Source organism: Arachis hypogaea, chromosome 19, assembly GCF_003086295.3.
Source record: "Arachis hypogaea cultivar Tifrunner chromosome 19, arahy.Tifrunner.gnm2.J5K5, whole genome shotgun sequence".
In the NCBI taxonomy this organism is placed as follows: domain Eukaryota; kingdom Viridiplantae; phylum Streptophyta; class Magnoliopsida; order Fabales; family Fabaceae; genus Arachis; species Arachis hypogaea.
The window spans coordinates 96,253,422-96,325,510 of NC_092054.1; the positions used below are offsets into that span (position 1 = coordinate 96,253,422).

General features: G+C 37.2%; 2 protein-coding genes across 2 annotated transcripts in view; both read right to left on the reverse strand.

Moving 5' to 3' along the window:
* Window positions 1-36,197: 36,197 nt before the first annotated feature.
* Window positions 36,198-42,630, reverse strand: LOC112776594 (aspartic proteinase 36). Its single transcript, XM_025820796.3, has 10 exons — window positions 41,984-42,630; window positions 40,230-40,359; window positions 39,848-40,095; window positions 39,305-39,532; window positions 38,685-38,847; window positions 38,490-38,563; window positions 37,601-37,691; window positions 37,229-37,304; window positions 36,886-36,957; window positions 36,198-36,516 (listed from the first exon to the last, which is right to left on the reverse strand). The coding sequence occupies exons 1-10, from the start codon at window positions 42,196-42,198 to the stop codon at window positions 36,365-36,367; spliced, it is 1,449 nt and encodes a 482-aa protein (XP_025676581.1). The 5' UTR covers window positions 42,199-42,630; the 3' UTR covers window positions 36,198-36,364.
* A 27,093-nt stretch (window positions 42,631-69,723) lies between these two features.
* Window positions 69,724-72,089, reverse strand: part of LOC140182298 (uncharacterized) — a 6,930-nt gene continuing 4,564 nt past the window's right edge. Inside the window, exons 6-10 of the mRNA XM_072228457.1 lie at window positions 72,015-72,070; window positions 71,650-71,719; window positions 71,416-71,556; window positions 70,906-70,910; window positions 69,724-70,419 (exon numbers count right to left, since the gene is read on the reverse strand). Of these exons, the coding sequence (XP_072084558.1) occupies window positions 69,724-70,419; window positions 70,906-70,910; window positions 71,416-71,556; window positions 71,650-71,719; window positions 72,015-72,070 (968 nt within the window). The remainder of the gene's footprint in view (window positions 70,420-70,905; window positions 70,911-71,415; window positions 71,557-71,649; window positions 71,720-72,014; window positions 72,071-72,089) is intronic.

The window sequence follows — 72,089 nt, forward strand, 5'->3', positions numbered from 1 at the left end:
TCTGCATCGATGCACTCGCTGGCGTCCTTGCAAGAATTAAACAGAGTCTTGATGACATGGATTCCTGAATCAATTCTTTTTCCCCTAGTCGAAGAGCACGGTTCCAAGAATTTGTTCATAATCGTTCTGTGGAATCTGAGGAGGAGACTTCACCCAGATCCCGACATCATGGACCACGGGAAGATGTTGATAGTAACCTCAATGCTATCAAAATGCGCATCTCATAATTTAAAGGCAGAAGTGACTCTGAAGCCTACCCGGAATGGGAACGAGAGGTGGAGCTCCTATTTCAGTGTCATAACTACTCTAATATGAAAAAGGTAAGACAAGCGGTTATGAAATTCTCAGATTATGCCCTTGTTTGGTAGGACGAGCTGAACAAAAAGAGAAGACAGAATGGAAAACTACCAATTCAATCTTGGGAGAAGATGAAGAAGGTCATGCGACAATGGTTTGTCCCTTCTTACTACTACAGGGAGCTACATCAATGGCTCCAACGGTTTATACTAAGGTTCTAAGTCTGTAGATGAGTATCATAAGGTGATGGAGATGCTGCTAATCCAAGCAAATATTGAGGAGGAGTCTGAGGCTACTATGGCACGTTTCTTGAGTGGGCTAAACCAAGACATTGCAAATACTGTTGAACGTCACCCATTTGTGAATATGGAAGATCTTGTGAATCTGGCTATCAAGGTGGAAAAATAGTGAAAGGTGAAAGGGATGCGTACTTCTTTCAACCCTACTTCAAAGTGGGATTCTAGAGGTACTAATTTTGGGGAGAAGACTGGATCCAAATCTACCAAATTGAAAGAGAAGCCTATAGACCAGCACAAGAAGACGCAAATGCCTAATTCTACTTCTAAACCTTCTGCACAGCTTCGTGATATTACCTGCTTTAAGTGTCGCGAATTAGGCCATTATGCTTCCGAGTGTCCAAGAAAAAGGACCATGGTCATTAAAGTGAATAATATTTTCTTGGAATCTGATAACTCAAATGAGTATGAGGAAATGCCACATGTGGATGATGCTACAGATAATGATGATATCGTTGAGTATGCTGTTAGTGGTGAGGCCCTTGTTACTAGGCGGATCTTAAATGTACAAGCTAAGAACGATCGTCTAGAACAACGTGAGAACATCTTTCATACAAAAATTTTATTGGGAGGCAAGGTTGGACTCATGTTCATTGATGCTGGAAGTCATACAAATATTACTAACTGTACATTGATCACAAAATTGGGGTTAAAATGCACCAAACACCCTGACCTTTACAAACTGGAATGACTAAGTGATGTTGGTGAATTGAAGGTTATGAAGCAAGCCTGCGTACAGTTTTCTATTGGGAGATATAGTGATGAGGTACTTTGTGATGTGGTTTCCATGCAGGCTTGTCATCTACTCCTAGGACGTCCATGGTAGTATGATAGGAGGGTGGTCCATGATGGTTCCATAAACCGATACTCCTTTACTTAGCTTGGGAAGAAGATTACTCTTGCACCTTTATCCCTGAAAAAGTGTACTTGGAGCAATTGAGCATGCGCGAATCCACAAAAGAGTCCTTAGGATGTGAGAAAATTGAAAAATAAGAGGGTAAAGAGAGGGCTTTGAGAGAAGAAAAGAGTGAGAAAAAGAGTCAAGGTCTGAGTGAAAAAGAGAGTTGTACGAGAGAAAAATCTGTAGAAAGTGATGGTGCTCATAAGATGTGTTTTTATGCAAAAGAGAGGGATTTGAAGCATGCTAATTTAGGAAAAAAAGCATTGGTGTTAGTGAGATTTACAGAGTCTTTACTTTCTACCATTGAAACTAACCATGAACTGCCTAGTGCTTTTATTTCACTTTTGTAAGAATTTGGAGATATCTTTCCGGAGGAGATGCCCCTAGGTTTACCTCTGTTACGAGACATTGAGCATCATATTGACTTTGTCCCCGGATCAAGCATTCCTAACCGGCAAGCTTACCAGACCAATCCTGAGGAGATGAAGGAACTACAACAGCAAATCGAGGACCTTTTGGCTAAGGGTTTTGTGAGAGAAAGCATGACTCCTTGTGCTGTTCCGATACTGGTGGAGCCTAAGAAGGATGGCTCATGGAGCATGTGTGTTGACTGCAGAGCTGTAAACAAGACTACGATAAAGTATCGCCGTCCTATTCCTAGGCTTGATGATATGCTTGATGAATTGCATGGTTCTGTTATTTTTACTAAAATAGATTTAAGGAGTGGTTATTATCAAATAAGAATGAAACTTGGTGATGAATGGAAGACATCTTTCAAAACTAAATATGGTTTGTATGAGTGGTTAGTTATACTATTTGGATTGACTAATGCACCTAGTACATTTATGAGATTAATGAATCATGTGTTTGCGAGAATTTTTAGGTAAATTTGTAGTTGTTTATTTTGATGATATCCTTATCTACAGTTGTTCACACCCTGGGTCGAGCTATCCGACCCGGGATGTTTAGTAACAAAGCGACCGACCTCTTCAGGTCTGGATAACCGACCTCTTCTCAAAGAGCTCGGCCAAATCGACAGGAAAGCCCAGTAAAAGGGCCCAAATAGAGGAACACGACCCAAATCCTAAGGCAGTCCAAGCCTATAGAGATAAAGGCAGTTCCCTTGAAGATAAGCTGACCTCACCCAAAGATAAGATAAGATAAGATAACTAACTTATCTTACCTAAAGAAGGTCAGCCCACAACCATTATAAATACACTAGAGCACCCAGGTATAACTCATACTCTGATTCTACTAAAAACCTGCTTAATACCCTTGCTAACTTAAGCATCGGAGTCCCTTGCAGGTACCCCCCACCCTCCAGTGACGAAGGATCAGCAGTACAGCCAATCCAACAAGTCGGACACGACAGCTCCGGCCGCCACTCACCAGCTGGACACGTCAGCACCGACTAGCACAGACGATCTCATCCGAGATCGACCTACAGTTTCAGGTAACCCTCGGAACATTGGCGCCGTTGCTGGGGACCTGGAAGTCATCCCATCACCATGGCGGACGACCATGACAACGACCATGATTCAGATCTAGAGGACAGAACAACGCACAAAAATGCGGACACTATACTGAAAGATACTCCGAAATCTAATGGGGACAAAAACTCATCAAATATGGGAGTGATAGAAGCACTTCAAGATCGTTTAAAGTAACTTGAAAAAGAAAGCCAGCATCAACGAGAAGTTGGGAAAGATCTACAAAGAGAGGTAAGGTGATGAGCGGATAATTTATACGCTTTTTGGCATTGTTTTTAGTATGTTTTTAATATATTTTAGTTAGTTTTTATTATGTTTTTATTAGTTTTTAAATAAAAATCACTTTTTTGGACTTTACTATGAGTTTGTGTGTTTTTCTGTGATTTCAGATATTTTCTGGCTGAAATTGAGGGACCTGAGCAAAAATCTGATTCAGAGGCTGAAAAAGGACTGCAGATGCTGTTGGATTCTGACCTCCCTACACTCGAAGTGGATTTTCTGGAGCTACAGAAGCCCAATTGGCACGCTCTTAATGCGTTGGAAAGTAGACATCCTGGGCTTTCCAGCAATATATAATAGTCTATACTTTGCTCGAGATTTGATGGCCCAAACAGGCGTTCCAAGTCAGCTCAAGAATTCTGGCGTTTAACTCCAAAACTGGCACAAAAGATGGAGTTAAACGCCCAAACTGGCACAAAAGCTGGCGTTTAACTCCAAGAAAAGTCTCTACACATGAAAGCTTCAATGCTCAGCCCAAGCACACACCAAGTGGGCCCGGAAGAAGATTTCTGCATTAATTGCCTATTTCTGTAACCCTAGGCTACTAGTTTTCTATAAATAGAACCTTTTGCTATTGTATTTTCATCTTTTACTCATACTTGGATAGACCTTTTCACGTTTGGGGGCTGGCCTCATGGCTATGCCTAGACCTTGTTCTTATGTATTTTCAACGGTAGAGTTTTTACACACCATAGATTAAGGTGTGGAGCTCTGCTGTTCTTCAAGAATTAATACAAAGTACTATTGTTTTTCTATTCAACTCAAGTCTATTTCTTCTCCAAAATATTCATTCGTTCTTCAACTTGATGGATGTGATGATCCGTGACACTCATCATCATTCTCACCTATGAACATGTGCCTGACAACCACCTCTGTTCTACTAGCAATGGCTTGAATGCGTATCTCTTGGGTTTCTAATCTAAGATTGGAACCTTCGTGGTATAGGCTAGAATTATTGGCGGTCATTCTTGAGATCCGAAAAGTCTAAACCTTGTCTGTGGTATTCCGAGTAGGATCTGGGAAGGGATGACTGTGACGAGCTTTAAACTCGCGATTGTGGGGCGTGTGACAGATGCAAAAGGATCAATGGATCCTATTCCGACATGATCGAGAACCGACAGATGATTAGCCGTTCGGTGACAGCGCATTTGGAACGTTTTCACTGAGAGGATGGGAAGTAGCCATTGACAACGGTGATGCCCAACATAAAGCTTGCCATGGAAAGGAGTATGAATGATTGGAAGAAGGCAATAGGAAAGCAGAGGTTCAGGAGGAACAAAGCATCTTCATATGCTTATCTGAAGTTCCAACCAAAGAATTACATAAGTATCTCTATCTTTATTTTATGTTTTATTTATCTTTTAATTATCAATTCTCCATCACCATCTGAATCCGCCTGACTGAGATTTACAAGATGACCATAGCTTGCTTCAAGCTGACAGTCTCCGTGGGATCGACCCTTACTCACGTAAGGTTTATTACTTGGATGACCCAGTGCACTTGCTGGTTAGTTGTGCGGAATTGTGACAAAGTGTGATTCACGTTTAAGTGCTCCAAGTCCTTTGGCGCCATTGTTGATGATCACAATTTTGTGCACCAAGTTTTTGGCGCCGTTGCCGGGGATTGTTCGAGTTTGGATAACTGACGGTTCATCTTGTTGCTTAGATTAGGTACTTTTCTTTTTATTTTTCATAATTTTTAAGAATGAATTCTAGAGTTTCAAAGTGATGTTCTTATTATCACAAAAGCTGATTGATTCTCATCAATTTAGCTGCTGAATGTAATGTCCTGGTAAAGCTTTAGACTAACATTGCATGATTCCTAGAATTCTTATTAAAAGTTTTGAATTTCTTTATTCTCTTTTCCATATGATTTCCGAAAAATCACAAAAAAATTTATAAAATCATAAAAATAAAAAATATTTTATGTATCTTAGTGTCAATTTTTAAGTTTGGTGTCTTTCATGCATTGTTTAATTGATCTTAGTTGCATTTTTTATTGTTTCTCATCATTAAAAATTCAAAAATATGTTCAAAATTGTGTCTTTTCAAGTCAATAATACAGAGAATTGAAGATTCAGAACATTCAGCAGAGGAATCAAACAGAAAAAGCTGGGCGTTCAAAACGCCCAATGAAGAAGAAAAACTGGCGTTTAAACGCCAGCCAGGGTACCTGGCTGGGCATTTAACGCCCAAAAAGGTAGCATTTTGGGCGTTAAACGCCAGAATGGATACCATTCTGGGCGTTTAATGCCAGGAGGACACTAGAGGGAAGATTTTGTTTTTAATTCAAATTTTTTTCAAATCTTCATAATTTTTCAAAATCAAATCTTTTTCAAATCATATCTTTTCAATCATATCTCTTCAAAATCAATTTCTTTCCATTTTTTATTTATTATTATTTTTGAAAATCCTTGCTACAATTAATGATTTACTTCAAAATTTTCAAGTTGTTACTTGCCTATTAAGAAAGGATCAAATTTTAAATTTTAAGAATCATATCTTTTAATTTCTTGTTAGTCAAGTAATCAACTTTAATTTTAAAAATTTCTTTTTTTTAAATTGATTTTCAATCATATCTTCTCAATCATATCTTTTCAATCACATCTTTTTCAAAATTAACTCTCAATCATATCTTTTTAATTTCTAATTTCAAAATCTTTTTCAAAAATCACTTAATTTCTTTCCCAATCTTAATTTTCGAAAATCTCAATCAAATTTTCAAATTTCTTTTTATTATTTCAAAATCTTTTTAATTTATTCTCGAAAATTCTTCCCCTCTTCTCACATCCTTCTATTTAAGGGACTAACACTCCTCCTCAAGGTGCAATTCAAACTCTATCCCTCTTGATAAGTTCGAATTCTCTTCTATCTACCTGCTCCTTCTATTCTTCTTTTCCTCTGACACCTCAAGAAATCTCTATACTGTGACATAGAGGATTTCCTACTTTCTTGTTCTCTTCTCTTTCATATGAGCAGGAGCAAAGATAAAGGCATACTTGTTCAAGCTGATCCTGAACCTGAAAGGACCTTGAAGAGAAAGCTAAGAGAAGCTAAAGCACAATTCTCTCTAGAGGACCTAATAGAGCTTTTCAAACAAGAAGAAGCCATGGCAGCCGAAAACAACAACAATGCCAACAATGCAAGGAAGGTGCTTGGTGACTTTACTGCACCTACTCCCGACTTCTATGGGAGAAGCATCTCAATCCCTGCCATTGGAGCAAACAACTTTGAGCTTAAGCCTCAATTAGTTTCTCTAATGCAACAGAATTGCAAGTTTCATAGACTTCCATTGGAAGATCCTCATCAGTTCTTAGCTGAATTCTTGCAAATCTGTGACACTGTCAAGACCAATGGGGTTGATCCTGAAGTCTACAGACTTATGCTTTTTCCTTTAGCTGTAAGAGACAGAGCTAGGACATGGTTGGATTCACAACCTAAAGAAAGCCTGAACTCTTGGGAAAAGCTAGTCAATGCCTTCTTGGCAAAGTTCTTTCCACCTCAAAAATTGAGCAAGCTTAGAGTGGAAGTCCAAACCTTCAGACAAAAGGAAGGAGAATCCCTCTATGAAGCTTGGAAAAGATACAAGCAATTGATCAGAAGATGTCCTTCTGACATGCTTTCTGAATGGAGCATCATAGGTATTTTCTATGATGGTCTGTCTGAACTATCCAAGATGTCATTGGATAGCTCTGCTGGAGGATCTCTTCATCTGAAGAAGACACCTGCAGAAGCTCAAGAACTCATTGAAATGGTTGTAAATAACCAATTCATGTACACTTCTGAAAGGAATCCTGTGAATAATGGGACAACTTAGAAGAAAGGAGTTCTTGAGATTGATACTCTGAATGCCATATTGGCTCAGAATAAAATATTGACCAAACAAGTTAATATGATTTCTCAGAGTCTGTCTGGAATGCAAGCAGCAACAGGCAGTACTAAGGAAGCTTCCTCTGAAGAAGAAGCTTATGATCCTGAGAACCCAGCAATGGAAGAGGTGAATTACATGGGAGAACCCTATGGAAACACCTATAATCCTTCATGGAGAAATCATCCAAATCTCTCATGGAAGGATCAACATAGACCTCAACAAGGTTTCAACAACAATAATGGTTGAAGAAATAGGTTTAGCAATAGCAAGCCTTTTCCATCATCTTCTCAGCAACAGACAGAGAACTCTAAGCAAAGCCACTTTGACTTAGCAAACATTGTCTCTGATCTAATTAAAACCACTCAAAGTTTTATGACTGAAACAAGGTCCTCCATTAAAAATTTGGAGGCACAAGTGGATCAGCTGAGTAAGAAAATTACTGAACTCCCTCCTAGTACTCTCCCAAGCAATACAGAAAAGAATCCAAAGAGAGAGTGCAAGGTCATAAACACGTCTCACATGGCCGAACCTAGAGAGGAGGAAGAGGCAGTAATATCCACTGAGGAAGACCTCAATGGACGTCCACTGACCTCCAAGGAGTTCCCTAATGAGGAACCATGGGAATCTGAGGCTCAGACTGAGACCATAGAGATTCCATTGAATCTACTTCTGCCATTCATGAGTTCTGATGAGTATTCTTCCTCCGAAGAGGATGAAGATGTTACTGAAGAGCAAGTTGCTAAGTACCTTGGAGCAATTATGAAGTTAAATGCCAAGTTGTTTGGTAATGAGACTTGGGAGGATGAACCTCAATTGCTCATCAAAGAACTGGATGACTTGACTAGGCAGAAATTACCTCTGAAGAGACAAGACCCTGGAAAATTCTCAATACCTTGTACCATAGGCACCATGACCTTTGAGAAGGCTCTGTGTGACCTAGGGTTAAGCATAAACCTCATGCCTCTCTCTGTAATGGAGAAGCTAGGGATCATTGAGGTACAAGCTGCAAGAATCTCACTGGAGATGGCAGACAATTCAAAGAAATAGGCTTATGGACTTGTAGAGGATGTCTTGGTAAAGGTTGAAGACCATTACATCCCTGCTGATTTCATAATCCTAGAGACTGGGAAGTGTATGGATGAATCCATCATCCTTGGCAGACCCTTCCTAGCAACAGCAAAAGCTGTGATTGATGTTGACAAAGGAGAATTGATCATTCAAGTGAATGAAGACTCCCTTGTGTTTAAAGCTCAAGGATATCCCTCTGTCACCATGGAGAGGAAGCATGAAGAGCTTCTCTCAATACAGAGTCAAACAAAGCCCCCACAGTCAAACTCTAAGTTTGGTGTTGGGAGGCCACAACCAAACTTTAAGTTTGGTGTTGAACCCCCATATTCAAACTCTAAGTTTGGTGTTGGGAGGTTCCAACATTGCTCTGAACATCTGTGAGGCTCCATGAGAGCCCACTATCAAGCTATTGACATTAAAGAAGCGCTTGTTGGGAGGCAACCCAATCTTTAATTATCTATGTTAAATTTCTATTTTCTTTTGTTATTCTATGTTTTCTATAAGTTGATGATCATGTGAAGTCACAAAAATAATTGAAAAATCAAAAACAGAAGAAAAAACAGAATGAAAAATAGAACACCCTGGAGGAGAAACTTACTGGCGTTTAAACGCCAGTAAGGGTAGCAGAATGGGCGTTAAACGCCCAGTCTGGCACTATTCTGGGTGTTTAACGCCAGAAATGGGCACCAGACTGGCGTTTAACGCCAGGAATGGGCAAGAAGCTGGCGTTAAACGTCAGAAATGGGCAGCAGCCTGGTGTTTAACGCTAGGATTGACAGCAAGGGGCGTTTTGCATGCCACATGGTGCAGGGACGAGAAATTCTTGACACCTCAGGATCCGTGGACCCCACAGGATCCCCACCTACCCCACCTCTCTCTCTCTTCTGTACCCATTCACCAATCACCTCAATACCTCTTCCCCAAAAACCCCTCACCTATCAAATCCTACCCTCTTCTCCATAAACCCTTCACCAATCCACATCCATCCATCATAAAACCCTACCTACCTCACCATTCAAATTCAAACCACTTTTCCACCCAAACCCACCCTTAATGGCCGAACCATACCCCCCTCTCCACTCCTATATAAACCCATCTTCACTCCTTCATTTTCACACAACCTAAACACTACTTCTCCCCCTTGGCCAAAACACTAATCCCCTCCATCTCCTCTATTTATTCTTCTTCTACTCTCTTCTTTCTTCTTTTGCTCGAGGACGAGTAATCTTCTAAGTTTGGTATGGTAAAAGCTAAAGCTTTTTTGTTTTTCCATAACCATTAATGGCACCAAAGGCCGGAGAAACCTCTAGAAAGAGGAAAGGGAAGGCAAAAGCTTCCACCTCCGAGTCATGAGAGATGGAGAGATTCCTCTCAAAGGTGCATCAAGACCACTTCTATGAAGTTGTGGCCAAGAAGAAGGTGATCCCCGAGGTCCCTTTTAATCTCAAAAGGGCAAATATCCGGAGATCCGACACGAGATCCGAAGAAGAGGTTGGGAAGTTCTCACCAATCCCATTCAACAAGTCGGAATCTTAATGGTTCAAGAGTTCTATGCCAATGCATGGATCACCAAGAACCATGATCAAAGTGTGAACCCGGACCCCAAGAATTGGCTTACAATGGTCCAAGGAAAATACTTGGACTTTAGTCCGGAAAATGTAAGGTTGGCATTCAATTTGCCTATGATGCAAGGAGATGCACACCCATACACTAGAAGGGTCAACTTTGATCAAAGGTTGGACCAAGTCCTCATGGACATCTGTGAAGAGGGCGCTCAATGGAAGAGAGATTCAAGAGGGAAGCCGGTTCAACTAAGAGGACATGACCTCAAGCCCGTGGCTAGGGGATGGTTGGAATTCATCCAACGCTCAATCATTCCTACTAGCAACCGGTCTGAAGTTACTATAGACCGGGCTATCATGATTCATAGCATCATGATTAGAGAGGAAGTAGAAGTTCATGAGGTTATATCCCAAGAACTCTACAAGGTAGCGAACAAGTCCTCTACTGTGGCAAGGTTAGCCTTCCCTCATCTCATTTGTCACCTCTGCAATTCAGCTGGAATTGACATAGAGGAAGACATCCTCATTGATGAGGACAAGCCCATCACTAAGAAAAGGATGGAGCAAGTGAGAGAACATCACCAAGAGCATTCCATCCTCCTCCATGAAATTAGAAAAGACCAAAGAACCATGAGAGAGGAGCAACAAAGGCAAGGAAGAGACATTGAGGAGCTCAAGCACTCCATAAGATTTTCAAGAGGAAGAACAAGCCGCCATCACTAAGGTGGACCCGTTCTTTGATTTTCTTGTTCTTTATTTTCCTATTTTTTGAATTTTTATGCTTATGTTTATTTATGTTTGTGTCTTTATTACATGATCATTAGTGTCTAAGTGTCTATGGCTCAAAGCTATGAAAATGAATCCATCACCTTTCTTAAATGAAAAATGTTTTTAATTGAAAAAGAAAAAGAAGTGCATGAATTTCAAATTTTAAAACAGTTTAATTATCTTGATGTGGTGGCAATACTATTGTTTTTCTGAATGAATACTTGAACAGTGCATAATTTTGAATTTGATTGTTTATGAATGTTAAAATTGTTGGCTCTTGAAAGAATGATGGGAAAAGGAGAAATGTTATCTGATGATCTGAAAAATCATAAAATTGATTCTTGAAGCAAGAAAAAGCAGTGAAAAGCTTGCAGAAAAAAGAAAAAAAAAAGGATACATGCGAAAAAAAAGAGAGAAAAGAAAAAGAAAGAAAAAAGAAAAGCAAGCAGAAAAAGCCAATACCCCTTTAAACCAAAAGGCAAGGGTGATAAAAAGGATCCAAGGCTTTGAGCATCAGTGGATAGGAGGGCCCACAGGAATAAAATCCTGGCCTAAGCGGCTCAACCAAGCTGTCCCTAACCATGTGCTTGTGGCGTGAACGTGTCAAGTGAAAACTTGAGACTGAGCGGTTAAAGTCGAGGTCCAAAGCAAAAAGAAGAGTGTGCTTAAGAACCCTGGACACCTCTAATTGGGGACTCTAGCAAAGCTGAGTCACAATCTAAAAAGGTTCACCCAGTTATGTGTCTGTGGCATTTATGTATCCGGTGGTAATACTGGAAAACAAAGTGCTTAGGACCACGGCCAAGACTCATAAAGTAGCTGTGTTCAAGAATCAACATACTTAACTAGGAGAATCAATAACATTATCTGGATTCTGAGTTCCTATAGATGCCAATCATTCTGAACTTCAAGGAATAAAGTGAGATGCCAAAACTGTTCAGAAGCAAAAAGCTAAAAGCCTCGCTTATCTAATTAATACTGATCTTCATAAATGTTTTTGGAATTCATTGTATATTCTTTTCTTTTTTTATCCTATTTGATTTTCAGTTGCTTGGGGACAAGCAACAATTTAAGTTTGGTGTTGTGATGAGCGGATAATTTATACGCTTTTTGGCATTGTTTTTAGTATATTTTTAATATATTTTAGTTAGTTTTTATTATGTTTTTATTAGTTTTTAAATAAAAATCACTTTTTTGGACTTTACTATGAGTTTTTGTGTTTTTCTATGATTTCAGGTATTTTCTGGCTGAAATTGAGGGACCTGAGCAAAAATCTGATTCAGAGGCTGAAAAAGGACTGTAGATGCTATTGGATTCTGACCTCTCTGCACTCGAAGTGGATTTTCTGGAGCTACAGAAGACCAATTGGCGCGCTCTCAATTGCGTTGGAAAGTAGACATCCTGGGATTTCCAGCAGTATATAATAGTCTATACTTTGCTCGAGATTTGATGGCCCAAACAGGCGTTCCAAGTCAGCTCAAGAATTCTGGCATTTAACTCCAAAACTGGCACAAAAGCTGGAGTTAAACGCCCAAACTGGCACAAAAGCTGGCGTTTAACTCCAAAAAAAGTCTCTAAACATGAAAGCTTCAATGCTTAGCCCAAGCACACACCAAGTGGGCCCAGAAGAAGATTTCTGCATTAAATTACCTATTTCTGTAACCCTAGGCTACTAGTTTTCTATAAATAGGACCTTTTGCTATTGTATTTTCATCTTTTACTCATACTTGGATAGACCTTTTCACGTTTGGGGGCTGGCCTCACGGCCATGCCTAGACCTTGTTCTTATGTATTTTCAACGGTAGAGTTTCTACACACCATAGATTAAGGTGTGGAGCTCTGCTGTTCTTCAAGAATTAATACAAAGTACTATTGTTTTCCTATTCAACTCAAGTCTATTTCTTCTCCAAGATATTCATTCGTTCTTCAACTTGATGGATGTGATGATTCGTGACACTCATCATCATTCTCACCTATGAACATGTGCCTGACAACCACCTCTGTTCTACTAGCAATGGCTTGAATGCGTATCTCTTGGGTTTCTAATCTAAGATTGGAACCTTCGTGGTATAGGCTAGAATTATTGGCGGTCATTCTTGAGATCCGAAAAGTCTAAACCTTGTCTGTGGTATTCCGAGTAGGATCTGGGAAGGGATGACTGTGACGAGCTTTAAACTCGCGATTGTGGGGCATGTGACAGACGCAAAAGGATTAATGGATCCTATTCCGACATGATCGAGAACCGACAGATGATTAGCCATGCGGTGACAGCGCATTTGGAACGTTTTCACTGAGAGGACGGGAAGTAGCCATTGACAACGGTGATGCGCAACATAAAGCTTGCCATGGAAAGGAGTATGAATGATTGGAAGAAGGCAATAGGAAAGCAGAGGTTTAGGAGGAACAAAGCATCTTCATACGCTTATCTGAAGTTCCAACCAAAGAATTACATAAGTATCTCTATCTTTATTTTATGTTTTATTTATCTTTTAATTATCAATTCTCCATCACCATCTGAATCCGCCTGACTGAGATTTACAAGATGACCATAGCTTGCTTCAAGCTGACAGTCTCCGTGGGATCGACCCTTACTCACGTAAGGTTTATTACTTGGATGACCCAGTGCACTTGCTGGTTAGTTGTACGGAATTGTGACAAAGTGTGATTCACGTTTAAGAGCTCCAAGTCCTTTGGCGCCATTGTTGATGATCACAATTTCGCATACCATAAGGCGACACCGAGAATTAGAAGATAAACTTCTAAAACTCGAAGCCAATCTCAAAGCCACTCGGTCCACCCCTGAGGACAACTCTCGTAAGGATCAAGATCCATTCACTAGGGATATCATGAAGACCAAAATACCTAAGGACTTCAAACTTTCGGATATGGCTTTGTACGATGGCACTACAGATCCCAACCATCACCTCAGCAATTTCAGAAGTAGAATGTACCTCACCGACGCCTCAGATGCAGTTTGCTGCAAAGCTTTCCCAACAACTCTCACAAAGACAGCAATTAGATGGTTCGACAACCTACCTCCGAAGTCTATCTCAAGCTTTGACGACTTAACCAAAAAGTTCCTGGCCAGATTCTCCATCCAAAAAGATAAGGCTAAGCATGCCCCCATTCTATTAGGAATCAAGCAAGGAGATCGGGAAAGTCTTCGCAACTACATGGAAAAATTCAATAAAACATTCCTAGACATACAAAGCATACCGACAGAGGCCACTATCATGGGCCTCATCAATGGCCTACGAGAGGGACCTTTTAGGCAATCTATATCAAAGAAGTATCCCACATCTCTGGATGAAGTGCAAGAACGAGCGGAGAAATACATCAACATGGAAGAAAAATCTCGACTAGGAGAAACCTCAAAATCCGGATTCACCTACCGAGACAAAGATAAAGAGTCCAAAAAGAAAGAAGATCGACAAGGGGAAAAAATTAAAAAATATCATAATTACACCCCTCTTCGGGTGTCCCTTGTGGATGTTTACAAAGAAGTCTGCCACACAGAAAAAATACCCCAGCTCGACCACTCAAAGGCAAAAGGGGAGGAGGAAACCGGAATGAATACTGTGAATACCATCGAGTCCGTGGGTACTCCACCAACGAATGCTTTGACTTAAAAAATGTCATAGAAAAATTAGTGAGAGAAGGAAAACTAGATTGGTATCTGGCCACCCGGGATGATGAGCAAAGAAAAAGGAGAAGAGACGAGGAGGTTGGATGAACCGAGCAATCACCTCGTACACCAGAAAGACATGTTCACATGATACACGGAGGGTTTGTAGGAGGAGAAATCTCCAAATCATCTCGCAAAAGATATCTCAAAGAAGTATATCATATCGAAGGAAAGGAGGAAGCACCCGACATCCCTGCAATTACGTTTACCAAAGAAGATGCATCCGGTATCATCTCAGGACACCACGATCCCATGGTCATCACCATTATACTGGCAAATACAAATCTCCACCGCACACTGATAGACCAAGGGAGCTCTACCGACATCTTATTCAAAACTGCCTTCAACAAGCTCGGCTTGGAAGATAAAGAACTTAGAGCATATCCAAACAGCCTGTTCGGACTGGGAGACACTCCAGTGCAACCACTGGGATACGTCCCACTACACACAACCTTCAGAAAAGGAAACCAATCCAGAACACTCAAGATAGACTACATCGTGGTTGACGTGAGTTCAGCCTACAATGCCCTAATAGGTCAGACAACACTAAATCAACTCGGTGCAATAGTCTCAACTCCACATCTATGCATGAAATTCGCAACTGCAGAAGGGATAGCTACGATAAAAGCATATCAGAAGATGGCACACCGCTGTTATAATGAAAGTCTAAACCTCAGAGGCAGAGGAGAAGAATTTCACACAATCGAACTTGGTGGAGTTCAGAGGCGAGAAGAACTCCGTCCACAACCTGAAGGTGAAGTAGAGAAAGTCCAGATCGGAGACATCTCGGACAAAACAACCAATATTGGCACGATTCTAAAAGGAGACATAAAAGAATCACTCGTACAGTTCTTACAAGAAAACACCGACCTCTTTGCGTGGAAGGCTGCAGACATGCCAGGCATAGACTCCGAGTTAATGTGTCATAAGCTAGCAGTCTACCCTGGATCTCGGCCAGTACAACAGAGGCGTAGAAAGCTCAGACCCGAACGATCCCAAGCTGTGGAAGAGCAGGTACAAGCTCTATTGGAGGCAGGACTTATAAGAGAAGTCAAGTACCCACTATGGTTAGCTAACATCGTCTTGGTGAAAAATCAAATGGGAAGTGGCGAATGTGTACCGACTATACTGATCGCAACAAAGCCTGCCAAAAAGACCTTTATCCACTCCCAAGTATCGACGCCCTGGTAGATGCCTCCTCCGGATATAAATACCTCTCATTTATGGATGCATATTCCAGATACAATCAAATCCCAATGTATCCACCCGATCAAGAAAAAATCTCGTTCTTAACACCAAAAGCAAACTACTGTTACATTGTGATGCCTTTTGGTCTCAAAAATGCGAGAGCTACTTATCAAAGGCTAATGAATAAAGTCTTTTCGGATCATATCGGAAAAGTCATGGAAGTCTATGTGGACGACATGTTGATAAAGACACAAAGTGAAGAGACATTATTGTCCGACCTGGTCCAAGTGTTCGACACTATAAGGAAGCATGGCATGTGACTCAATCCTGCAAAATGCACCTTTGCAGTTGAAGCTGGCAAGTTCTTAGGTTTTATGCTCACACAAAGAGAAATTGAGGCAAATCCGGATAAATGCCAGGCCATACTCAACATGAAGAGCCCAACTTGTGTCAAAGACGTACAACAACTCAACGGGAGATTGGTAGCCTTGTCCAGATTCCTAGCGGGATCAACGACAAGATCTCTTCCCTTCTATGCTACTCTAAGGAAAGGAAAGAGGTTTGAATGGACAACGGAGTGCGAACAAGCCTTCCAAGATTTCAAAAGATTCCTAGGATAGCCACCTATCCTATCTCGGCCACAAGAAGGAGAACCACTCATATTATACCTCGCGGTAGGAAGTCGGGCAGTAGCCTCAGCACTAGTTCGAGAAGACGAGAGAGGGTAGCAACCCGTGTACTTCATCAGTAAAGCATTACAAGGATCCGAGCTGAACTACCAAAAAATAGAAAAATTTTCCTATGCTCTCATACTAACATCTCAACGACTTCGCCCATACTTCCAAGCTCACACCATTAAGGTTCGGACCAACCAGCCCATAAAAGGGATACTGTAGAAAACAGACCTAGCAGGCAGAATCTTGCAATGGGCAGTCGAGTTGTCCGAATTCGACCTTCAATATGAAGCTCGGATGGCCATCAAATCACAATACTTGGCCGACTTCATAGAAGAATTTACAGACGCCCCGGAAACCCCCACAGAATGGAATCTCTATGTAGACGGTTCCTCGAATAAGACTGGAAGCAGCGTAGGTGTGATAATTGAAAGCAACCAAGGAACCCAAATCGAACTTTCTCTCAAATTCGGGTTCCCTGCCTCTAACAACCAGGCGGAATATGAGGCACTACTAGCTGGTTTAAAGCTGGCTAAAGAAGTCGGAGCTCAAAGACTCATTATCTTTAGTGACTCACAGGTGATCACTTCACAAATAATAGGGAGCTACCAAGCTAAGGACCCCACTATGAAAAAATACCTGGGTAAAACCAGGGAACAGCTCGGACAACTCCGGAAATATGAGATCCACCACATACCCCACGAATAGAATGTCTGAGTTGATGCACTCTCAAAACTAGCCAGCACCAAACTAGGAGGCAACAATAGAAGCCTCATCCAGGAAATACTACAGAACCCGTCAATCTCGGAAGAAGAAAAAGTCCTAGCCATAACATCTCTAGATCAAGGATGGATGACTCACATAATTAACTACCTCAAAACAGAAACACTTCCTACAGATGAGAAGGAGGCAAAAAGGTTAAAACGGGAGGCACAATGCTACACTATCATAAACAATACTCTATACAAAAGAGGAATTTCAATACCATTGTTAAAATGTGTACCGACTTCCAACACGAAGGAAGTTCTAGAAGAAATACACAGTGGCATCTGTGGCAATCATCTCGGAGCATAAGCACTCACTAAAAAGTACTTCGGGCAGGATTTTATTGGCCAACTCTACAAAAGGAGGCCACAGAATTCATAAAGACATGTTCACCATGTCAAAAATATGCCAACTTTTACATCGCCCCGCCAGAGGAGCTCATCAGCGTAACCTCACCTTGGCCATTTGCAAAATGGAGACTCGATCTTCTCGGACCCTTTCCTCAGGGATCAGGACAAGTTAAATTCCTCATAGTAGGAGTAGACTATTTCACAAAGTAGATCGAGCAGAACCCCTAGCTAACACTACTGCTCAAAGAAGTCGAAAATTCCTATATAGGAACATTGTCACAAGGTTCGGGGTTCTGTACTCCATCACCACAGACAATGGCACCCAATTCACAGATGCAGGATTCAGAAAATTAGTAGCCGACTTGAACATAAAGCACCAGTTCACCTCCGTCGAACATCCCCAAGCCAATGGACAGGCCGAAGCTGCCAACAAAGTCATATTGGCTGGGCTAAAACGGAGATTACAAGACGCAAAGGGAGCTTGGGCCGAAGAACTTCCACAAGTCCTATGGCATATCGAACAACGCCACATTCCACCACAAAGGAATCACCGTTCTGATTAGCATACGGAACGGAGGTAATGATCCCAGTAGAGATCGAGGAAGGGTCGCCTAGAGTGGTCTATTACAATGAAGAAGCCAACTCCCAACTTCAAAAGGAAGAGCTCGACCTACTTCCTGAAATCCAAGAAAGAGCTCAGATCAGGGAAGAAGCACTAAAACGTCGAATGGTTTCCAGATATAATCAAAAGGTAGTGCTAAGAGGTTTCGCTGAGAATGATCTCATCCTAATCCGAAATGATATCGGAACAACTTGACCCGGAGAGGGAAAGCTAGCAGCAAATTGGAAAGGACCCTACCAAGTCATAGAAGTACTTGGGAAGGGCTACTACAGACTATCCGAACTCGACGGACGAGAGCTTCCTAGGTCGTGGCACGCCTGCAACCTAAGAAGGTACTATAGCTAGAGATGGTAAAAGATCTCAGCATAAGATGCACTCTTTTTCCTGAAAAGGTTTTTAATGAGGTACCAAGTTGAGATCCAGAAATTATGCGACTCAAAAGGATAAAAACTCTGTATGTACATATTTTCATTTTCTTGTAAATAAAATATAATTAGACGTTCTACAAGTTTTCAAGACGCATTAATCTAAAACATTCATCGTTCGATTATAAAGCAACAGATTGGCAGAAAGTGAAAAACAAATTCACTGCACAATCACAATAAAGACCAACAGAGATGAAAACCAAATTCATCTAAAGGTCGACTAAATGAGGATTCAACCCACCTTCTACAAATCAGCAAAGATGAAAACAGAATAATGCAAGAAGTTATCGAAAGTGATCCGGAGAAAGGACCTGACGAGGTCCTAATGGATTGCTAAATAATAACTTAAAGACTGGCCGACGTTAAGAAGTCGGACCAAGTCAACCAAAGTTATAAGTAAACCCTGGAAAGAGGTCTGGCCAACCCTATAAAAGAGGATTACTTTAACTTAGAAGGGCCCGACATGATGAAGTCGGCCCAAAACACAAAAGTTATAAAAGTAATCCCTGAAAGAGACCTGAAAAAGGTCCAAGAAAGAGGATTACAAAAATAACTTAGAAGGGCCCGACATGATGAAGTCGGCCCAAAACACAAAAGTTATAAAAGTAATCCCTGAAAGCGACCTGAAAAAGGTCCAAGAAAGAGGATTACAAAAATAACTTAGAAGGGCCCGACATGATGAAGTCGGCCCAAAACACAAAAGTTATAAAAGTAATCCCTGAAAGAGACCTGAAAAAGGTCCAAGAAAGAGGATTACAAAAATAACTTAGAAGGGTCCGACATGATGAAGTCGGCCCAAAACACAAAAGTTATAAAAGTAATCCCTGAAAGAGACCTGAAAAAGGTCCAAGAAAGAGGATTACAAAAATAACTTAGAAGGACCCGACATGATGAAGTCGGCCCAAAACACAAAAGTTATAAAAGTAATCCCTGAAAGAGACCTGAACAAGGTCCAAGAAAGAGGATTACAAAAATAACTTAGAAGAATTCGACATGAAGAGGTCGGCCCAAAACAAGGGATCACAAAAGTAATCTCTGAAAGAGACCTAAACAAAGTCCAAAAAGGATCACTAACAACAACTTGGACGAAACCGACACAACGAGATCGAAAAGACCTTAGGTTTTATACAAGGTAATTCCTAATAAAAACCTAAGCAAGATCCAAACAAAGCGAATTACTGGAAAAAGAGCAGGCAAAGGAATTAAGCCAATCCAGAGAGGTCAGACAATGAAAAGTTTCAGCATTTGCAAAACCTAGAAAAGTGCCAAGTCAAGTGCAGACAGACAAACACAAAGTTATAATAATAACAAGCTTCAGAGGCCACCAAAATCAGCCCCAAAAGCTTGGAAACTACTTTGTTTTTCAAAAGAAAGTTACTAAACAAGCAACTACAAGAGTGTCAATAGTCAGCAACCACCATTTACAAAATAAAGAAGTTCAAAAGCCCACAAGCCGAGCTATCCACACAAACATTTATAAAAACTATTTATCCGAAGGCCTCTCGACAACTTCAACACGGGGTGAAGGAAGGCGAGTCTGAAGGGGCACAGCATCCACCGTCCCGTCGTCTCGATTTAATATCTGACAATCAGGCTCTGGCTCGGGTTGACTAACCCCAACAGGAGGAGCTGAAGAAGTCGGCACAACAGTGGCTTTGGCAACCAGCACAGGCAGAGGTTCAGCATCGTCGTCATCAAGGTCATCAGGAATAATCTTGTCATCCTTTACGACATTGTCTAGGCTGAAGAGAGTAAGGTCGACCTCGGGAGCAAGAACTCGAACTTGCTCCTTCAAGTTCTCATAAGCAGCATTGACGCTGCCTACAAGGTGACCTTGGAGTTCGGCATAGTCAACTCGGGCAGACTCCACCTCTTTCCTAAGACGCATTACCTCACGGTAGGATGTGACATAGCTGTCCTTGTGTCTCAATGCCGTGTCTTCAGCTAACCTCACAGAAGCCGCTAAAGCAACAGAACTCGCCTTCTCACCCTCCAACTCCTTCTCCATCTTGGCCACCTTTACTTGAAGCTCCTCCTTCAAACCCTTCATTCTGTCAAACTCCCGCTTAGCCTCCTCCATAAAGGCCTTCGTAGCATGAAGAGAAAGATCTTGAGCAGTACGGTACATAGCAGCTCCCATATGCGCCATCCTTAATACTGCTCCGAGTAATGAAGTCTAAATGGCGAAGGAAAGAGACATCGTCAGTGGGGATGGTGCCATAAGGACCGATCTGCTGATCAACAAACTTAATTGCATCAAAATCAGGAGCGTCAAGGTTAAAAGGCTCAGTTGTCTTCTATTTTTCGTGAGGAGGAGCACCAGAAGTAGCCACAGAAGCTTGCGGAAGATCGACCAAACGAACCCGGGGAGTAGGGATTACCTTCCGCGCCCCCGGCGAGCTCGGTACGGCCGGTTTCGACTGAACCTAGGACGACCCCTCTCCGGCCGCCTTGGCCGAGATGTTTTGGGCTATAGTAGCCTTCCTGGCCCTCTTGAAGGCCTTCATAGATTCATTATTTTTAATCATATCTGCAAGCAACACATAACAGTGGGAAATTAAGTGGCAAATCAGAAAAGAGCTTGCAGAAAATAAAATCAATAAACAAAGAAAGGAAATCGATCACTACCCAGCTCAGCTCGGAGAAGTGAGGGGTCCCCTAAGAATTTCTTGGTATCAAGATAGGGAGGCTCCCCCCAATTCTCCTCCAACACAGTCACAAAGGCCTGCTTGACCTCGTCTAACATCTCCCATGAATACCTCGACACAACAACGTTCTTTTGCCACTCTAAAGGAAAGGTGGGCTCATATTCTCATCCAGAAAAAAGGGCCAAGCTCCTTCAACAGCTTGGACCTTGAAGAAATAGTTCTTAAAATCACGAAACGACTCGTCATACATAGAAAAAACTTTCTTCCCTTGCGAAGCTCAGAAAGAAACCCAGGCATCCTTTTTCCTCACTAGCCCAGGTTTTGTCAAGACAAACAAATAAAAGAAAAGGGATTGCGAAGCAGGAACGTCAAGTTCACGACACAATAATTGAAAGATCTTTATAAAGCCCCAAGAATTGGGGTGAAGTTGGGATGGAGCTACATTGTAAGACCACAACAGATTGGTCTCAAAAGGAGTAAAAAGAATGGTGATGCTCATCTGGCCAAAAAAAAAATCGTATGCATAGAAAAAAGGACGGTCTCCAGCAACTCGAGTAGAGAAACAAACTCTCTCTTCAGAAGTAGGGGGTACAAGCTCATAATTATTTTCCTCACTATCACTACCACAAACCCTATGAAATTGCCTAAGATGCTGACAAAATTTGGAATCAACCAAAGAAACGCATAAAAGAACCATCGAATCCACCCAATCAGCCATGCCCTCAAGGACTTAGGAAGATGTCTCAACAATGTTCTTGCAAGAAGACATGAGGTCAACTAGTCCTACAGCAAGAAAAGAAGAAAATAGATTACTAACCCAAACATCTCGGACAAAGCCAAAAACAACCCATAGCAGAGCATGACTCAAGCATGCAAAACAGATAGAAAGGAAAACCCCAAGACAAGGTCCAGGGGCATCCTTTGGAGGCAGTAACAAAGTAAAGACTCAGGATAAATCTACAAGGCCAACATCTCGACAAAATCAGGAAAAATCTACAAGGCCAACATCTCGACAAAAAAATACACTGAAAAACTCTCGACGAAGAAAAAACCCCTTCCAGACAAAACAGCAACACGAAGAGAAAGACAAAGCAAATATAAGAAAAAACATTATCTGCTACAAAGTCTACCAGTAAAGAAAGTTACAGTCTTTTTTACTAAAAGATTATCAAACATTTCATCAACCCAAAATTCCCAAACAAGAAGGTAACAGTCGCAAACAGCAAGTTGAGCATAACAAAAAAGGTTCAGACTTTCCAACATGCATTTCAAATGAAAATCAGAGTTTTATCAAAAAACCAAAGGCAAAAAGTAAAGAAGCAGAGAACAGAAACCAAACCTGGAGAAATAGGAGAAAACTCTGAAGAAAGGTTGAGAGCAGAAGCGACAGGAGGAAGAGCCACCCCTCGAACAGAAAGCCTCACAAAAGTAGGAAAAGGCGAAATCCAGAGTCACCCCTCTTTCGCAGCCAGAAGGAAACAATAACAAAGCAACGTCGCAAGGAAAGAGGCGAAAGCAACAAATCCCAGGCAAAAAAACAAGAGAAACCGTTTTCTGAAAATGTGAAATTCAAAATAAAGAGGCTAAGAGAAACGGGGCAATTAAAACCAATTAATGAAGGTATTAAACCCTCGCACGTTCCTAAGAACAGAGCGCTAATATAAAAGTGCGCGCTTTCAGAAGAAAACGTTCCACATTCAAAAAAAAGAAGATTCAACAAAGAAAGAAGTCGACAAATGCTCGAGTTCGGCTACACCAGAGAAGGATCGAAGTCTTAAAGAACTAGGACTCGACCTCAAGAAGAAAGACCGAGCTCGAGCAGGGGCACTGTTCACACCCTGGGTCGAGCTATCCAACCCGGGCTGTTCAGTAACAAAGCGACCGACCTCTTCAGGTCCAGATATCCGACCTCTTCTCAAAGAGCTCGGCCAAATCGATAGGAAAGCCCAGTAAAAGGGCCCAAATAGAGGAACACGACCCAAATTCTAAGGCAGTCCAAGCCTATAGAGATAAAGGCGGTTCCCTTGAAGATAAGCTGACCTCACCCAAAGATAAAATAAGATAAGATAACTAACTTATCTTACCTAAAGAAGGTCAGCCCACAACCATTATAAATACACTGGAGCACCCAGGTATAACTCATACTCTGATTCTACTAAAAACCTGCTTAATACCCTTGCTAACTTAAGCATCGGAGTCCCTTGTAGGTACCCCCCACCCTCCGTTGACGAAGGATCAGCAGTACAGCCAGTCCAACAAGTCGGACACGACAGCTCCGGCCGTCACTCACCAGCCGGACACGTCAGCACCTACCAGCACAGACGATATCGTCCGAGATCGACCTACAGTTTCAGGTAACCCTCGGAACAATAGTAAATGTCTTGATGATCATATTTTACATGTTCTATCTGTTTTAGAGGTACTTAGAAAGAAAAAATTGTATGTTAATCTCCAAAAGTGCTCGTTCTGTCTGAGTAAATTCGTCTTCTTAGGTTTTGTGATAAGTTTTGAAGGGATTGAGGTAGATGGCAAGAAGGTGAAGACTATTAGAGAATGGCCCACACCTCAGAGTGTCTCTGATGTTAGAAATTTTCTTGTCTTGTGGGTTTTTATAGGAGGTTTGTTAAAAAAAATTTCACTATTGCTGCACTTTTAAATGAAATCATCAAGAAACATGTCAGCTTTAAATGGGATCAAGAACAAAAACTTGCCTTTAACACCTTGAAAAAATTATTGTGTTCTTCCCCCATTCTTATTTTACCGAATTTTTCTAAAACTTTGAAATAGAATGTGATGCTTCCAGGATTGGTATAGGTGTTGTTTTAATGTAGGGAAAGCTAGCAATCGCCTATTTCAGTGAGAAGTTGAATGGAGCCTGTCTCAACTACTCAACTTATGATAAGGATCTTTATGCCTTGGTGAGAGTTTTGGAAGTGTGGCAGCATTACTTGCTACCTAAGGAATTCATGGTGCATACTTACCATGAATTCCTCAAACACTTGAAGGGCCAAGGGAAGCTGAACAAGAGACATGCAAAATAGATAGAATTTTTTGAATCCTTTCTATAGGTAATCGCCTATAAGCAAGGTAAAGAGAATATGGTTGTTGATGCATTGTCTAGAAGGTATACCTTAATCACAACTCTTACTTCTAAGCTGTTAGGTTTTGAGTGTATGAAGGAATTGTATGCAACCGATTCTGATTTTGCCTCTATCTATGCTGCATATGAACATGGTGCACATAACAAATTCTATAAGCATGATGATTTTCTTTTTTGGGGTAATAGGATTTGTGTACCTACTTGTTCTATTAGAGAGTACTTGTTCTAGAATCACATAGTGGGGGTTTGATGGGTCATTTTGGTGTGCATAAGACTTTGGATGTTTTATCTGAGCATTTTTACTAGCCCCACATGCGTAAAGATGTTGAAAATTTTTGTGCTAAATGCATTGCATGTAAACAAGCTAAATCTAAGTCATTATCACATGGCTTGTATACTCCTTTATCTGTTCCTGTGCATCTATGGGTTGATATTTCTATGGACTTTGTTCTTGATTTGCCTAGAACTAGGAGAGGTCGAGATAGCATTTTTGTTGTGGTAGATAGATTTATTAAAATGGCTCATTTCATTGCTTGCCATAAAACTAATGATGCCACAAATATTGCTAACCTATTCTTTAGAGAAATTGTGCGCTTACATGGTGTTTCCCAAACTATTGTTTCTGATCGTGATGTCAAATTCTTAAGTCACTTTTGAAAAGTTTTGTGGAGTAAGTTGGAAACAAAATTATTATACTCAACTACTTGTCACCCTCAAACTAATGCTCAAACTGAAGTGGTAAATAGGACATTGGGAACCTTATTGCGTACTGTTGTTAGTAAGAATTTGAAAACTTGGGAAGATACCTTTTATTGAGTTTGCTTATAACAGGACACTCCATTCTTCCACTGGTTTTTCGCTCTTTGAACTTGTCTATGGTTTTAATCCTCTAACTGTCTTGGATTGAATGCCTTTACCTTTGAGTGATCTTGTTAGCTTAGATGGAGTAAGCAAGGCTGAGAAGGTTAAAGTAATACATGCAAAGCCTCGTGACCTAATTGAGACGAAGAACAAAGCCACGGCTGAAAGGATTAACAAGACCCGAAAGCATGTAGTCTTCGAACCCGGAGATTGGGTTTCGGTACATTTGAGGAACGAGAGATTTCCTACTCAAAGGAAGTCTAAACTTGATGCTAGAGGGGACGGTCCATTCCAAGTGGTTGAGAAGATCAATGATAACGCCTACAAGATTGACCTACCAGGTGAGTATAATGTCTCTGCTATCTTCAATGTTTCTGATATCTCTCCTTTTGATATGGACACAGATTCGAGAACAAATCTTTTTTAGGAAGGAGGGAATGATACATGCTCGAAAAGGCAACTGGGACATTCTAAGGCAAAATGGCAGAGTGAGAATTTCACACTTCCAGAGAGTCCCATCACTAGAACACGTGCAAAGAAGCTCAAGGAGAGCTTTGAGAACTTGGCAGCACTTATGCATAAGGAGTTACATCAAGCTCTAAATAAGGAAGAATGGGCACGGCCCATTGGGCTAAGTCAAGATAGTAAGAAGCCCAATAATGCTTTTCAAATTCAGTGGGAGGCATAATTTATCATTAAATTTCAAAATTTTAGGCATTTTTTTAGTGTTTTGCGGTTAGAGTTTGTTAGAAGATTTGTTTAGTTCTAATTTGTTTTATAGTAGTTTTAGGAATTTTAAATTTAAATCAAATCTGATCTAATTCATTAAGATCAAATTTGATTTAAATTTTAAAATCTTATATTATCCTTTTTATCTTGTTAAGGGTCTATTTAAACACCTTTGGTGAGACCATTTACACAATTTTTGATGAATAAATTTTTCGTTGCTTTTAGCACGTTTTTATTGTGTAATTAAGTGAGATGAGTGATTTGATTTGCTTGTTGCATGAAGAAGATTGAATGATCCAACACTAAGGTGATCTGCGTGGTGGTTTCTTTCAGTTTTCATTCCTCTTATCTAATTTGTCAAGGACAGGTTCTTTGAAGGTCTAATATGGAGCCCCTTCCGGTGACTTAGGTTGCTAAAAAATGTTTCTTAGAGGTCTAGTAGAGAAAAACTCCATTTATCTATCTTTTTATTTTTCTGTTGTGTCCTTTTGGGTGTGCCCTTTATTGAATAATTCTTATCTATCGTTTTAAAACCCGTAAGTCCAATTAATTTCTTATCAATATCACTCACAATGTCAAGAAAAAATTGACAGAAAAAAAGTCAGGGACTAACGTAATATAATTTTTCCAATCTCATAACTATTACGGAGCAATTTATATCTCAAAAATTATTTTGGTGCAATTATAGGGTGGAAAAAGATCAGGCGGCCTGCTAGGGGCCTGTAGCCTGGTCTATGTTTGGCCTGGCCTAGTCTGGCCTTTTATAAAATAGGCACAGGCTCATGCTCTTATAAAAGTCTTATTATGTTAATAGGCCAGACTAGGCTCACTAATTAATCTTATTGGCCTATCAGGCCTGACTGGACCTGTTAATACATAATTACATATATAAATAATTTTTTTATTATTAACAAAATTATGAGATATTTTAAATTTATTATATTTAATTATACATATTTTTGTATATTTTAAATACTTTAAAATTTTAAATTTTTATAAATATTAAATATGACATATTACATATAAATATGTTTATTAAGAAACAATTTTTTTAAATAATATTTTTATTTTTGTAAAAAAAATAAAGCTTTTTAATAAGTTTTATGCCAGGTCAATCTAAATAACAGGTCAAATTTAATACTTTAAAAAAAACCTATAACAGACTACAGGACAAATTCAGGCCAATTGACTATATGAAAGGCCTGGTCTAACCAGTTCTCACCCCTAAGTGCAAATGAAAAATTTGAAGGATCATATTAGTATTTAACTCGTTGAACATTGAAGACATCACTTTATGTAAAATGACAATCGATTATATATATATATATATATATATATATATATATATATATATATATATATATATATATATATATATATATATATATATATATATGAGGCTACTACGATAAAGTTGTCATTTTTATCTTTTTGTAAAGACGTTTTTTATTTTGTGGTTGTTATTGATTTAAAAACGTATCACTAAAAGTGTTGCTTAAAGAGAAAGTGTTACCCTTAATCGTTAACTTGGCTCTGATACCAATTTTTCAATTTCGACTTTTCTTTTAATTCTTCTTTCGAAATTTCTACTAACTTTTCATATTTTGCTTCGAATAAGTTCTTAATTTGTATAGATTCAATTGGTGGTGCTCTATTCAAAGGATTTTAATAAAAATAATTTGCAACTTCATAAGCTGAAGTATTAACCATTTCTACAATTTCTCTTGTATTTGTTATATGATTATTTATTACTAGTCCTTGATGTATATTTATAATTCTGATTTCATATTTATAATTTTTTAATTTTGTTCTAATTTCTATCATAATTATAATATTCTTTTTTACATGGATTATTATATATAAAATATTTTATCTGTTTGTCTTTTTCTTTAATATAATTTCTTAAATCCTCAATAACTTCTTTTATTTCTACACTTTCTCTTGTTTGTAAATATCTTTCTAATTTTTCATTTTCATTATCCATCTTTTCTTTTAACAGCTTTAATTCTTTTAAATTGTAATATGGTTTTCCAGGCATTTATAAATTTCCTAAATTTAATTCCAACTTGTTTATAATTATTCTTATTTCTATCTTTTTTATTATAAGATCATCAATTTCATCCTGAAGATTATTTAATTCTTTTTTATACTCCTCTATTTTATTTTTTAATTTTTTCGCTTTTTTCCTTTTTATTTTATTTTCTGGTTTTTCAATCTTTTTATGCTTCATAAATTAGGTAATCTTATTATAATTTCTAAAAATAGTTTTGTTTAACATTATTTATTTTAGAATTTCTGCAAACTCTATCATCGATTCATGACTATTTTCTAGAGATTCTATTAATTTTTCTAGCTCTTCAACTTCTTTTTTCAGCTTGTTATAGATTATTTTTAGAGCTTCAAATGCTCTTTGATTTATTTCAGAAAACTGCAAATAATTCAAACGATTCTCTCTTTCAAAGAGCTCTTGTTTCTTATCTTGATAAGTTACATATATTTCTTCCTTATCTATTGTCATAATTTAATATTTAAGGTTTCATTTAATTTTTCGACCTTTTTTGTTAATTCTTTTATTTCAGAGTTTTCTTCTTTAATTTTTAATTTAGATAAACTTAAAGGACTATTGATTTTAGATTCTCTCATCTGGAAATTTGATGAAAACGATCTTCTTGATGGTTCTTTTAATAATAGAACTGGGTTTTCAATAGCTTTATATTTTGGTATTTCTATTTTTATAATTTTCTGAAATAATTCATCGACATAAATTCTTTCTCTGTTTTTAAATATTATACTATGGTGGCTATTTGTTAAAGCATAATTTATTGCATATGTAATTGAAAATGGTTCATCATCTTGTTCCATTAAACTTTTTCTATGAAATTTATAAGCTAAACTTATAGATCTTCCAAGATTTTCAGTTGATAAAGGTATAACATATCCAAGATGGGCATTAAATTTAACATTTACATTTGTCAAATTTCCATGAATAATTCTAATTATTTGATTTATTGGGTCATCAGTAATTCTTTTGTCACAGATTGCTAAACTTATTGGTGAATTAATTCCTTTCATATATGTAGATTTGATTAAGACTTGTATGGTACTAATATGAATCCATCCAATTTTAGATCTTTTTTGTTGATCCTTAATTTTCTCAATCTGTTTACTCAATTCTTCATCATTTATCAAAGCTATTTCAAGTTCTCCATTAGCAGATTTTGTTTTTACAGGGGCTTCAAGTTGAATTTTTCCATAGTATATTATATTTTTCTATTAAAAACTTCTTTTAAAATACTTTGTTTATTAAAATTTTCATTTGATTTGAGATTTAGTTCTGTTTTTAGAACAGCCTGTTTTTCATTATCTAATAAAGCATTTAATCTATAATAATCAGATTCTTCTGTTAATTCTAGGCTTTCTAAATAATTCATAACTAAGAGACTAGGATAAAGATGTACCTTTCTGGAGAAAAACTTCCTTTATTTAGTATATTTTACATAAGGTGTTTTTATCTCCAGATAGGAGATTGTAGATATTAACTCCAGAGGGGAGTTTAAAACTATTTTTCCTTAAGGGAATTCTTTGTCAGACTACAGAATTGCCTCGGCAGCTTTCTCCTTGCTCTCCTAGCATATGAGTACTCTTAGCCTTCTGCTTTCTATTTTCTGATACTTTCTACAATTGCCTAAGCAATCTATTTATAATGGTTGGGTCTGATGGACAATTCTCATACTTACCCTTCTTATGACGTTATTGCTTACGTCATTGTTTATTATCTTGCACTAGCTACATTATTGGTGCTTTATGACCTAAGAGCTTATGTCATTATGCAATAATGTTGAGGGATGCTTCAGATGCACTATCCTCCTCTTTTATCATGTGGGTGGATCCCATTTTATTATTGCTTTCTTCAGATATTTCCGAGGCGCATAGCTGGCACCTGTGATCTTCTCTGTCTTTTATCAAATAACAGAGATTCATTCTTATCCCTTCAGGAAGCTTTTCTAAAAGTCCAGATAAATTGTAGAATGCTGATTCAAATTCCACCAAGAGTCTCATTTCACTTTCTTCAATTTCATTTCTTTCACTGGACACAAGCAGAGTATTTCTACTTTTATAATTAATTCTTGTGTAAGATTCTTTCGTTTTTTTTTTTTTTTTTTGAGTTCATTCAAAGACCCTTGCTAATGTGCTGGCTAGTCTTCCTTCATGACTGTAAATTGTTAAATCTTGAATTTGATCAATTGGTTGAAAATTTCCTGAAAAAACGGACATGAATATTACTTGGTATGCTGGGACCAAGCATTCTTCTTCTTCATTAAAAATAGGTTGACTATTTGTAAATTTTAGGGATACATCCCTTGAATTTACATTGTTAATCATATTTTTAAATCTCTTTACTGCATCAACAAATCTTGCAGGAAACTCACTAATAATTTTTAGATCATTAAAAATTAAAATTGTATCAATTAATCCATACTGAAAAAACTGATAAGTGTCAGATGGGGAAGCATCTGGAAAAATAACCAGCTTTGTTAGCTGTTCTTTGGCAATAGGATAATATCCCAAAATTTCTCTTTTTTGTTCAGTCCAATTCAGGATTATATTAAGGGTTTCTCTGAGATTTGATCTACAGACCCTTTTCTTTTCCTTGATTTCAGCCCTTGTAGGAATGTTTGTCATTATTCCTGCTCTCTGGGCTTGAATTGGAGCTTTATCTGCTCTTCTTAGGGTTTGTTCTGGGTGAAGAGCTTTATATTCCCTGAAGGACTCCTTTGCCTCTTCCAGTGTTAAAAATCATCCTTTATGAATTATCTTTGATTAATGTGTGAATGGTGCTGCTTTTTCCTAGGCATCATATACTCCTTTCATGGGGCCATTATGAATTACATAATATTTTTTTATCTTGGGTAGATTTTTTAATAATTTCAACAATTATTTTATTTTCTGAAATTTTTTCTCCTCCTAGTTTGTCCACCATGCTTAACTGGCTGAACTCTGATGGTTTTGCTTGTTGTGTTTATTTCATTGCTTCAATGGCCTTCTTGAGGGATTGGATCTGTGTCCTTATTTGCTGACAATGCTTGCATTTTTCGAGTTCTTGCTCATATTTTTGAATTTCTTGATCTAATGCGTTGTAAACGAACTCCATTCTCTTGTTAATGTATCTGCAATAATATTTTTGTCACCCTTAATATATTCAATTTTTATTGGATATTGTACAAAAATAATTGCCATCTTACCAATCGTCCATGATTATAATCAACTTTTAAATTATATCGTATGAAATCTGTTAGGTAACTTGAATCTGTCCTTAATGTAAATTCTTTGGGTAGTAAATCAATTTTCCATTTTTTAAGAGTTTTAATTGCTGTTAGAGTTTCTTTTTCATGAGTAGTATATCTCTGTTCTGTTGGTGTAAATGTCCCTGAAATATACCTGCAAAGTAATTTCTTTGGGGAATATTTAGAATCTAGTGATTTTTTTTCTTGTTCCAAGATTTTTATAGATTTCTTAGCTTTTAGACATCCTGACCAGGTTATGTTTGAAGCATCTGTTTCTACTATTAAGTAGTCATTTTCTTCTGGAATATAAAGTTTTGGAAGCTTTTTATATAATTCTTTGACTTTTTGAATTTGCAGACTATCTTCTTCTTCCCATTTCCATTCTTTTTTAGTACTTATTTTTGGAAATAAGTTTTTAGTGTATTCTATTATATTCTTTAAAAATCCTTAATAGAAATATAATTTATACACCCTAAAAATCTTTGTAATTGTTTTCTATCTTCTATTTTATTAGGAAATAAATTTACCTTTTCTAAAACATTTGGTTGAAGTTTTAACTTTCCTTGAGTGGATAGAATTAATCCAAGAAATTCTATTTCTTGTTTTGCTATTCTTGATTTCTTTTTGCTAAGAACTAATCCTTTTTCTTTACATCTTTCTAATACTATTAATAATTTTTGAAGATGATCTTCTTTATCCTGTTTTGTAAAAATTAATATATCATCAATGTAAAATAAAACAAATTCATTTAACTCTTTTAGATTTTCTTTTATAAATCTTTGATAGATACCTGGGGCTTGTTTTAATCCAAATGGTAAAACATTCCATTCATAGAGCAACACACTTGTTGATTCTTTTGTTGGGCAAGTAAAAGTAATTAATTTCTTTGTTTCTTCGTCTAAACGAAGTTGCCAATATCCTGATTTTGCATCGAGAGATGAAAACCAAGTTGCTCCTTTGATTTTTTCTAAAATAGAATCTTTTCTTGGAAGTTTATGAGCATCACCAACAGTTGCTTCATTCATCTTCTTATAATTAATTATCATTCTTCATTTTTCCCTTTTAATTGCATTATTGTTTTCGACATAAAAGGCTGGAGCCGCATGAGGACTTTTACTTAATCTTATAATTCCTTTTTCTAAAAGATCTTTACATTCTAATTAGAACCCTCTCTATCTCTTACGGAATAAAGAATTTTATTTGGAATATTTATTTTCTTTGTAGGATCTTTTAATTTAATGCTTACTAATTCTTTATTTATATTTTTAATATCTAAAGGATTATCAGCGCAAATTTCACCCAAAAGTTCTTCTATTTTTATTTCAAGATTATTTTTTGGGATATTTATTTGAAAATATAAATTTAAATAACATGTTTCTAATATAGAAAATATTTTAAATTTTAAAATTTTATCTATAGTAGTAGTTGTTAATTTTTATAGGTTTTGATTTTTTATTTATTGAAGAATCGTGTGGAGCTTTTAAAACTATATATGTTAATTCTTGAATGAATGGATGACATAGCTTTAAGAAATTATTTCCTATAATAAAATCTATTCTAGAATCTAACATATATATGGATGGAACAATGAACCTATAATTTTGAATAAATATTTCAACCATTTCTGTTTTTTGGTCAATTTTATGTATTGATTTGTCAGCTATTCTAACTCTTAATGGTTTCTTTAATTTTTTTCAATCAAGTTTTATATTTGTACTAGCAAAGCATTGTGTTGCTCCAGTATCTATGAAAGCATTTATAAATTTTTCTGTTATTTTTATAGTAATAAATGTAGCATTATTGCTCAGTCTCTGAGTCTGTTTCTGAGACATATTCAAAAATATAGTCTAAATTATCATCTGATTCTTCTAATGGTTCCATGAAATAAGACTTAGCAATTTCTAATTGTTTGGTAAGGTCCTTTTTATCCTTCTTTTTTGGACATTCATTTGCATACTGTCCTTCTTCTTGGCAATACCAACACTTACAATTTTCTTTTTTATTTGGGCAATAGTTATTTTTTTGTCTTTTGTTTTTATTGTTGTTTCTTTTTCTAAAATACCTCTTTTTTCTCCAGTTTGGATAGTATTTTCTTTTTCTAAATTGATATTTTTTTTTCTTTGAAAATTTTTATTAAAACCATATTTTTGAGGAATTTCTTCATTATCTTGACAGCAAATTCTAATTATATTTTCAAATTTTTTTTGAGTCGCTTCTTGCATACAACGTTCTTTTATTTCCTCTCTTATTGCAGAGGTTGCTCCGCCAAAATTATTTTCAATTGTTCCTCTATTTATTTCTGTTATAAATCTTCCCATTATAAATTCATTAGCAGGGTATGGAAGTTTTGTTATATACATACTAAGATAATGGTCTTTATCTTCTTCTTTTAATTTATAATAATGTATTCTATATTTACATATATAAGATTCCACATTACATAAATCATATATTTGAATATTAGCTAAATGGTTTTTTGCTTCTTGATATTCTTTATTATAAACTTCTTGTCTATGATCTATAATATTTTTTCCGAAAAATTCTCTATACAGAATCATCATTATATGTAATATCTTATCATAAACTGTTGTTTTTGTTGCTAATTCTTCTATTATTTGGTTTTCTATTGATGTCATATAATCTCTTACAGTTCCTTTAGTATGAAACCCTATATAATTTCAGATATCTCCTCCAGACAATTCACTAAGTTTTGGATTAGTAAAGGCTTCTAATAAGAAGGAATTCAACCAGTTCTTTAAAATTTCTTTTTCATTCTTTTTACAGTCTAAATCGAGCATTCTTTCTCCTTCCAGTTCCTGGATTTTAGGAACGTATTTTGATAGTATTTTTGTATACTTTAAATTTTTATTCATAAATTCTTTTTTAAAAGCATAATTTTCAAAATATGTTTCCCATTTAAATTGAGATTGATTATCCTTAGATGTTCCAGCTTCATTTTTTACTTGTATTGGAATTGTTGGTTCTTCATCACTTGAATAATCTAGGATGTGTTCTTCATTTTCTATATTTTCAGAATTTACTAGTTCTTCTTCTATTTGAAATTCTTGTTCCATAATATTATTTTCTTGAGCCATTTTTAATTGTTTAAAAAGTATTGTAACTTCTTCTAATTTTTCTTCAATATTCATAATTTTAATGGTGGTTTTACTTTTAGTTCTATTATGTTGGCTATATTTTACAATTTTTCTTTTTTGGGATTATCTTTCTGAAAATATTTATTTGATATCTGTTCAATTTCGTTTATATTGGATTCTTCTTTTTCCTTATTTCTTTGAAATTTTATGGATACTAATATTTCTTCAAGCATATCTACTATAGAATTTAATTGTGGGTTAAAAGTATGATAAAGATGTGGGGAGTCATTTCCATGGTAACATTTTTTAGAAACTCCGTGTGAAATATAAATTTTTTCAGGTTTTTGAAGTCCTTCAATAAAACTTATAGTAAAATAAAGATTTTGACAAAAATAATTTTATATTGATTTTAAGAATTCGGTGTCATTACAATTAACATTATTTAAAATCATTAGTTTTTGATCTATTAATTTTGATAATTTAATTATTTATTCTCTTAAATCTTCTAATTTACTTTTTTTCCATTAGGTGACGCTTTTCTTATAAAATATGGTTTTAAGTGTTTTGTAGTGAAAAATGTGGCTTATAATGTATAGTTTTGGTCTTGCCATGTAGGCGCCTTTAACAAAAGTTGTTTTTGGGATCTTTATCTCATATATATATATATATATATATATATATATATATATATATATATATATATGCGAATTCTTTGCTGCCACCTAAAAAAAGTGACTTCATACAACACCTAAATCTAAAGGTTTAGACATGAGGATTTATAGATACTCTTTGTATTTTTGTTACACTACAAAATCTTAAACTTTTTTCTGTAATCCAGATGGTTATCTATTCCCCACAATGTTATTTCCCCTGCAAAATCTACCTTTAATTTACCATTGCAAGATTACTCCTTCAAACTAGTATTTCCAACTCTTCCGAGAATGCCAAACCTCAAAAAAACGATGACAACACAAGTCATTAGGCGTCCCGTCCACCTGGCTCCAAAAACAAGCCCAAACTTCCTCTCGTAATAGCATGGGAGCCCGAGCCTGCCATGAGCCCATACATTCCTGCCATAGCTAGCTTCACACGATGCAAGAACACATGCCTCTGCATCCTTTCTGGTTTTGGAATCATTTCCAACATCATGCTTCGTCAACCGTCCAATGCCACCTCCCCCGGCGCCACTGTTACGTTCTACAGCTGCTTCGAAATACTATTCATCTCCGCACTTCTGTCCCTCACTCGCTGCCGCCTCCGGTTCCGAATTTGTTCTCCATCTCGCTCGCCGGGCCTCAGGACCAGATCGTCAGAGGACTTGTCGCCGGCAAGCTAATCGCACAGGGACGGTGTTCATGGTTGCTGCGTCATTTAGCAAAGTGGCATACCACAAGTTGCAATCGTCGGAGGAAGAGGTCACTGGTGGTGCTAGCTAAAATTTGATGGTGGAGATAACACTAGTTTGAACTTCTATTATAATCGGATGACAAGGCTTTTGGTGGAGTAGCCAAGGACGGAGCACATTAATGTTTGTGGTGATACAAGTTAGAGAAGAGAATTTAAGATTTTATAGTGTACCAAAATTATAAAGAATATATATAGAATCTCATAGCTAAACCCTTAGATTTATGTGTTGTATGGTGCCACTTCTTTTTAGGTGGCATTATTATAAATCCTATTAAAGAAGCGCTTGATATAGTTAATTAACTCTCGACGTCACCATCTGAATTTATTTTTAACCTTCATTTATCATTGAAAAATGGTACCAGTGGCAGTCAGGTAGTTTTAGAGAGAATGAGATGATAGAGAGATTCAAAGTTTTGGTAGATTGAGAGTGAATTTCTTGAGGTGAATGATACAGGAGCCATGCTTATATATTGTGCAGTGGTTTAAGTTATAAGCTAATCATCTAACTCACTCTACTTAACTACAGTTAAAGATTGTGCCTAGCTGCCATAACTAACAATCAACTCTAACTAACTTTGTCCACATCAGCGCCTCTATCACTCGCTATCCTTTAAATCATCAATTCATCATAATGCTGCAGGTTCTTTAGTAGACCACAAATTACAGTGTACATTTTTTATCCTTACAAAACCTAAAAATTTTAATTATTGACAAGAAACAGAGAAATGCAAATACATCGCACCAGAAACACAAGATACATGGCATTTCTGATGGCTTCAACATGCATTGAAAAGAACTTAAAAATGTTTCCTAGAGAAGAAGAAAGTAGTAGTTATACAAAAAAAAGATGCCCTTTTTTCAATGATATCTTTTTTGGGGATACATTAATGATAAATATTTAAACTATACCATATCGTTAACACTGCACATTTATCACAAAACGAATTATGGTACAACAAAAATCGAATGAATGACACATCCCTCGTATAACACAAGAACCTAGTTAGTTAAACAATTTAACACGGGAATTAGCAACAAAAAGAATGTCAATATTCTTCGAATTAAGAAGGTAGAAGCTGAAGATAGATTGTGTGCGCCCACTGTATATACTGTTCCAGTCTTCTCATCCTTCACTTTAATGCTAGAGGAGCCTAAACAAAAGCAAGAATGCTTAAGAAAATCATTCTAGCAAATATAAATGTCAACAAACTTGACCCTAAAACAGTAGTTAATTGGTCTTTCTTAATTGTTACGATACATATAGATATAGGATCAAAAACAATATTCAATCAAGGAGTATATGCATCCTCTGTAGGGTGAATTTATTTAAGTTCTATTGATCTACTAGTTTTTTTTTTTTTTTAAATTAATATCATATTACTGGTTAATAACAAGGAAAGGATCCATGGTGATATGAACTTGACTGAGAGCCACAGCTTTGAATTACATATTCAGCATATATTTATATAAATGGAAATAGATTAACTAAGAGCAAATTAGGAAGGGAACTTGGCACTCACAATTGTAGTCAACCCATCCAATGGCCATATTTTCAAGGTCGTATACGACTAGTTTGTTTGATAGCACCAAATCTGCAATTGGAATAATTGAACATAAATAATTATAAAAAATAAAGAAACAAGACTAGTTTGTTTAATATTAATAAAATATAAAAGAAAAAGACGGCTTCAAAGCTAATCAGACATAACAATTAATCTTCCTAATGATCAGAAACAGACTCAAACAAATACTGGAAGAGCATTATAAAAAGAAAAGAAAAAAATGAAAACTGGATGCACTAATTGTGCCTTCAATAAACTTATAACAAGAGGTCACTGTATTAATTTAAAAGGGAGACTGTACCTCCAAGAAGAGTCATGTCCCTTCCATTTTTACTTTGTGAGACACCTTTCTGCCATCCAATACACCAGATATCACCCTGGGGAGAGACAACCAAGAAACACCAAAATTGAATAACTGTAATATATTTACCAAATAGAGAAGTGTATCATATATTTTTCCAATTTAAATCATCATTGTAGCCAACAGCGAATACAAGACGGACAATCAAACCCTTTTCAGTACGCATATGAAATGTGATTTTGTATGGCATTTAATAAGCGTGTATAATAGAAGACAGAGAACAACAAGAAGGAGAATCAATTTAGATAACAGGCTAAGCCTCTTAAATGAGAGGGTACTGAAACAATCAATAACAAAGCTCCTCCTACTCACCTTAAACAGGAACAGGTAGTCATGAGGATACACCGTCAGGGAAAGAGAATCCTCAAAATGAAACTTGATAACTGGGAATCCATCATCAATACTGCAAGATTACAAAATATCAACAAGTTATGAGCTGCATTTGCCTGATAATTAGAAGAGCATTATTGCCTTCCTGAACTGATTTAAATAAACTCTTCAAAATTAAATCTGCATTTTAGTTACCACATATCAACTCAACCTTTGTACTGAATTAATATTTTGAAAGAACATCTTGCCCAAATGATTATTTTGTAATAAAATTCTTTTTCATTGTATCAACAAAAGTTTTAATGTATAGTCTAGTCAAAGTAATTGTAATCATACGAGTTATTTTATGATAATCATTTAACCTACTCAATAAGGAATAGGACAAAGTATAACAGAATTCAGATAAGACCTGATACTTTCACTTCTTCAAGAAGCTAATCAAAAGTACACAAATCACTCTACAATATCAAAATTCCTTTCCAGTTCAACTGCTTTAACTAATACAATTACAAGGCCTTTGTTATCTGTACTGAGTCAAGCTACAGCTATATCTTCTTTATTGTATCATAATCTGTTTTATTTGAATGTTTTAGATTATTGATTAGCCATAATCTAATATTATCAAAATCCGAGATAGCTCAGATATTTGTGAAGATATATTTAGAGGGCAGCCTCATTTTATGATCTTACCATATGGACTAAAACAACCAAGAAAAATAAATCTGACTGATTATGTGCTATGATAAGTCTATAAAGAAGAAATAGGCAATCAAACAAATACAGAATCACATCTTATATTAGTCAAAAACAATAATTCAGAAATGACAGAGAAATGCAAATATCAATAGAAGAAAGTTATAAAGTATCATACTCTCCAGTATACTCGAAACAAGTAAATTGTTGCTCAACGAGATATAATTTCAGTTCAGGCTGCCCAGCCAAGACCTGTCATACATCATAAGCATGGCATAATTGAGAAATAAGATTATTCAACTTAGACAAGAAGCCTATCAAACTGGAAAGAAGGGGAAATATTGATTCTATTTATTCCTAAGGATAAACGTACCTTTGAAATTAGTTGGTCATAAACCATGCTTGGGAGATAAGCCAAGGTTGTTCCACTGTCTATTACAGTTCCCTTCCCACTTCCAGAATCAAATATATCTGTCGGAAGTTGTAGAATATCACTGCCAACCTCAATATCCTTCAAATTGATATTGTAGTGTGCCCTGTCATGATCAACAGACTACAACTATGACATAATGCCAACGCAAGACCTAAACTACATAAAAATTCATACAAGAATCTGAAAGAAAATTTCAGGAAAAAAATGGGGCTAGATTATACTTCATTTTTCTAAATAATTCAATTGATAAAATAAGCTTATTTAATTAAATGATTGGATCGTGTATACTGGTCCAAATAAAATAAAATATAGATCTAGATTACTAGCGATCTTCAAAAACTATTCTCTCCGCCAATTGCAGAACATCCCACAAGGGACATGTCTCTCCCAACACCGGTTCTTCTATAGCCAGGACTCAAACCCGAGACCAGTGGTTAAGGGGAAGGAGTATTTGCCACTCTAACCAACCATGTGTTGGTATGTGAGTACTGAATTTGTCCTTGGATTTTTATAACCGCTATCATGGCATGACATAAAAAATGCTATGTTATTGGACATACATTCTTGGTACCAATGGAGTTGTTTTGACTTTTGGTTCCACCACTTCCCCTATGGCAAATATTCCACCACCCTTAGCATTGTCAAGGCAGTGTGAAAATATTTTTTTCACCTTTCCAGATGCAGCAAGCTGTGAAAGCACCGAAGAATTTGCTTGTCCAAAACCAATTATTCCATCAAGGGCTTCATCAGAAGATGATCCCAATGTCCCAGACTGTACATTGCCACACCTGTCAGCAAGAAAACACCAAGATATAAAATCAGGGGATCAGCGTTTATTTATTAACCCAGGATGCTAAATAACACTCTCCACTTGAATGGAAATTATTCACATGATGAAAAACAACTATCTCAAACGAGGATAAAAACTATCCTAACAACCAAGATAATGCTCTCATCAGATTATGAGAAGCAAATAAGCCAAGAATATTAACATCTAATCTACTTCAACAACATTGTGAATAGACCTAATCAGACTGAAAATGGTAATCAAAAGTCAACAACACAGAAATATCACAATATAAAGTATCAGAAGTTTCTCTTACCCAAAAAAGACACTGCTATTTTGCGGTGCGGTATTGAGATTACCACTAACATGGTTAAAAGTAAGGTAGTCCTGCACGTAGTATCCAGAAGTTGCACTTCCATCCCCATAAGTTATGCTGTATGGACAGGGAATATCAGCCTTGCAACCAGGAATTGGACCATCGTATGTGGAAGAGCAAAATTCATGGTCACAAGGAACCAATTCTGAAGTTTTGGATTCCTTTGGATCATAGAGAGTCAAGTCTATCTGATGTAACAATATCGAGAAAAGTAAAAAGTAAAAAATTACTTCAGTAACTTCAGATTATAACCAAGGTGTCAAGGTAACTTTGATCACATAAGGTACAGAAGAAACTCTAGACTCAAGATCAAGATACATACACCAATATCACTTTTCTTGGGACATCTTGCGCAGTCAACACAATTTACCCAGAGAATGTCACTTCCTGTATCAACCTGAACATAGTAGTCCTTTGGAGGAGAACCAAGCCCAAGTTTTGTAAAATACAGCCTAAAACAAATAAAATAACATCAGCATGATAGCATTCACATTTAGATGAACTCGAAAAATGTACATACACAAATGTATATGCTTCAACCATATGCTACTGTTTACATGATTTTTCAAGCATTAACTGCAAGAGTTAATATGAATCACGCTAGGTAACCAACTAGGATACCAGCCAACTGCAGTCTACAAGTATGGACTGCAAAAGAAGCCCAACAAGGGAAAAAAAAAAACAACCATAAATCAAGAGTAATTCTAATCCTACTTTCACTCTCATTTACCAGTAAAAAACAACCATAAATCAAGAGTAATTCTAATCCTACTTTCACTCTCATTCACCTCCCATCACCCGCAGCCGCGCGTCCTCTTCTGCCACCAGCAGCTGCGCGTCCTCCACTGTCAACAACACATCACCATCCGCCACCTGCAGCCACGCGTGACGTTACAAACGTGGTAATGCGAACCTCTCTTCTCCTCTCCCTCCGTGTCTTCTCATTCTTTTTCTTATGTTTTAAATGTTTCTTTTTTTTAGATTTTGGATGATTCTTTTTTAACAATTTTAGATATTTCTTTTCCTTAGTGTTCAGGTGTTTCTTTTTCTTATATTTTGAAAAATATCATCCGAAACTTAACAGAAAACCATCTAAATCATAGAAAAATTTTGAAAAATAACATCCAAAACTTAATAGAAAGCCATAAAATAATAGAAAAAGAACATTCAAAATCTAACCAAAAAAACATCCAAACTCGTTGAAAAGAACACCCCAAAATCTAACAAAAAGAAATATCTAAAATCATTGTACAAGAAATTCCAAAGATGATCATGAGAAGAAGAATAAGGTTAAGAAAAAGAAGAAGAAGAAACGTGGAGGGAGAGGCAGCACGGAGGGAGAGATACGGAGGAAAAGAAGAAGAGATGCGTAGGGAGAAGAGAAGAGAGGTGATAGGTGTCGGACCATGTGCGTTTTTTGAACCTAAAACTAGTTTTTCAAATTTTTAAAACGAGGGCCTTTTGAAAAGTTGGTTGTTTGGCTGCATATAGAGTTGGTTGCCTAGACTGCAAAATATGATAAATGACTTTATTATTTTATATTTGCATCTTAGACTACACATTCTATCTTTTTAATTTTTCCCCTTAATCGAATCCAAGTTCACAAATCACAATATAAATATCATAATTATCATCCTCATTTATAAACTAAATTAAATACGTTTAACATCTTGAAAGCACAAATATTTGGTATCTTTCTCTGTTAAAATTTATGGAGCAACATTTTTTTTAAGAAGGATTCAGAAAGACGCTACGTATCATTATTGAAAATAAAATAAAATCATAAATTACATTGAACTAAAAGTGAACACTACAAGTTGCATTTTATACTATGCATGCATAAACTATGGAACCAACCTGTCTCATTTTTATAATAACACATCGAAGAGCACGAGCCACATCAACAGAAACCGAATGATCGTACAAGTAAGTTGTTATTGTACGTTCATTCGCAATTCACACTTACAATTCATTACTATGCAAACAAATAACAGAAGAAAAATAAATATCATAATAATAACAATTAAATTAAATTAAATTAAATTAAGAAAAAAAAGAGGGAAAAGAAAAACGAACCCGGTCTCGGTAGGCTGACTATTGCCGCCAAGGTTGAGATCCACCGCAGAGAGAATCCTACCTCTTCTACGATCATCACGCGCTCTAACATCGCTTAATCCCAAACGCGTTTTTCGACGCTCCACCTGGAACACGAAATTTCCATTCGCAACGACGAAGTATGTTTCAACGATCAGAATAATTGCCAAGAACAAAACGGAACCTCTCAGATCCATCAATTCAATTCAATTCACTTTCTAATGAACAAAAGAAAATCAAATTAGAAAAAAAAGAAAACAGATCTAAGCACGAGCTCGAAACTCGAACTCGATTAAGCTACAGCTTCTGATTTTTGCAGTTTGAGATCAGAACTCATTGCCGACTCGATTCTTTGGCAAATGGAAAATAGAGGAAGCCAAAAAAGAAAAAAGAAGAAAGTGGATTGAAAAAGAAACGAAACGAAAAGAAACAGGTAAACGGTGACGGAGGAGGAAAATTAGTTTCTTTGCTATTTCCTGGGCAAAACGACGGCCGTTTCGGTTAATACTTAGAATTTAAGACGGCTTCATTTAGTATTTGCGTGAGCTTGCGTGAATGCCTCTATTTCTTTCTCTTGTTTTGTGTTAACTAGTCCCTTTCGTGTCACCCGAATTTGTATCCCAAAATGCAGGTATTATTGGGGTGAATTAATACACTTATTAACAGTTATTAGGGTTAACATGTGCCTTACAAGTTAATATTACTGATTAAAATAGTTTCGGTAAAAAAATACAAAATTTAAAACTTTAATATATTTATTATGTATTTATTAAAATAAAATATTATTTTTTAATAAACTACTAAATTGATAATTGACCATCGCTAATAAAAATAATTTTGAGAGATATAAACAATAAATAAATAACTGAATAATTTTTAAATATGATAAAATAATAAAAAAAGTCGTATTTTTTTATTAGTTGCAAGAATTTTATATTTAGCAAATAACTTGTTATTAATTTTAAATTTTTTTAAAATATTTAGATAACTATTTAAAAAGTACATACAAAGCAAAAAGTACATACTATTTACAAAAATGTGCTCATTAACAAAAAAAATTAAAAAATATTTATTTAGTATAAAATCACCAAATTTTGACAATAAAAATTATCTTATTTTTTAATAATATTTACAAAAATTACATCAAAATTTGATGTTCAATTTTTTAAGAATACTTTTTAATATATGATTTTTTGTCACATGTCTAAGTATTTAAAGGGCTTATTGTCGCTTCTATCTTTCAAATTTATTTTGTCGGCAATATTTTGAGTACTATTTAATAGTTTATTATAATTCATTTTTTCTACAGAAAAAATACACAACTAAATAATTTTTTAAATTAAGTCTAACTAAATTACTGTGTACAATATTTTTTCTTTCTCTTCGTACGTGCTTTCTTTTTTTTTTTTTTTTTTTACATATACTTATGCTATTTCTTTTTTTTTTTTTCTTCTTGTCCTTCTTTTTTCTCCTCTTTTTCCTTCGTCATCGTCATCGTCATCGTCGTCGCTGTTACTACCACTACCTCCTCCTCCTCTTTTCTTTTTTATTTGATTTCTTTTCTTTTTCCTCCTCCTCCTTCATTATCATCATTATCACCATCACCACCACTACCACTGCTACGACCACCACCACCACCATCATCATCATCATATTCTTAGTTAAATATCACACAATTAGTTTAACGATAACAAAAGCACATAATTTAGTTGTAAATGACACAAAAAATTTCATGAATGACACAGGAATTTTTAGTGAAGGATACAAGAAATCCTCAAAGGGCTACAAGTCCAAAAGCGACTCACTATGTAAGAATCCGTTTTTTTTGTAGAATGAATTTTTGGGATTTTTGCAATTGAAATTCGCAAAATCCATAAATCACAATTCGCTTAGTTTTTACGAGGTGGCCTATATCTAAAAAAATAAAAAATGTTTTCATTAAAATATTATTTTTCAATAAGACAAATGTACCTTTTTTTTGGCGACTGAAATAAATTAAACAAAGAAAAACAGAACAAACAAAACAAGGAACTGCTTAAATAGAGGGACAGTCCCGTTTAAGGCTACTCTTAAACTCCTCCCAAGGTGAAAGAAGCTCCACATGTGAAAGTTGTAACTTCATCACCATCTTTGCCATAGTATCTGCCACCGTGTTTGCATCTCGCATAATCAAACGAAAGTCAACACGTCAATTCCAATGCATGATATCTCTTATTTTGAGCACCAATGGATCAATAAACCCAAAACCATCTTGAGTAACAAGATTAAATGCTTCCACACAATCCGTCTCACAAATAACATCTCGTTGACCCACATCCCAAGCTAAGAGATATCCTCTCCAAATGGCAAACAATTCTCCTTGAAGAATACTATTACTCTCAATCATTCCCAAACACCCCCTTTGCCAACTCCTATTACAATCTCTAAAAACACAAGCAAAACCAACACTATCACCCGAACCAAAATAACTAGCATCACAATTAATCTTAAAAGTACCAATGGATGGGGGATTCCAAAAACCATTTAGAGTATATGGAAGGGATATACGTTGTAATTCAAAAATATTCCTAAGATCCTTTTCTGAAGTTAATGCCAGACAAATCACTTTTTTCGGAGGCCAAGTTTTATGTGGATTAAAGATGTCATTATTCCTTGCTCGCCATATCCACCAAAGTCCCGAAAAGAACTTGAACGGATGCTCTTTGCTATGATACAAGAACCAGTTCTTCAAATCCAAAGGATGACAAGAAATATCCAAGCTATGCCAGACAAGCTGAGCTTTTGGACAATCCCGAATACAATGTAAAACTGATTCTTGGCTAGAAAGACATCTTGGACAACTATCCGATGACGACATCCCTCTTCTAAAGTGAAAACTTGCAGTAGAAAGAGCCTCCTTAAGACACAACCAAGCCAAAAACTTATGCTTTTCCGGAACAAGCTGACGCCAAAGCCAAAGCCAATTCTCCCGCTCCTCCCAACCAAAGAGCTGCTTACACAACCACAAGTAACCATTGCGTGAGTCATAGACTTTGGCAACAGACCCACACCAATACCAACCCACTTCCGGACCTGCTTGTTCATCTGGATTGTAAGAGAGAATATTACCTTTCAGATTTTGAGATAAAGGAGAATAAAGAGTATCCAAATGCCACCTACCAACCGACCAAATATCCTGTATCCGGAGATTCAAATCAGAAATGTGAACATAATCCATCTCATTAGATAACCGCCCTTCTCTCCTCCAGCTAGAAAACCAAAAATTCTAGTTCAAATCTCCAATACACCAAGCAAACCCATCCTTCAACACTTCCCAAGCTTTGCAAAGACACCTCCAAATGGGAGAGTCCTTATTCTTAGGATAACTAAAACAGTCATATAGAGATGATCGATATTTGGCATCCAACAATTGGACCCATAGCTTGTTTGGCTGCTGGAAAAAAGTCCAAACTAGCTTCCCAAGAAAAGCAATATTTACACAATAAGGATCTCTAACTCCCAAACCTCCATATTTTTTTGGAGTAACCGGTACCTTCCAACTAACAAGATTCAATCCTCTTCCATCAACTTGTCCTTTCCAAAGTAAATTCCTCATCATAGACTCCAATTTACTAATGATTCCTTTGGGAAAAATAGAGACCTGCATCTAGTACGTGGGAATAGCGGCTGCAACAGAATTAACCAAGCAGAGTCTACCAGCCTGATTGAGTAAATTCCCTTTCCAGCTTGCTAGCCTACTCCGAATCTTATCCAGGACACCATTGAAAGCTGGACGAGTCACCCTAGAATGGTTAAGGGTAACTCCAAGATACTTGTCCAAGTCCTGGACAAATCTGATAGAGGATACCCCAGTGAAAACCTCTTTCCTTGTTGCAGAGACATTCTTGGAGCAAAGCGCTTTAGACTTCTCCACATTAATCTTCATCCCAGATGCTTTGCAAAAAGTCTCTAAAACCAACATCACATTTTGCACTTGTCTCTTTGTAGCTTTACAGAATAGAAGCAAGTCATCCGCAAATATTAAGTGGGATATTCTTGGTCCCCCTCTAGAAATAGCAACCGGCTCCCACAAACCCAAATCAACCTGATGACTAATAAAGCATGCCAATCGCTCCATACACAACACAAAAAGATAGGATGACATAGGGTCTCCTTGTCTAAGACCTCGACTAGGAGTAAAGCCATTCAGACGATTCTCATTCCAAAGAATAGATAAGGAAGAAGCAGTGACACAATTCATAATCAAATTAATTGTAGGAATAGGAAAACCAAAGCTCTTAAGGGTATGAGCTAAAAACCTCCAGTCAACTCTGTCATAAGCTTTCTCCATATCAATCTTAAAGGCCAGTGTGCCTTTCTTTGATTTAGTCTTCTTCATAAAGTGGAGAACTTCTTGAGCAATAATGATGTTGTCAGGAGTTCCTCGTCCCAGAATAAATCTTCCTTGAAGCGGGCCAACAATCTCCACAAGACGAGGATGAAGCCTATTAACAAGGACCTTTGTGATGATCTTGTAAACTACATTGCAGAGACTAATCGGCCTAAAATCTTTCATAGATACTGGTGATTCAACCTTTGGAATAAGAACCAGTAAAGTCTCCAACATTCTCGGATCAAGAGTAACACTGGAGAATGCCTGCTTAACCATCTTCCAAACATCAAGACCAATGATCTCCCAATATTCTTTGAAGAAGAAAGCTTGAAACCCATCAGGACCCGGAGCTTTAAAAGAGTTCATGTGAAAAACAGCTGTTCTGACTTCCTCCATAGTAACTGGTGCCGTAAGATTATTGCAAGCTTTCTCATTCAGAGAAGGAAGAGGCACATCACCAAGGCAACCCAAATCAAAATCATCCAAATGACAGAATAATCTTTTATAGAAAGACTCTGCTTCTTGACTCAGAACCTCTGGATCAGTTTTCCGCACTCCATCCTTGAGAAAAAGGCCATGAATCTTATTATGCTTCCTTCGTGCAAGAGTTTGAATATGAAAGAATCTTATATTCCTATCCCCGAACCTTACCCACTGCTCTCTGGACTTTTGGAACCATAGGAGCTCTTCTTGCACTAGAGTATTATTATAATCATCAAGTAACTGTTGTTCTTTCTAACGCAAATAAATACTATCCACCACTTCCAAACGCTTTTGTAAATAATTAATCTGCTGCTCTAATTCACCTTTCCTAACAAAAATGTTACCAAATACCTTCGATTTAAACTCTAGTGAATTCTTCTGTACTTCTGAAAGCTTGCCATGAATCCCTCTATTACCAGACCACCATGACTGATTCACAATATCCCTATACCCAGGATGAGTAGCCCAAGCAGCAACAAATCGGAAAGTTCGATTCCCTTTAGGCTGAGGACGACCTTTACAACGCACCAGAATAGGGCAATGATAAGACTGAAGCCTATTTAAAACTTCTGCATAAGCCTCTGGAAAGATAGATAACCAACTACTATTTATACAGACTCGATCAAGCTTTTTTGCCATGTCAACATAATTTTTCACCCTTCTGTACCAAGAAAATCGCCTCCCAATAGTCTTCAGATCAAACAAACCACTATCCTCTAATGAAGTAACAAACATGTCTGCTCTTTGATGAGAAAATTGACAGCCTTTAGATTCATGAGAAAATTTGACTTCATTAAAATCAACAAGAACAATCCAAGGTCCTTGAAAAACCATGGATTGTGCAACAAGATAATCCCAAAGGAGAACCCTTTTATTAAATTGAGGACTGCCATAAATACCACTACACCTCCAAATTAAATTATCAAATTGAACCTCAACAGTAACACCCTGATCAAAAACATCAATGAACTTACAACAAACACCCTTCATAGAGGATAAAAACCAAATACCTCCCTTATGTCCCTCTGCTTCTACTATACCAACAGAGTGATACCCCAACTTTTTCCAAAACAATTTTAAATGCTGAAAAGGAGAGTAAGTTTCAACCACAATAAAGAAAACAGGTCTAAATTTTCTAACAAGTTCCTTACAGTGCACCCGGGCTAACTTATTAGAAGCACCCCTAATATTCCATACAATCATATTTAAACTATCCATAAATAATAGAGACAGAATAAATGAGAACATAAACTCTAAACAGAATTACCAACCTCAATAGGTGGTTTGTCCTGCGGTACTGGCACACTCTGATCCTCAATAATTGCCACCTTCGGACCTCATAACACTGCACCTGCCATGCTTCCATCTACTAAGGTTTCCTCCGTTGTGGCACCATTTTTATCAACTGGCGAGTTTTGCAAGGAGGAAGGCCGAAGACGCTTCTGTAGAGAAATTCCACGATGTGCAGGAGTTTTGCACGATGGAGATGGCACAATTTCATGTTTTTCTCGCTTCCCCATCCTAATGCCAATTAATTTGCCTCCATCACCATGCAAATTGGGCCTTGGAACCCTTCTCGAACCATACTTGTGCTGCTTTTCATCTTGGTCCTTCAAACCTGATGACTGGCCCATTGTGAATTTTCCCTTACGCAACACTTGTTGCCAGCCCTCTCCATTATCCATGCATGCCTCATTAACATGACCATCAGGCACGTGTGGAGTCAATGATTCTGTAACCACATCCTTCTCTTTAACAACTCCTAATTTCTCACCCAAATTACGAGAATTCTCACCCAAATCATGAGCTTCTGATTCAGCCTCTTTATGAAGCTCATGATTGTTGTGTGGCACTAGTGTCGGGGCTTCATTATTTTTTCCATCACCAAAGGAATTTCTGTTTCCTTCCAAGGACTCCTTCTCCATGCACAACGATTTATCATGCCCATACCGTGCACAAGTAGTACAAATCAACTGTAAACTCTCGTTCTCTACTTCATGAGTCACACCCTCCACTATAATATGTTTTCTTATAGGTAACCCAAGATTAATTTGAACACAAGCTCGGGCATATTTTTCTCTTTCTGCAAGCTTAGTGGCCAAATCTACTTTCACCGAAACCCCTATTGCAGAAGCAATTCGCAGCATTGCTTGTTCCTGGTAACACCAAATTGGAAGTCCCGAGACTCGAATCCATACTAGCGTTGATCCAAAGGATTTTTCGCATGGCCTAAAATCCACATCCCATGACTTTACTGCAACATAGTGACCGTCTATCAACGACGGATCACCAAGAATGACTCTCTCACGATCCGCAGCAATATCAAATTTAACCAAAAAATATCTAAACCCCACATCCAACAAATTAAACCCTCCTTTGATGCGCCATACTATCCGAAGTTTATGCATGAGAGCCGTGTAGCCATAATGCTTATCTAGCACCTTGATCACGATGACTTCCTTATAAGGTTCAGCTAGACAGCTCTTTGCCTCCTTGGTAAAACTGACACTTGGTGGGTGAGAATCGCCCTGCTTACCTGTCACCGTCGCGATACCATCCCCAGATAAAGACCCTACTAATGCAAAGGCTTTAGACTTTTCTACACCAATGACTTTATCTCTAAAAGAGACCTTGGATGGCTTTTCTAACCCCTCTCGAGAAGAACCCTCCTTAACACCGGATACACACCCACCCACGCTCTCCCCCTTATCTCTTCCGATGGCATGGCCATCTTCCTCATCATGTTTCACCCGCAACCGCTCGCCCCCGCTCTCTCCTTCTCTCATTCTCCTTGAGTACGGAGTACGTACTCTTCCTCTGCTAGGGTTTAATTATCGAGTCCAAATTTAACTAGTAAAAAATTTTTTCTAGTATTTTTTAATTCATTTAACTTCACTAAAATATTTTAGAGATATTTTAGAGTTGAGATAACATATAATATCTGTGTCATTTATATTGGTATAATAATTTATTTGATTTGATAAAGTAAAAACAAGTATCAAATAATTATAATTTTAGCCACATATTTTTCCACTCTTATAATTATTCTCTTTTTCAATTTATTCTCTACCACAAGTTAATTTATTATATAGTAAATTAACTTAGAGATATGTAAGATAATTATATATAAAATAAAGATATATGACACTCAAAATTTCATCCTAATCTCTCTCTTAATGCTAGGTTTTCTCTCTTTCTTTCTTTTCTTACATATTGAAATTATGAATCTTGCCATCAAAAAAGAAAATTGGAGATATGTATGATAACACATAAGAATAAAGAAAAGATAACACTTAATTTTTATCCAAATCTCACTCCTCATCTGCGGCTAATCTCTTCCTTCTATTCGCTCACATGTTAAAATTCTTAGACTTAGTCACCAAAGCAAGAAAAGTAAAGGATAAAATCAAAGAAAAAAAAGATAAAAAAAAATTATCCCACTCTTATCTCTCCAAAAAGAATGTCATTCTTTCTTCCACTTTAATACATCTTTTTAGGGGTGGCAAAGTGGGTCGGTCCGTCCCAACCCTCCCCGCCCGCCTAATCCCGTTCCATAAACAGGAGCGAGCCGACCCACCCCACCAACTAAGATGGGTTTAAAATGCTAGTTCGTCTCGCTTTATGGCGGATTGGCGGAACGGCAAGCTAGTCCGTTTGACTCTTTTTTTTTCAAAATTAAAATTAACCAAAAAATAATAATTAAAAAATCAAATACAAATAAAAAATAATCAAATTATAATATAATTTTTTCACTATCTTTTTTTTAATTTTTAACTTCAATAAAATTGTTCAAAATAATATTTATTAAAAGAACCATTTTTATTTTAAAAAATAAGTCACATAATTTGAGCAAATATACGAAATTATAAAATAAAATAAATAAAGTTAATAACTAAAAGAAGAATAAAAATAAAAACAAAAAAAAGTGTTTTAAAAAATTCTATAATTATTAATTTTATAATAGTAATCACTATTTTATTTAATAAAAAAAGAAAAATAAAAATCTTCGGCCCGGCGAACCGGCCCGCCCGTCAAAACCCACCAATTTAACGGTACAGGTTTGGCGGATTTTTTAATTTGGCAGGCTCCAAATCCTAACCCGACTCGCCTTTTTCAGCGATTTTAGCGGACCGGCCCGACGAGTTCAACCCGTTTTGCCACCCTTACATCTTTTTCATCATTTTATACTTAGAAACTTTGAGAACAAAAGAAAGAAAGAGTGATAAAGAAAAAGAAGACCAATGGTGCCAAGAAAAAGAAAAAAGAAAACACTTACAGTTCTCAAAGCTTTACTTCCAACTTTCAAGAAATTAAGAGCTTATATCAACATTTCAATCCAACCAAACAATTTCTCTCATCCTTATCTTCACTTTCATACTAGAATTCTTAAAGTTTGTGAAGCAAAACCCTCTTTTTTTTCCTCTTTTAAAATTTGGACACCATATGGACTTCTAGGATATTTTTTTTGTTTTTTTTGTTTTGTTTAAAAAGTTAAGTTTAAAGCTTCCAAAAGAGTGAAAGAAGCATAATTTACAAGCTTAAAATAGTGTGAAAAATTTTCTCTTCTCTTGTTAATTTGGCCATGTTACCTTGGAGAGCAAGGAATTGCTTTTGATAATATTTTATTCATGGAATATGTCTTAAGATCTTTAAAGGGTTCAAACCTCAATTCTCAAGCTTCAAGAGTGAGAAATTCCTCATTTCTCTTCATAAGGGGTTCATCTATAAGGCCTAACCATGATTAAAAACTGTTTTAATTTTGATTTAGGAGGTTTTGGTAATCACAAGGATTAACAAAGTGATTTAAAAGGCTATCAAAAAAGGTAAGGGTTAGCATAGTTAGAATGACTCATATATGATTAATACACTAGTCACTACAACAAATTCAGGTTGAGGCAACCCTTTAAAAACATTGCCTATAATAAAGAAAAGTGTTGCCTTTGATAAAAGGCAACACTTTCCGACAAAACGCAATGCCTATACGGCCGTTACCTTTGGTCTAAGGCAATGCTTTTGTGTATCAAAGGGAACCCTTTTTATGGAAACCTTAAAAAAACGTTGCCTTTTCTACAAAAAAAGTAACTCTACGAAAGGGTTGCCTTAGAGCACCCAAAGACAATGCTTTAGATAAGACTTTAAGGCAATACGTTTTATGAGTTGTATTTTCTAATATATAAAGCAACACTTATCTATTTTTTTTTAAGTTGCATTTTCATATACCTAAAGCAACACTTGGCCAAATTTTTTTAAGTTACTTTCTTCATATATCTAAAGTAATACTTATCCAGATGTTTTTAAGTTGCCTTTTTTATAGACCTAAAGCAACATTTATCTAAATTTATTTGCAGTTATCTTTTTCTAATAGTTAAAACAATACCTTATTGAGTTTTTCTTAGGTTTTTTTTTTTATCTAAAATAATATATTTTTTATCTTTATTATATTTATATGACATTTAAAGGATATGTAGCACACACTAATAATATTTAAATATTTAAATTCAATTTAATCAATATAGGGAGAATAAGCTAATAATATATATTGCATATATATAGAACGGTCTTCCAAGTACCAATTAACATACTTGCTAGTTACCAAGACAAATAAATAATAAATATAAGTAAACAAAATACATATTTTCTCATGATGAAATTGAACAAAAAAGAAACTAATTTTTTTCATTTGAAACCAAAAAGACTTTGTGTTTTACCATTGTGTCAAGAGTCGCCTTTATCTCTTCAGAAAACTTCATCCAACCATAAGAAAGTTGCAGTCAAATCTAGCTAAATGGAAAAAAATATAGTCAAAAACATCAGCTTAACAATAATATGTATATTTAAGTTACAACAATTTAGCACACATATACCTAATCATGATTTGTTATATGAGTCGATGGGAGAGAATGTCGAGGAATCAAATTTGGATCTTGTGCACTATTTGCAGACGATTGCTTAGATGGCAAGAGAGAAAGCGATTCATCAACATTCATACCAGGAGAAGTTTGTTACAATGTAAGTTTCACCATATCATCCAATCCTTGCAGTTGTTGCTTATAGTCGTCTAATTCAATTTTTAAAGCTGTTATGTTCTCTTCACTTTATTTTTTGATTTTATCTATTTCTTTATTTTTCTTAAGAGAAGTTTTTGTAACAGTTCTTCTAAAATATCGAACTCTTCCTGGATTCTCTTTACCAAACACTTTTTGAAATACATTAGTTGGAGTTTCTCTAACTTTTTGGAGATAATTAAGTTTATCCTATACACACAAATAATGATATGCAATGCCTACCTTTAGTGATAAAATTTCAATGAAAAAAAGATTAAAGCCTCAAATTGTTTCTCCTAAAAAAATAAAATCATAGTTATATTAGCCAATTCTATCATCTAGAAAAAGTGAGTAAAATTTTAGTAAATAAGTTTCAGACAAAAATAATAATTTTAGTAAAATTTTAGGATAAAATTATAAATATAATAAAAAACTAAGATAAAGATAAAAGAATAAGATAAAATAGTAATTATGACTAATAAAGAGTAAAATGGTCATTAAAAAAAGATTAAGGATAAATTATAACTTGGGAGGTATAAGGGGTAAAATTATTATATTGATAAAAGATAAAGTTAAAATAGGTCAATATAAAAATTTAGAGACAAAATGGGTATTTTAGTAAAATATAAGGTTAAAATAGTAAAAATAAAAACAATAAAGGTAAAATGTTAATTTATGAAAAAATTGAGGACACAAGTGTCACCTTAAAAAAATTTAGAATGAGATTGTATCATAAAATAAAAAAGGACAAAAGTGATAATTATTAAAAGATTGAGGATAAAAGGATCCCACACTAAAAATAAAAGAAGGAATTAAAACTTTATGATTGGAAAAAAGGACTAGAAACATTAAAATTTGGGTTAAATACTTTTTTTGTCCCTAAGGTCAGAGGTCAAAATCAAAATTCTTCCCAACCTTTTTTTCGTATTAAAATCATCGTCAACATTACAAAACATTATAAAATCATCCTTTGTCGATAAACGATATTTTTCGGACAATTTTGCCCTTAAACAAAAATAAAAAAACCATCATCACCGTCACCACTAACTTCTACATCATCATCATCATCATCGCTATGCATCTCTCTCCCTTTCCCTTTCCTCATCGCTGTCACTATTGCCACCATAACCATCACACCTTCTTTCTCTCTATTACCCTTTCATCATCCTAAATTACTATCACCCACCCACAAACTACCCCTGATGGGCGAAAAAATGCCAGTTAAGAATTTCTGATAAAAACAGCGTTGCAAGTACAGTCTTAACCGACGAAATTTTTACTATTAATTTAGAATATGTCATAATTAAGAATAAATAACCGGGAGTGGAATCCTGGGTTGTTTCCCAAAGAGTTGACACAAGATGTAAATTACTGGTTAGGAATTTTCTGAATATTTTTGAAATTGAGAACAGAAAAATAAATGGCTAGGAATTAAAGCAATGAGTACTAACAAGAGGTGTTATGTATTTAAAATAAAAGGCCTTGGTTAGGAGAGAGAATTGGGGTTTCTATCCTTGTTGTCCTTCCCAAGTAGAATAGTAAATGTTCATTGCTTCCACTTAGTTATCCTCTAACAATTGAAGAAAAGTCAAGTGGCTTCACTGACTCTAGTTCACAAGTCCTAGTCACTTTGTGGGGAATAACTAGAGTTAGTGAGAGTTGAGTTAGCAAGCAATTCCCAATTACAGATAATACTTGAGTATCACAACTCAAGGGATCCCAATTACTCATCTCCTAAGCCAAGTTGGAATATCTACTCCATTAACATGAATGCCATTTTCATAGACACATAATCGGAGTAAATAAAAGACATATTAAATATAAGAAATTAATTAAATCTAAATTTGCACTATCAATAATTAAGCATAATCAAACACGTACGAAAATTGAACATAAAAATAATTCAATGCATTAATAAAATTAAAAAATAACAAGATACAAACATGAATTCAAGCAATTAAATGAAAAAACAAAAGTAATAGAGTAATAGAGAAGAAAATTGTAAGAACAATGACTCCAATTGAAGGTAGTAGCAGCTCTCTCTAGATCCAATTCAAAAGCAAAACTAAGAATGTCATAAACCTTAGGAGAAGTAGTGCTTTTCTCTCTAAAACTCAAAACTAATCAAAAACTAAAAGTGAAGTGTAGTCTCCAGTCTCAGCTCCATCCCTGCCTCTAGTCTATATTTTTGGGCTTGGATCTGGGTCCAAATCAGCCAAGAAATCGCCCACAGCGAGTTCCGTTAAGTGCAGCACGTGACGCTCTGTCACGCGTATGCGTCGCTGAACCTGCACCTCTCCACGTGTACGCGTCAGTCACGCGTACGCTTCACTGAACGACGCTCCTGGCCACGCGCACGCGTCGGCCATGCGTGCCCGTCGTTCCTCACTTCTCAACTCTTTAGTTTCTTGTGTTCCTTCCACTTTAATATGCTTCATCTTCATCCTTTAAGCCATTCATGCCCTGTAAACCTGAAAATACTTAACAAACACATCATGGAATCGAATGGTAATAAAAGAGAATTAAAAATTAACAATTTTAAGGCCTAGGAAGCAAGTTTTCAATCATAGCACAAAATTAGGAAGGAAACTTAAAAACATGCAATTTACATGAATAAGTGTGAGAATAGTGGATAAAACCCACTCAATTCAGTCCAAAATATATCATAAAATAGTGGTTTATCAAATCTCCCTACACTTAAACATTATCATGTTCTCACGCTAAGCTCAATAAAAACAAAAGAAGGAAGGGAAAATGGTGAGACTTATGCAATGCAATTTTTCTATAAGAATGTAACTACATGCTAAATGCTTCTACCTACTTGGTTAAAAGTAAACAAATTCTCCAAGACAAACATAACTGGATTCCACTCATTCAAATCACACAATAAAGGACAAGTAAACTTGCAAGAAGAAAGCTCATGAAAGCCGAGAACAAAGAATCGAGCATCAAACCTTCACTGGAAGTGTATACACTCTAATCACTCTAGTGTCTAAGGGTCGATTCTCTCAGTTCTCTACTAAGCTTGCTTTCTAAGACTTGCTCTTCTTCTACCAATCAACAAAATTTAATGCACAAATACACATATCAAGAGGTCTTTTCAAGGGTTGTAATGAGGTTAGGGTCAAGGAAGGAATGTATTTGGTTAAGTGGACTAAAATCCGAATCCTTGATTAACCTAAACTTCCCACCTAACTTAAGACATTCCATGTTATCACAAAGCAAAGCCTAGCCACCCGTTAACTATTTTTCCACAAATCCATGCACCTTAATATCTTTTGAGTACAAATCATATGCATTAGTTCACTTATTAGGCTTGGGCCATTTTGTCCCCTTTTTTTATTGCTTCTCTTTTTCTTTTCTTTTCCTTATTATTCATATGTTTTTTCTTTTTATTTTTTCTCTTTTTTTTTTCTTCTTCTTTTTTTTCCAATGAGTTAATGCATATAAGTAATGTGCTGGATGCATGAACAAGTGCCCAAACTATTTTTACATTTTCATATAAGAATATAAAATACCCAATTTCCTAATCAAGTATTCCCCAAACCCGATTTCCCCACACTTAATTCATGTACATCTCACTAGTCTAAGCTAACTAAGGATTCAAATTAGGGACATTTATTGTTTTCTTCTTAGAGTTAGTGATGTGCTAATATAAAGAATAAATGGGGTAAAATAGGGTTAACATGGAGTTGCAAAGGAAAATGAAAGGGTAAGGCCATATGGGTATATGAGCTATAGTGAAACAAGATCTCAATCATGTAAGTGTATGCATACATCAAACAATGGAAATATAAAATCAAGCAAGACAAAGATCAGAATTTTAGAGAGAACAACACACACCAAAATAAAATATTGGTTGATAAGAAGCAACCAATCAAATATGTTCAAAATCTCACTGATTTTGTGTGTTCAAGCTCTAAAACCATGTTCCAAAATAAAATTCTTCAAGCAAGTTCAAAAAGTTTTAATTCAAATTAGGAAAATGCTTTAAAGTAGTGTCTTGAAAAAGAATTTATTACTTCAACCAAATAATACCTAAATGCAAGCAACTAACTACTCATGCAGGTTATCCTATGTATCACAAGAAAAATTAAAATACTGGTGTTGAGAGAGAGAGTTGTTACCTTCGGGAGTCAGTCACCGATCTCTCCACACTTAATGCTTGGCACGGTCCTTCGTGCCGTCAGTGATCTGCAAGGTGTGGCAGGGATTGCCACTTCCAATGGCCAATTGATGGGGGGACAGGGACGCCTTTGTGTCCATAGCTTGATCGCTTGTATTGCCATCAATGGAAGTAGAGTCCGAAGTGTCGGGTTCCTTCGGAGGTGGGTGAGTACAGCTAATGAGCTCTTTTAAGTAGTTGTATCGGCGCTTGTTGCGGCGCTCAATCTGCTCCATCCACCGGTGACGTTAAGATTTTCGCTAGTAAAGAATTTTATAAAAGTAGTCACGTTGTAGATATAGTTTCTAAACCAACAGAAATCCCTTCGTACAAACGTTTTGGTTGTCACAAGTAACAAACCCCTTATAAATTGATAACCGAAGTATTTAAATCTCGGGTCGTCTTCTCAAGGAACTGCAGGGAAGTATGTTCTTATTATTGGTTATGAAGATTGTAAATTGGGGTTTTAAAGATGAGGAATAAGTAATTTAAATGGCAAGTAAAATAAATAAATAACTATAAAATAAACTTTTGGCAAGGTATGAGAAATTGGAAGTCCTATCCTAGTTATCCTTATCAATGATGATGAAGATTGAATCTTAATTCCACTTAGTTAGCCTTTACTTAAAGCAAAGAGAGGTCAAGTGACTAATTAGTTTGATCTTCAAATCCTAGTTAATCCCTAAGGAAAGATTGGGATTATTGAAGTTCAATTCAATTAGCAAAGATAACAATTATCAATCATGTTGAGTTTGATAACTCCTGAGTTACTGATTTCTTAACCAAGACCAAAAGGGGAAAAGTAAATCTACTTGAATAAAAAATGTCTTCAGATTGGAAGCAACAGTAACATAAATAAAAGAAAGCAATCATAAACTGAAATACCTCAAATAACATTAATTCAAAGAATAATCTGTAACATAGAAGAATTCATAAATTAAATTGAGAAAATAAGTAATTAAAAAGGAATATTGAACCTGATAAAAAGAGATAATCCTGAAAGCAAAAGAAATCCTAATTCTAAATCCTAAAAGAGAGAGAGGAGAGAACCTCTCCCTCAAAACTATATCTAAATCATGAAAAGTAACTAATTGGAGACTCTCTTTGAATGGATGCATTCCCCTACTTCATAACCTCTGATCTGTGCCTTCTGGACTTGGAATTGGGCAAAAAAGGGCTTCAAAAATTGCTAGGAGCATTTTCTGTAATTTCTGGTGCGTGGCCTCTGTCACGCGTCTGCGTGGGTCACGCGGTCACGTCATCTGGAGTTTTTCTTATCACGCGGTCGCTTCAGTCATGCATCCGCGTCATATGCGTTTTTCTTAAGGCGCGTGATCGCGTCAATCACGCGGTCACGTCACTGCCATTTCGTGCTGGCATGGGCCGCGTCGTCCATGCGATCGCGTCACTGCCAGTTTCTCCAAAAACTCTGTTTTGTGCTTTTCTTCCATTTTTGTATGTTTCCTTTCCATCCTTTAAGTCATTCCTGCCTCAGAAGATCTGAAACTACTCAACACACGAATCACAGCATCGAATGGAAATAAAGGGTAATTAAAATAATTATTTTTACATACATCACATAATAAGGAAGGAAAAGTAAAACCATGCAATTTTCATGAATAAGTGAGTGAAGGATTGAATAAATCACTTAATTTGAGCACAAAATATATCATAAAATATGGGTTTATCAACCTCCCCACACTTAAACAATAGCATGTCCTCATGCTAAATCCAAAATAAAGAGTAAGATAAGGTTAAAGTGGTGGAATCTCATGCAATGCAATCTATTCTAAATGCAACTACCTAAATGAATCATGCAATTCTAATTTTTATTTACTTGTATATAAAACTTACATGTAGTTAAATTAATTCACATTCTCAAGGAATCATATATGCATAGCCAAACCTTAGATAATGATAAAGCACTTTTACAATTGAGATGGGAAAGAAAAATATTTTACAAACTTGCAAGACAATTAACAATTTAAGCAGAGATATATATATATTGATGAGCTATTGAACCCTCACTGGATTTTGTGTTTACTCTCTAGTCACTCAGTGTTTATTGGGTTAATCACTCTATTCTTCTTTTTATCCTTACTTTCTATAACTTTGTTCTTCATCTAACCAATCAACAATTATAGATTATAGGCATACAAAAATCATGAGGTCTTTAATTAAGGTTGTAATGGGGCCAAGGTAAAGGTAAGGGTATATGTATAAGGTTAAGTGAGCTAATAAGTGAATCTTTGATTAGTCTAAGATTTCACCTAACATACATACTTTGTAAAGCAAGAATTTCTTTACCTATTCACCCAAATTTTCCCACTTTTGATGTTACATGCTCATGCATTAGTTTTAATTTTGTCCCATGTGCATTGCTTTATTTTGAATTTGGGGAATTCTTTTGTATCCCCTTTGTTCAAATACTGAAAAATAATTTTTTTTTAATGCACATGGTAATTCAATTATTTTGATTTCACATGAGCATGCTTCCCAGAATTTTTATTTTGAATTATTTTATTCTTTTTAACTTTCTACCCTTTGTTTTTATCATCCATGTTCCCAATAGGTTTCCCACACTTAAACAATACACACTTTCTATCTTAAGCTAACCAAGGATTCAACTTGGGATTTTTATTTTGTTTTTCTGCTTAAGGCTAGTATTGTGGTTTATAGAATAAGAGGGGATTTAAAGGCTCAAGGGGGCTAACAAGGGTGATGTAAAAGGTAGGCTAATTTGGGATAAGTGAGCTAGAATCAAACAATGGCCTCAATCACTTTCTTGGTATGTATCTATATTCTATAATCGGACATATAGATTAAAACAAAGTAAAGAACACCAGAATAAAAAAGAAGGGCGGAACACACAGGAATAAAAATTATGGTTTGAATGTAACCATACAATTAAGCTCAAAACTCACAGGCTGTGTGTTCTCTAACTCAAAAATCATATATCAGTTATATATGTCATGCAAGTAAAAATTAAGAGTTCCCATTATTCTCAATGTAAATCTTAAGGTGGCTTTAAAGTTTTAGTGTTTCTCCTTGATGAAGTGTTGTTAACTAACTAACATGTAATGCTATATACAAGGTGTGTGGATTTGTTTTTATTATGTTAAAGTTTCTAGTTTACTTCCTTTTTATATTTTTAATTTAAACTAAGTTATCTGATGCTAAAAAGGGTAAACTATACTAGTTAATCCACAATTTCTATAACTAATAAGTTAGAATTGCAACTAAACCAAATGGCTAAAATATGAACTAAAGTGCAACATGCAGAAATATAGTAAAAACACATGAAAATAGCAATGTATAAGTACTGAGAAAATAAAAAATAAAAAGAAAAATACAGAAAAGTAGCAAAATAAAGTAAAAGAGTCTGTAGTGGTTCACAAAAAAAAATACGCCAGAGATGGCGACCTCCCCACACTTAAAATGAAGCATCGTCCCTGATGCTCACTCAAGCAGGGTGTGAAGGGGTGTCATCACTGAAAGGATGGGTAGCCGGAGTTTCTGTGGTGGTGGTCTGAGGATCTGCCTGCTGCAGAGGAGGTGCTGACTGAATAGGAATCTCTGGGTCTGTAGTCTAAATCTGAGGCGGGGCCTCCTGCTGTGATGCAGCCTGCTCCGTGCCTGCATGCGCAGCCTCTCTCTGTGGATGGGTCTCCACCTCGTGATCATCCGCTTCCTCCTCAGATGGCTCTGATGGGGTGTCAGGCTCGGAGGGGATGTCGCTGCCAGAACGGATCATCAGCTTCAGGTGCTCATAGCGTCGCTTGCTGCGACGCTCAGATCTCTCATATCGGCGCCGGTTGCGGCACTCCATCTGGTCTAGCTGCTGAAACAGGCGGTGTACTAGGTGATAAACTGGCTCTGAGGCAGGTGGAGGTGCAGTGGTGGTAGCAGGGGTAGCTGTAGAGGAAGAGGGGCCAGCACACGGTGTGGCTGTCTCACCAGGAGCTGTGATGAATGAAGGTCTGTAGCCCAAAGCTAGAAAGTTCCTACTGTGAGGGATAATCTTCTTATATTCTGCAGCAGGTGACTTCTCATCAGCATCCTCGCAAGGCACGTCAGCTCGACGGCTTAGTTGTGTAATCAGATATGGAAAGGGGAGAGTGCCTCGGACGTGGACCCTGGCCATGTAGTACCGGATGAAGCGTGGCAGGTACAAGTCTTTACCCTCAATCACACACCATATGAGGGTGATCATAGCGGCGGTAGCTCCGTCTCATGGGTACTCGGCATAACAAAGTTGCTCAGGATCTGATGCCATAGCCGAGCCTCATTATTTAAGTAAATCCGCTTGATTCCCTTAGGCATGGTGGTGTTCTGACCCATGACCCATGGAACAGTCGGGTCAAGGGCTATCCTTGCCTTGATGGCATCCCAGTCAAATTTCATGAAGCGCATGTCCTCCTCAGCCTTTTGATAACCATCTAGCTGATCAGATTTAGGCAGAAGCTTCAGAATATCCTCAATGGCCTCTTCAATGACCAGTATCTGCTTCCCTCTTAGGTTCACTGCATCTAGGGAAGTTTTGAAGTAATTGCAGTAAAACTCTCTTACCCAAGAAGCATTAACCTCAGTCAGGTTTCTCTCCAGGAAGAACCAGCCTCTTTGTTTGATATGATCAGAGGTGTATTACTGGAGTTCTTCTGGAATTTTCACAGTCCGCTCCGGGTACAGGTTCCTGGAGGTTGCAAACACCGGATACTTTAACTCGCAGTATTTGTTTGCAAACTTGATGGGATCAGTAGCAGGAAGTAGCTGGTCAGCCTTCTCCTGTGGGGTAAAGTGTTTCTCCCGCCAGGAGTCATCATGCATGATGTCCAGGATGGACATAGAGGATTCTCCTCTTTTTCGTTTGCCAGTTGTTGCCTTTCCTTTTTCTTTTCTTTGGGTGTCAGACATCCTGAAAAACAGAAATCAAGGATCTAATAAAAACAGGAAAACAAGTAGGCAAATAACAAAAGAAGCACATAATGGCAAAGGAGCAGTAGAATGATGAAAATGAGTTAAGTAAATATGCATTAAGGATTATATAGGAATTAGAAAACTGAGAAGAAAAATTCACAATCCAAAATGTAAGATCCATAGAATTCATGTTAATTAGGAAAAATTATCATCATGCCTTGGTTAGAAGGTTAAAGAGAATAGTGAAAGAAAAAAAAACAGAAGAGATGTTTTGAAAGGTAAGTAGGTTAGGAATGAAAAAGAGGTAAGGAAGTTGAAATCAGTGAGTTAGTAAAAAAAAAGTCAGAGTAAGTGGCATGATGATCATTTTTCTAAGTAACAAACATTCACAATTAGAAGCTACAGTTAACTCATATCCAAACAAGGAGATCAGGTTGATGATGATTCAGATAGATATAGAAATAGCAAAATTTGGAATCTAAACATCAAAATGCAGATTATGAACCAGGAAATCAAAAAGAATAAGATAGCTAGCCCTGGTATTCATGAATTGGTTTGGTAAAAGCAGAGTAAAGCAGAGTTCAAAGTGCCAAAACCAAGACATGAATGGAAACAAAACAGTTTACAGAAAATTGGGCAGCATTCCGACTAAAATTGGATGTTCCCGAAAAATAAACAGCAACAGAATAGTCCATATAAAATAAAACAAACTGCAATTAGGTATGAACAAGAAAGAACATTCGCAATAGCAGTATGAACAGTAAAAATAGCATATGAACAATACTAACATCTCAACAACAACATAATTGCGAAAATTATAAAGCAAGTAGCATGAACAGCGCAATTAATCAGGCCTAAATCCACTAACCACATCCTAGGCTACCTAACCACCTAGAATCCACTACAACATGCATATCTAACTAGCCTAATTATGAACATAAACAAAAAATTATGGTATTAACTATGAATTGAAAGAATGGTTGCGTTCGGCGGAACTTGGTAGGCGTATGAATGAAAGTGGGGCAGAGAGATGGCTGGGGGATGGTGGTGGGTGCGGCTGACGTGGCTGTTGAGGGTGGTTGGCGCGGCGGTGGTGGTTGTTCGTAGGCAGGGGGTTTCGGGTAGGGTAATGTGGGTAGGGTTAGGGGGGAAAGAAGGGAAGGGGGGGGGGGGCGTGGGTGGTGGGTGGAGGCGCGGCGGTGATGGCGGCGCGGTGGGGGTGGTGGTCGCGGAGGGGGCAGCAGTGGTGGAGGGAAGAAGATGAAAGAAGAAGAAGAAAGAAAGGGAAGGAAGAAGGGGGTGGCGTTGCGGTGGGGTCTGGGTGGTCGACGGTAGGGCGGTGGTCGGTGGTGGTGGCTGGAAGTTGGTGGTGGTTGGTTGCAGAGAAGAGAGGAAGGAGAAGGGGGTTAGGTGGGGCGCGAATGGGTAGGGTTTCGCGTGGCTGGGTGTTATCGAATTTGAATCCACGTGATCGCGTGGGGAACACGGTCGTGTGGCTGGGGTGGAATGGGGGTTGACGCGATCGCGTGAGTGATGCAATCGCATGAAATAGGTAAAAGGATGAATGACGCGGTCGTGTGAGGCATGCGACCGCGTCGCTGGAAATTGTGTTAAACGCACAATTCCAGCGTCGTTTCAACGCAACTCTCTGTCTCCTTTGGGGTGTTATGCAATCCACGCGACGCGATTGCGTTGCTCACGCTTTCGCGTGGGATGGGTGTTGTCCAAGTGACGCGATCGCGTGGGTCGTTTTGTGCGAAACGCGCAACAACCGCACGATTCCAGCCCAACTTTCTGGGTGTTGGATCCTTACGCCGATTTCCAGATCTCGCGGCCGCGTGAGTGACGCGGACGCGTGGGAAGTGTTTTGCGCAACTGACACGATCGCATGAGTGATGCGGTCGTGTCGCGTGCCCTTTCTTCTTTTTTTTTATGCAGGTATGCAATTATATAGTATGCAATGCGAGTGAATAATATTCAGGTTCAATTGAAAAGGAAATAAAAATAAATAACACGAAATAAAACTAAAAAAGAAACGACCATACCATGGTGGGTTGTCTCCCATCTAGCACTTTTAGTTAAACTCCTTAAGTTGGACATTGGATGAGCTTCCTGTTATGGCGGCTTATGTTTAAATTCATCCAGAAATCTCCACCAATGTTTGGAATGCCAATGGCTTCTGGGGTCCCAAACTAGGCATGTAAAGCTTCTGAGCAGCTTCAAACAGATTCTCAGGTTCCCGGGGTGGCGAATGTCAGAATAGATTCCAGGATCCCAAACCTTGCTTTTAAATCCGCCTCCGTCTTGATCTATATTTTTCCATCCGTGCGGTTTAGAAAGTAGATTCTCACCATGTTGACCAAACGTTTTCCGAGATCCATTCGATTGATCATGATGCCAATCCGTGCACTTCGAGTTGAAGCGTGGAACCTTATTGAACCTTGTGCACTAGCTCTGAGTACGAGTTATTTCTCTCTTACTCTTAAAGCCGCAGAGAGCTCTAAGCTGGCCATCTGTTTCAAGCAACCCATATTCAAGTGGAAAAATAAAGCTAAAGGTTAAGGATTGTACCCACTTGAAGCTTGTATTGGGTGGCAATGGCCTTGGGATAGGTGTTTCCAGTGGTTCTGTAAGTTCTACTCCCTTGTGCTCTTCTGTGAATTTCTTCACTTCATTGCAGACTTCTTCAAATGCATCCATGTCCTGATCAAAGCCTTCTATGTCTTCCTCGTCACTTAAGTCATAAATGGGAGGTTGAGAGAAATCTACCTCCACATCATCTTCGTATTCACTTGGGGAAGATTCTTCGATCTCAGAGAATTCACTTGCGGATGCAAGTTCATTACTAGGAGAACTTGACTTGAGATTATCATCATCAAGGAAACTTGCTTCTTGGATTATTCTGTCTAGTTTTTCATAAAAGACTTGCTTTGGGAGTTGTGCACTATTCTCCTTAGCATCAATTGTAACGTCCTTGACAGAATTTTCCACAATTCTGGATTCCCATGGAAGTTCAGCTTCTCCTAAGTCTTCAACCAACTCTTCTTCTTTTACAATGACAGCTTCCTCTACTTGTTCCAGTACGAAGTCATGCCCTGTTCTGTCTACTGGAATTTCTAGTATATCCTTCATACTATGCTCTTCATTAGATTGTCCACATGGGGCTGTAGGAGGTCCTTGAATGTTCGAACGTCTAGAAGATAATTGACTTACTGCTTGCTCCAGTTGGTGAAGGGTTGTTTGAAGTTGATCTACTGTTTCCTTGAGGCGAACCTCTGATTCTCGGGGTGATGGATTTGGACGTGGTACATGGGGAAGTGGTGGTGTTTGGGAGTAATTGGATTGGAATTGGGGTAAATGAGGATCATATGGTGGTGAATGGTAAAAAGGAGCTTGTGAGTGTGGTGGTTCGAGGTTACGTTGAGAGGATGGCCTATAAGCACAGAGTGGGGCTTGTTGGTAACTACAAGGTTGTCCACCATGTCTATTGGCTTGGTATGCATTGTAGAATGGTCTTTGTCCATGATATCTTGGATGGTGTTGTTGCCTAAAGGGTTGATCAGATCCTCTTGGCTCCATCCATCTTTGATTGCTCTGACCTTGATGCATGTTCCTGTTATAACTTTCACTCCTTTCAACAAAATTAGAACCAAACTCAAAGCGAGAGGGGTGAGAATTCATAGTAGCTAATGGAAATAAAAGGAGAAGATAAAGACAAATAAACAAGTAAAAGAAAAATATTTACAATAACCAGTAATAAGGCACACGATTGCAGCTCCCCGGCAACGGCGCCATTTTGACGTTAAGATTTTTGCTAGTAAAGAATTTTATAAAAATAGTCGCGTTGTATATATAGTTTCTAAACCAATAGAAATCCCTTCGTACAAACGTTTTGGTTGTCACAAGTAACAAACCCCTTATAAATTGATAACCGAAGTATTTAAACCTCGGGTCGTCTTCTCAAGGAACTGCAGGAAAGTATGTTCTTATTATTGGTTATGAAGATTGTAAATTGGGGTTTTGAAAATGAGGAATAAGTAATTTAAATGGCAAGTAAAATAAATAAATAACTGTAAAATAAACTTTTGGCAAGGTATGAGAAATTGGAAGTCCTATCCTAGTTATCCTTATCAATGATGATGAAGATTGAATCTTAATTCCACTTAGTTAGCCTTTACTTAAAGCAAAGAGAGGTGAAGTGACTAATTAGTTTGATCTTCAAATCCTAGTTAATCCTTAAGGAAAGATTGGGATTATTGAAGTTCAAATCAATTAGCAAAGATAACAATTATCAATCATGTTGAGTTTGATAACTCCTGAGTTACTGATTTCTTAACCAAGACCAAAAGGGGAAAAGTAAATCTACTTGAATAAAAAATGTCTTCAGATTGGAAGCAACAGTAACATAAATAAAAGAAAGCAAGCATAAACTGAAATACCTCAAATAACATTAATTCAAAGAATAATCTGTAACATAGAAGAATTCATAAATTAAATTGAGAAAATAAGTAATTAAAAAGGAATATTGAACCTGATAAAAAGAGATAATCCTGAAAGCAAAAGAAATCCTAATTCTAAATCCTAAAAAAGAGAGGAGAGAACCTCTCCCTCAAAACTACATCTAAATAATGAAAAGTAACTAATTGGAGACTCTCTTTGAATGTATGCATTCCCCCACTTCATAACCTCTGATTTGTGCCTTCTGGACTTGGAATTGGATCAAAAAGGGCTTCAGAAATCGCTAGGATAATTTTCTGTAATTTCTGGTGCGTGGCCTCTGTCACGCGTCCGCGTGGGTCTCGCGGTCGCGTCATCTGGAGTTTTCCTTATCACGCGGTCGCTTCAGTCATGCGTCCTCATCATATGCGTTTCGCGTCATATGCGGTCGCTTCACTGCCATTTCGCGCTGGCATGCGGCCGTGTCATCCATGCGATCACCTCACTGCCAGTTTCTCCAAAAACTCCGTTTTGTGCTTTCCTTCCATTTTTGTATGTTTCCTTTCCATCCTTTAAGTCATTCCTGCCTTAGAAGTTCTGAAACTACTCAACACACGAATCACGGCATCGAATAGAAATAAAGGATAATTAAAATAATTATTTTTACATGCATCACATAATAAGGAAGGGAAAGTAAAATCATGCAATTTTCTTGAATAAGTGAGTGAAGGATTGAATAAATCACTTAATTTGAGCACAAAATATATCATAAAATATGGGTTTATTAGCCGGCCGTGCCGGTCTATCCTCTCCAAGATCTCAAGTAGCAGCTGGTGGTTGGACGGTGGTGGTGCATAGGGTGTTGATGATGGTGGGACGGAAGATAATGGGGCATCCACAGACGGGTTGTCATTCAGGCTCTTGGGTGGCACTTGTGGCATAAACCACTTCCCATGGGGAACCAGTTCATCGGCTAAGGGAATTTTACACTTGACGTCATCCGCTTCGTGTGGAATGCTAGCCGCAGATGCTAGTTCCGTGACCAAGGCTGGGAAGGGAATGTTACCAATCGTGTGAACGTGGCCCATGGCCCGGCGGAGGAATCAAGGGATGCTAAGTGGCCTCTCAGTCAGAATGCACCATACAAGCACGGACATGTCCCCGGTGATAGAGGACTCATGAGTACTCGGCCAGACGTAGTGAGACATAATTTGTTGCCATAGACGAGCCTCATCTATTAAATCATTAGCTGAAAGCCCCTTTGGGTTAACCTTGCTTTGCTCATAAATCCAAGTGCTTTTGGGCTTAGCAATGGCCTTTAAGACGGGGTCCCAATCAAAAGTATAACCTTTGCGGGCAATTTCTGCTTTGTGGAAGGCATCCAACCCTTCTAGATTTGGTGGGATGCCCAGCACTCGGTGAAGGGCGTCTTCTGAAATAGGGACTTGCTTCTGACGCATATAGATTGAGTCAAGGGTCGGGGATTGGTAATTAGCATAAAATCCATCAACCCGAGACAAGTTAACTTCAATTAAATCTCGGTTCAAGAAGCCCCAACATCTCCTCTTCATTCAATCCTCCACATATTGTCTTAAATGGTCCGGTACAAAGAGGAGGCGTTCACGGTGGAGATTTCGCTCCATAATATTAGCATGCATCCTTTCACAATAGCGGTTGGCAAATCGCGCTGTATCCTTAGCAGGAAGCTTCTTGTCTGACTAATCAATGCAGATATCCACTTTTGATTTCTTAGAAGGCTGCCGGTTTGTGGGTGACTTTGGTGCTTGCCTTTTTGAAACCGTTTTCTTAGAAGATTTCTCCTTTCCTTTCGCAGTTGTCATACTGAAAATGAGGGAAAAGGAGAATTGTAAAGAAACCAGTCAGGATAATGAAGAATGCATTAATAAGATAAGTGTAGTGAAAAAGTAGTAAAGAATGCAGAAATAAAAGCAAAATTAAAGTAAGAAATCATTGAAACTCTTTCACAAACACGTAGTGTACATTGTATTCTTCAACAAGCAAGTTGACAAAACCAACATATAACACCATGAGAGAAAAAAAATTATATCCAATAAAGCAAGTAGCACCAATCAATCCAATGAATTTATAAAAGGAATAATGATCCAACACCAATTTCAAACATACAATAAATTGAAAACAAAAGAACTAAAACTAAGCAAGAAATAAGAAAATAAAGTGTAGCAAAAAGAAAATAAAGTGATGAGATGTAACAAAATTAAAGAAAAATAGAGAATATAATGAGGGAAGAATGAAACCTTGAAAGCAAAAAAAAATAGTGGTAAATGGGAGTAAGAAAGAAAGAATAGGGGTAAGAAAGAAGAATAGTAAGAGAGAGAGAGAGAGAGAGAGAGAGAGAGAGAGAGAGAGAGAGAGAGAGAGAGAGAGAGAGAGAGAGAGAGAGAACGATGGCTGCCGATGGAGGTCCGCCGGAAAAGAAGGGAAGAATAGTGAGAAAGGAAGAAGAAGGAACAAAGAAGGAAGGAGGGAAGAAAAGAAAAGAAGCAAAAGAAAAAAGGGCGGGGAGGGGGGGAGAAACGGCGCAGACTAGGTCTGCGTGTTGGAGTTTTAAAAACGCATAGTGACGCGTAAGCGTCGTCCACCCGTACGCGTGGATCGTGAAAAATGAAGGTGACGCGCATGCATCGGTTACACGTACGCGTGGGGATGAGTTGCGCGTTTCGCACAGTACCCGCATGGGCTCGGCATAACTCTTTGTTCGAGCCATGCAGGGGCACAATGTCAGCCGCAGACAAGCACCATTTCTGGGGACGGGGCGACGCATACGCATCGGCCACGTGTACGCGTGGGCAGCATCGCGCTCCCAGCACCCCGCCAGCATGAGCCTGACACAACTTTCTGTCTAGGTCGTACTGTGGCATGGTCCCAGCACGAATTCAGCACAATTGGAAAATGGACGTTGATGCGTACGGGTGGGTCACGCGTGCGCGTGACTTGTGCCCGTGCCCTTTGCCCCCTGTCTGCACGGCCCCAGCACAACTTTCTGTTTAGCCGTGCGGACGCGTCATTCAAGCATCATTTTTGCATGATGCCTGTCCGCGATCTCACGCGTGCGCGTCAGGCATGCGCACGCGTGGTAGGTTTTTTTTTTAAATTACTCAGAACAAAAGGGAAACATGCTGATTTGAAAATTAACAAAGACACTAATGAAACAAACATAAGCAATTAAATAAAATAGAACTACAAAAAGGAAGATCATACCATGGTGGGTTACCTCCCACCTAGCACTTTTCTTTAACATCATTAAGTTGGACGATCCATAGGCTTAGCCCTCTTCCTTTGCTGGATCGTTTAAGAGGAAGATCTCCAGCTCCTTGTTGTTCTTCACTTTCGCACCATGATACAGCTTCAAACAGTGGGCATTGACTTTGAAGAAGGTAGGGCTTGAGGGGTGACTTAGGTGGACAACTCCATACGGTTCTACCTTCTCTACCACGTAGGGTCCATCCCACTTTGACCTCAGTTTGCCCGACATTAACCGCAACCTTGAGTTGTAGAGAAAGACTTGATCTCCAGCTCTAAACTCTCTTCTCTTAATGTGCTTGTCATGTACCGCCTTCACCTTTTCTTTGTAGAGCCTTGTGTTTTCATATGCTTCTAGTCGAAGGCACTCCAATTCCTCCAGTTGCAATATCCTTTCAATTCTGGCTCCTCCCAATCTTGAATTGTATTCCTTCACAGCCCAGTAAGCTTTGTGTTTCACCTCCACCGGAAGGTGACAAGCCTTTCCGTAGACTAGGCATAATGGACTCATGCCGATGGGTGTCTTGTAAGCTGTCCGATAAGCCCAAAGCGCATCTCCAAGCCTAGAGCTCCAGTCCCTTCTATGAGGTTTAACAATCTTCTCGAGTATGCGCTTGATCTCTCTATTAGACACCTCGGCTTGGCCATTTGTTTGGGATGGTAAGCCGTCGCCACCTTGTGAATGATGCCATGTTTCTTCAGCAAACCTGTCATTCTTCTGTTACAAAAATGAGAGCCTTGATCACTCACGATTGCTTGTGGTGATCCAAAGCGACAAATAATATTATTCCTAACAAAAAAAAAAAAAAAACAACCACGTTAGCATCATCAGTATGGGTAGGAATTGCTTCCACCCATTTAGAAACATAATCAACAGCTAACAGAATGTATAAGAAACCATTCGAGTTTGGAAATGGACCCATGAAGTCAATACCCCAAACATAAAAAATTTTACAAAACAACATGAGTTGTTGGGGCATCTCATCCCTCTTGGATATGTTTCCAAACCTCTGGCATTGGTGGCAAGAGTCACAGAAAATATTAGCATCCTTAAAAAGTGTGGGCCACCAAAATCCGTAGTCCAAAATTTTTCTTGCAGTTCTCTGAGGACCAAAGTGTCCACCACTCTCAGAAGAGTGGCATGCCTCTAAAATAGACTGGATTTTGGATTGTGGGACACATGTTCTAATTATTTGGTCAGTACCACATCTACACAAATATGGGTCATCCCATATGTAATACTTGGACTCGCTCTTGAGCTTGTCCTTTTGATACTTAGAAAAATTTGGAGGAAAGGTACGACTAACCAAATAATTAGCTATGGGTGCATACCAAGGAACCACCTCAGATATTGCTTCCAAGCTATCAAGTGAAAATACATCATTGATAGGAGTGGAGTCACTTTTAATATGTTCTAGGCGACTCAAGTGGTCCGCCACCAAATTTTGGGAACCACTCCTATCTTTGATCTCTAGATCAAACTCTTGCAATAACAATATCCAACGGATTAACCTTGGTTTAGAATCTTTCTTAGCTAGCAAGTATTTCAAAGCCGCATAGTCTGAATATACTACCACTTTGGTTCCAAGTAAATAAGCCCGAAATTTATCCAAAGTAAAAACAATAGCTAAAAGTTCCTTTTTAGTGGTAGTATAATTAGACTGGGTACCATCTAAAGTTTTAGAAGCATAAGCAACAATATACGGATCCTTACCTTCACGCTGAGCCAGTGCCTCTCCTACCGCATAGTTAGATGTGTCGCACATGATCTCGAACGGCCTACTCCTGTCAGGCCCTCTCACAATAGGAGCTTGGGTCAAGGTAATCTTCAGCTTGTCAAATACTTCTATGCAGTCTTAACTCAAGTCAAACTCTACGTCTTTCTGCAGCAGATGGGACAGGGGTAGTGCAACCTTACTGAAATCCTTGATAAAACGCCGGTAAAGACCTGCATGACCAAGAAAAGAACAGACTTTCCTCATAGAGGAGGGGTAAGGTAAATCAGAAATAACATCAACCTTTGCAGGATCAACAGATATACCAGTATTAGAAACAACATGGCCTAGAACAATACCTTGCTTTACCATAAAATGACATTTTTCAAAATTAAGTACAAGATTTGAACTAGCACATCATTCTAATACTCTAGCAAGATTATCCAAACAAAGGTCAAAGGAATCACCATAGACACTAAAGTCATCCATAAATACTTCCATACAATGATCAAAAAGATCCGAGAAGATACTCATCATGCACCTTTGAAACGTAGCCGGTGCATTACATAAACCAAAAGGTGTTTTCTTATATGCATACGTTCCAAAGGGGCATGTAAAAGTTGTTTCCTCCTGATCTTTTGGAGCAATATGGATCTGAAAATAACCAGTATAA

Coding starts and splice junctions, on each gene's coding strand:
- LOC112776594 (XM_025820796.3), bottom strand. CDS start 42,198: ATGGATCTGAGAGGTTCCGTTTTGTTCTTGGCAATTATTCTGATCGTT. Junction 38,564..38,684: donor ATGACCAACTAATTTCAAAG/GTACGTTTATCC, acceptor GATGTATGACAG/GTCTTGGCTGGGCAGCCTGA. Junction 36,958..37,228: donor GGACATGACTCTTCTTGGAG/GTACAGTCTCCC, acceptor TTCCAATTGCAG/ATTTGGTGCTATCAAACAAA.